The following is a 72089-nucleotide window of genomic DNA, read 5'->3' as shown; positions in this document are numbered from 1 at the left end:
CTGGGATTTGGCGGTGGCTCGAGCTCAGGCTCAGATGGTACAGAATGCCAGAGATGTGGAAGACCGCACAGGGGAGTGTGTCGAGCTGGGACTAATATATGTTTCAGATGTGGACAGGAGGGACACATGGCTCGGGATTGTCCTAGAGCACCTTTTATGGGCCAGCCCCAGCAGACAGCTTCTGGTAGTGTGGCACAGCCAGCAGTTCCAGCCACAACTCAGGGCAGTGGCAGAGGTAGAGGGAGAGGGGCAGCCTCTTCTTCTGGTTCCCGAGGTGAAGGTCCATCAGCTCCAGCCAGGATCTTCACCATGACTCAGCAGGAGGCTAACACATCCAACACCGTGGTGTCAATTAATCTCATCATTGGGTGTTCTGATGTGTATGCATTAATGGACCCGGGTGCATCTCATTCATTTATTGCTCCGAGAGCCGTTGAGAGGTTGGGTCTGATAGTCTCTGGGTTAGAGTGTCCCCTATGGGTTAGTGGACCCAAGTGTGACCCGTCAGTGGCAGTGTCAGTCTGCCAGTTCAGTCCAGTTTTTGTTGAGGGAAGATGCCTCTCCGCCGACCTTGTGGTTCTAGATTTGACAGACTTTGACGTCATTCTAGGGATGGATTGGCTATCTACCCATGGTGCTACCTTGGACTGCAGAGACAAGGTAGTCAGGTTCAGAGATCAGGACGGGTCAGAGGTCGTCTTTAGAGGAGACAAGAGGGGCACACCTAGAGGTATGATATCAGCTCTTCAGGCTCGTAGGTTGCTTAGGAAGGGATGTCAGGGGTACTTAGCTCATGTGAGAGAGCTAGACAGTCAGGTCAGGGAGCCGGCCTCGGTGCCAGTTGTCAGAGAGTTTCAGGATGTCTTTCCGGATGAGCTTCCAGGATTACCACCTGCTAGGGAGATAGAGTTCGAGATAGAGTTGGTGCCTGGAACTAGACCGATCTCTATCCCTCCCTACAGGATGGCCCCAGCAGAGTTAAAGGAGTTGAAAGAGCAGTTGCAAGAGCTGGTAGAAAAGGGTTTCATCCGACAGAGTACCTCACCTTGGGGTGCTCCGGTCTTGTTTGTGAGAAAGAAGGATGGATCCCTTAGACTTTGTATCGACTACAGGCAGTTGAACAAAGTCACTACCAAGAATAGGTACCCTTTGCCAAGGATTGACGATCTATTCGACCAGCTAGCAGGAGCGGGTTGTTTCTCCAAAATAGATCTAAGATCAGGGTACCATCAGCTAAGGATAAGGTGTAACGACCCCAAGATGGACCGTCACCGGCGCTAGGATTCAGGTCGGCTTAAGGCCGCCAGAACCCGTAGCAAGCCTGCTATACTCTCTGTGTACCTGTAAACCTTAATTATACATGATCATACATTTTCTGTGAAAATAAAACTCCAAGGCTTAACCTGTGCATGCACTATCTCTGTACTCTGTACTCATGTACTCTGTACTCTGTATCCCTGACTAGAGCTTGCTCTAGATGGGTTAACTCATACCTGTTAAGCCTGGTTTTCACATACAGGAAAACATATAGACATATACAGATCATGTACAAAACATACATCACTAGGTCAAGCAACAACTATTACATCTCTTTAATATTACATGTCCACTCTAAACTATTACAGATCTCTTTACTTTTCCTGTACTCTGCTGGACTGTCCCTGTACACTGTACACTGAACCTGCAAAACTGGGGTTAAGGGAGTGGGATGAGCTCTATAGCCCAGTGAGTAGAACAGTAAAACATCTCAGTAAAATATAATCTCATGGAATGCACCATATCACAGACAAGCCACATCAAGAGTAAACCTGTCACCACATAGTCCCAGTAACTCTGTGCCAGGGCGTAGAATCGAGCACCTGGTCTTCCTGTCATATATGTATATGTGTATATAACACCTCTGTACTTACCATTGCCAGGGCGTAGTCAAAGGCTCCTGGACTTTGCTATACTTGCCAGGGCGTAGTCAAAGGCTCCTGGACTTCCTGTCTGAGACTCTTGGATCATTCAGCATTCACTCACATCACAAAATACCGATGCAATGCAACATATTCGTGAATACTAATGCAATCAACCTATGGCATAAACATGATGCATGAGATATGCTAAAAGCAGTTTGTGGTTCAATTAAAAGTCATAAGTTTAGTTCCACTCACCTCTGGCTATCTGAACTGACTGACTCTGCAGGCTCTGAAACTCTGGAGCAGTACTCACTGCTGCTCTCTTTGGTTCCTCTGGTCTGTACCTATACAGATGGACTCAAAATGAGGGACCAAACAAGCGTAGAACTACCTCTCTAAAACTGCCCCAAGAATCCCCTTAAACTCACTCAACTATCCATGCAAAGCATGCAAAAGACGCTGGACAGGACACCTTCGGCGGCACCTTCGGCGGCCGAATCCCCCAAACAGAGCCGAACATGCAAACAGGCTGTGGCAGCCAAGCCACCATGCAAGAGGTTCGGCGGCCGAATGAACCTTCGGCTGCCGAACCTGAGTTCATCCAGAACTCAGCTTCAACGGCAAACCATCTCCTCCTTCCCTTCAATCTCTCCAAACATGCCTACCTCCGTTACTCAACTCACATATACTCAAGTATATGTTCACAGGGGTCCAACACTATCGAATAACCCCAAACAACAAAACAAACATAACACATACTCATGTATACATGCATAAATCATCAAAACTCCCATTAAAAACCTAAACATGCATCTCTCTCTCCACAACTCCCATAAAACCTTCAGAAAACATAGAAACATGGTCAAGAGCATTACTTACCTCCTGGAACAAGAAGCTAAACACTCTGACCGAAGGAAAACGGACCAACTCTCCTCAAACTCGCAAACTCACACAAACGGAGCTTTGTGCTTCAAAACATTCAAACCCTTGTGAACAATCAAAACACTCTGCATGAGCTGCTCAAACTCAGCAAATAAACCAGGGGAGACGTGGCCAATTTCTGGACATGATCTGGTGATAACACCTGTCCAAAATGCTGACTAAGGGATACAAAACTGCTGGCTAAGCAACTCAGCTTCGGCTGCCGAATCGCATGCAAACCCAAGCAACATTCGGGGGCCGAACCTGAATTTGGAAGCCGAACATTGGGCACTTTCGGCGGCCGAACTTATCTTCGGCGGCCGAACTTGGCTCCTCTGCCTTGGTTCATTTCAACTCAAAACTTGGTTCCATTTACCTGTAACACAATAACCCACACAACATTTCTTGAGAAACTCATATCTCCTACCCTCTAGAGGATTCCGACATCCCGGAGTCCACCGGACGACAAGAATTTTGGTGCCGGACTCTAGCTGGGTATTACATAAGGGATGAGGATGTGCCGAAGACAGCCTTCAGGACCAGATATGGGCATTTTGAGTTCCTTGTAATGCCGTTCGGGTTAACCAACGCCCCTGCAGCATTCATGGATCTCAAGAACAGAGTGTTTAGCCAGTACCTGGATCACTTCGTTATTGTCTTCATAGATGATATCTTAGTGTATTCCAGGAATGCAGAGGAGCATGCCCATCATCTGCGGTTGGTCTTGCAGAATTTGAGGGAATATGGCTTGTATGCCAAGTTCTCTAAATGTGAGTTCTGGCTGAGGAGCATTTCGTTCTTGGGGCATGTAGTGTCAGAGAATGGGATAGAGGTAGACCCCAAGAAGACAGAAACTGTGGCTAACTGGCCTAGACCCACTTCAGTGACGGAGATCAGGAGTTTCTTGGGTTTGGCAGGTTACTACAGGAGGTTCGTTCAGGACTTCTCAAAGATAGCAGCTCCTCTGACCAGGTTAACCAGAAAGAATCAGAAATTTCTGTGGACCGACCAGTGCGAAGAGAGTTTTGAAGAGCTTAAGAAGAGGTTGACTTCAGCACCAGTTTTAGCTCTGCCATCTAGTGATGAGGACTTTACAGTCTTTTGTGATGCGTCCCGTGTGGGACTGGGTTGTGTACTAATGCAGAATGAAAGGGTGATCGCTTATGCTTCTAGACAGCTAAAGAAGCATGAGTTGAATTACCCCACACATGACCTGGAGATGGCAGCAGTAATCTTTGCACTCAAGATGTGGAGGCACTACCTCTATGGGGTAAAATGCGAGATCTTCACAGATCATAAGAGCCTGCAATACATTCTGAGTCAAAGAGATTTGAATTTGAGACAGAGGAGATGGGTGGAGCTGCTGAGTGACTATGATTGCAAGATTCAGTATCATCCGGGTAAAGCGAATGTCGTGGCAGACGCCCTAAGCCGGAAATCACTCGGCAGTTTATCCCACATATCGGCAGAGAGGAGGCCAGTGGTGAAGGAGCTCTATAAGCTCATTGAGGAAGGTCTACAGATGGAGTTGTCTGGTACAGGTGCCTTGGTGGCCCAGATGAGAGTGGCACCCGTGTTTCTGGAGCAGGTGGCTCAGAAACAGCATGAGGACTCGGAGTTAGTGAAGATTGCCAGGACTGTTCAGTCAGGCAATGATAGTGAGTTCAGATTCGACAGTAAGGGGATCCTCCGCTATGGGAGTCGATTATGTGTACCAGATGACATAGGGCTAAAAGGAGACATTATGAGGGAGGCTCATAATGCAAGATACAGCATTCACCCCGGAGCCACCAAGATGTATCAAGATCTAAAGAAGGTTTATTGGTGGCCAGCTATGAAGAAAGAAGTGGCACAGTTCGTGTCAGCCTGCGAAGTGTGTCAGAGGGTGAAGCTGGAACATCAGAAGCCGGCAGGAATGCTTAACCCGCTACCTATTCCAGAATGGAAATGGGAGAATATAACTATGGACTTCGTAGTGGGGATACCGGCGACGTCCAACAGAGCGGACTCCATATGGGTGATTGTGGACAGACTCACCAAATCTGCTCACTTCATTCCTGTCAGGAGTGGCTACTCTGTGGACAAGTTGGCGCAGGTGTATGTGGACGAGATCGTCAGGCTGCATGGGGTTCCTGTTTCGATAGTGTCAGATAGAGGGCCCCAGTTCACCTCCAGGTTTTGGCGGAGTCTGCAGAACGCCATGGGTACTAGGTTGGATTTCAGTACTGCCTTCCACCCCCAGACGGACGGACAGTCCGAAAGGACCATCCAGACTATTGAGGATATGCTTAGAATGTGTGTGCTGGACTTTGGCGGTTCTTGGAGGCAGCATCTACCTTTGGTGGAGTTTGCCTACAACAACAGCCATCATGCTAGCATCGGGATGGCTCCATATGAAGCTTTGTACGGAAGGAAGTGCAGATCACCTGTTTGCTGGGAGGAAGTTGGAGAAAAGGCCTTGGCAGGGCCTGAGCTAGTAGAGATCACCAGCAGGGTGGTACCCATAATCAGAGAAAGAATCAAGACTGCTCAGAGCAGACAGAAGAGTTATGCAGACGTCCGCAGGAGGCAGTTAGAGTTTCAGGAGGGGGATTTGGTATTGCTCAAGGTGTCTCCAATGAAGGGAGTGGTTCGCTTCGGGAAGAAAGGTAAACTAGCCCCACGATACATTGGACCTTTTGAAATCTTGCAAAAGATTGGGAATGTGTCGCACAAGCTGGATTTACCTGCTTCAATGGCAAGAATCCATCCGGTTTTCCATGTTTCAATGTTGAGGAAATTTGTGTCAGATCCGAGCAAGGTTCTTAGTGAGCCTGATGTGGAGGTCCAAGAGGATCTCACCTATGTGGAACAGCCAGTACGGATCATAGACACCCAGATCAGGAAGTTAAGGAACAAGGAAATCCCGATGGTGAAAGTCCTGTGGAACCACCACAATTTGGAGGAATGCACTTGGGAGACACGGGAGTCCATGCTCCAGCAGTACCCTCACCTCTTTTAAGGTTAGATCCCTATGTGTTTATGTGCTATGTATGTATGTATGTTATGTGTATGCCATGCTTTGTGTGCTAGTTGAGGTACATTCGGGGACGAATGTTCTTAAGGGGGGGAGAATGTAATACCCGGCTAGACTCCGGTATCGGAATTCCTACCGTCCGGTGGAATCTCGGATGTCGGAAGCCTCTAGTAGGGTAGAAACATGTTTTCATAAAATGTTTTAAGGTATTTCATGGTTTTAAGTATAAAAATTAAATGAGTTTTGCATGAAAAGTCTTTGGAGGAAAACCCAGGTTCGGCCACCGAAAGTCAAGTTCGGCCGCCGAACATGCATGCGTTTTGGAGGCACGTTAGGCCCCCGAAAGCATGAGTGAGGGAAGTTCAGGTTCGGCCGCTGAAACCCAAGTTCGGCCGCCGAACATGGCATGCATGCGGAAGCACTTTCGGCCCCCGAACGTGGCCTGGCCAGCCACTATAAAAGGGTCACTTAGCCGAAATGGGCGAGCTTTCTCCCATTTTCGGCCATAGCTAGCTTCCGACCACCCTCTCCCTAGATCTAGTGTTTTTCCTTCAAATCCCCACCATTTTTCTTGAGTTTTAAGCTTGCATTGAAGATTTTGAACTTTTGAAACAAGTTTTGGAGCTTTGGGAACTCAGGAGCTCATTTTTGTGGATCTCCAAGTTTAGGTCGTCTTCCTCTCGATCTTCAAGAGGTAAGAGCCGATCTTAAGCCCCATGTATGTTTTAAATAAGTTTTATGAAGTTTTATGGGGTAGAAATGCATGTTTAAGTTAGTTGAGCTATGTTAGGTTTTATGGAATTTTTGAGCAATGTGGCATGTTTGAGTATGTTTGAAGTGTTGTAGTTGGGGTATATGCTTGTTTGAGGCCCCTAGGAGCTTGTATGCATGTTTTAGAACTAGTTTATGCATGATTGGTGAGTTTGGAGGCAAAAATGCATAAGGGAGCCAAAGTTTCTGCCCTTTAGCAGAAACCAGGTTCGGCAGCCGAAGGCACTTTCGGCCGCCGAACATGGCTGGGGAGGCAGGCCTTTCGGCTGCCGAAGTTGCCCCCGAAAAGAGACTTTCGTCTCTGTCTGGGACTTTCGGCCGCCGAAGGTGCCGCCGAACATGCATGAGTTTCGTCTCTGTCTGGGAGTTTCGGCTGCCGAAGGTGCCGCCGAACCTGCCTGACTTTCGGCTCTGGAGGGACTTTCGGCCGCCGAACCTGCCGCCGAAAGTGCCCTGTTCAGCCATTTCTTGCATGTTTCTATGTGATTGTTTCATGATGTTTTAGGGGGTTTTTGGGGAGTATATTAGAGTTATGTTTATGTTTGTTTGGTCCCTCATTGGAGTCCACCTGTGTAGGTTCGGACCCGAGGAACCGAGGACCCCAGCAGTGAGCCAGCTGCTACAGAGTTTGTCAGAGCTAGCCAGAGGTGAGTGGAATAAACCTTAAAGTTCTAAAATAAATGAAGTATGAATTTTGAGCATGATCCATGCATCATGAATGCCATGAGATATAGTAGGTTGTTTGCATTAGTATTCACGAATATGTTGCATTGCATTTATGATGATTGATGTGGATTGGTCATTGGATGATCCTTTAGTCCTCATATGATATGATGATGTTATGGCATGATATGGTATGGAAGTCCAGGTTGTACCCATTCTACGTCCCTGGCACGATGTAAGAGAAAGTCCAGGTTGTACCCATTCTACGTCCCGGCACAGTTGGACTATGTAGAGGACTATTGGTGACAATACCATCCGAGATGTGATTTGTTGTGATGTGTTGCATTCCATGAAAGCATGAAATTTTAATATATTGTTTTTACTATTCTGCTCACTGGGCTTTGTAGCGCACCCCTCTCCCCTAACCCCAGATGTGCAGGTACAGGGTAGACCAGGAGGTTAGCCAGAGTTTTGAAGTATGTCGATGTAATAGTTAGATTGTGGACATGACAATTGTATTATGATGTAATGTAAGAGATTTCAGTATGTTATGTAATGAGATATATTGAGGTTATAGATGTGCTTGACCCTATGAGTATTGTTATCCCTTTTGATACATGATCTATAGAAATGTTTTATTATGTTCATGAAAGCCAACTCATCTCATGTTGTATCGCCCGTTGGGGCATTGTTGAGATCCCACAGAGGGATCATGATTATGATCAGGACTATGTACATGTATGTTCAGGTTGAGTTGGATGTTTATAAGAAAAGTTTAAATTTTTATGCATGTTGTTGATCATGTATGGGATTATACAGGTTTACAGGTTATATGTCAGGCTTGCTACGGGTCCCGGCGGCCTTAAGTCGACCCGGATCCTAGCGCCGGTAGCGGTTCGATTTTCGGGTCGTTACAGCTGGGATCCTTGGTTCCTCGGGTCCGAACCTACACAGGTGGACTCAAATGAGGGACCAAACATACCTGAACATAACTATAAACTACTCCCCAAAAACCCCCTAAAACATCATGAAAAAACTATGGAAAAATATGCAAAGAAGGCCTGGACAGGGCACTTTCGGCGGCAGGTTCGGCGGCCGAAAGTCCCTCCAGAGCCGAAAGTCAGGCAGGTTCGGCGGCACCTTCGGCGGCCGAAACTCCCAGACAGAGACGAAACTCATGCATGTTCGGCGGCACTTTCGGCGGCCGAAACTGCCAGACAGAGACGAAAGTCTCCTTTCGGGGGCAAGCTTCGGCAGCCGAAAGGCTGCCTCCCCAGCCATGTTCGGCGGCCGAAAGTCCTTCGGCTGCCGAACCTGGTTTCTGCCAAAGGGCAGAAACTTGGCTCCATTTGCACATCTCGCCTCCAAACCTTCCAAACATGCATCAAACCTATTCTACAACACACAAACACAAGCATACATGTTCCTAGGGGCCTCAAACCATCATAAACCCCATCTACAACACATCAAGCAACCACATTGTTCAAGAACACACATTTATACCCATAAACATAACCATAACCTAAACATGCATTCTAACCCATAGATCTTGCATAAAACTTATTTAAAACATAAAACGAGCTTAAGATCGGCTCTTACCTCTTGAAGATCGAGAGAGACGACCAAAAACTCGGAGTTGGGAGAGATTTGGTTCTTGAACCTCCAAGCTCCAAAACTTTGCTCAAAAGCTTAAATCTTCAAAACCAAGTTAAAACAAGTGAAAATCTTGAAAGATTTAGAGGAAGAACATCAAAAATGGGTGAGGGACGGCGGAGAGCTCACCTTGGCCGAAAATGGGGAAAGCTCGCCCGTTTTCGGCTAAGGGACCCTTTTATAGTGGCTGGCCAGACCACGTTCGGGGGCCGAATGTGCCTCCGCATGCATGCCATGTTCGGCGGCCGAACTTGAGGTTCGGCGGCCGAACTTGGACTTCCCTCACTTATGCTTTCGGGGGCCTAAAGCACACCCGAAACGCATGCATGTTCGGCGGCCGAACCTGAGTTTTCCTCAAATGCCATTTTCATGGCAAAAACTCATTTTCTTTCATGCTTAAAACATAAAACACATTAAAACCTTTCATAAAAACATGATTTTACCCTACTAGAGGCTTCCGACATCCGAGATTCCACCGGACGGTAAGAATTCCGATACTGGAGTCTAGCCGGGTATTACAGAGACGTCCTAAACTCGGAGGTGGGAGATTTTTGAGTTCTTGAATCTCAAAGCTCCAAAACTTACTTTAAACTCGAAAATCTTCAAAACAAAGCAAAAACTTGTGAAAATCTTGAAAGATTTGAAGGAAAAGGCTCAAGATTGGTGAGGGACGGCGGAGAACTCACCTTGGCCGGAAATGGGGAAAAAGCTCGCCCGTTTTCGGCTAAGGGACCCTTTTATAGTGGCTGGCCAGGCCACGTTCGGGGGCCGAACGTGCCTCCGTATGCATGCCATGTTCGGCGGCCGAACCTGGACTTTCCTCACTTATGCTTTCGGGGGCCTAAAGGCGCTCCCGAAGGCATGCATGTTCGACGGCCGAACTTGAGGTTCGGCGGCCGAACCTGAGTTTTCCTCCAAGGTTGTTTTTATGCAAAAACTCATTTCCATTTTACTTAAAACCATGAAATATCTTAAAACATTTTATGAAAACATGTTTCTACCCTACTAGAGGCTTCCGACATCCGAGATTCCACCGGACGGTAGGAATTTCGATACCGGAGTCTAGCCGGGTATTACACTGGACTTCCCTCACTTATGCTTTTGGGGGCCTAAGGCACACCCGAAATGCATGCATGTTCGGCGGCCGAACCTGGGTTTTCCTCCAATGCTATTTTCATGCAAAAACTCATTTTCTTTCATGCTCAAAACATAAAACACATTAAAACATTTTTTTTTTTAAAACATGGTTTTACCCTACTAGAGGCTTCCGACATCCGAGATTCCACCGGACGGTAGGAATTTCGATACCGGAGTCTAGCCGGGTATTACAGTTAGCCTCACGTTTATAAGAAATTTTATAAGGCATTTCATGCCTAGACCACAAGGCGTATATTCGCTAGGCCACATGTCCAGGTATTGGTCCCATTCTGTAAATTTTCCAAATTATTTATTTTATGGCCACGAAGAGGGCACTAGTTAGGCTAGTGACCGGGTGTTATGTCCTATTAGCGAGCCTGCTTAGGTCATCTTTTAGCAAAGGTAATGCTTACTAGACATTTGGTTCAATGTTAACCCCCTTAGCAATTTTTAGAGACTATTTAGTTATTTGACGATGGTCGGAGGAGGCTTTTGGACGAGTACAAAGTATATAAATACTTAGTGAAAACAATGACAAGATATGCAAGAAATATTTTCATTGAAAATTACAAAAGATTAAATGGCAGGATAGGTGTCTTTAGTTTCCTCCTCTCGAGTCTCTCTTATATTTTCATTTTCTATATCTATCACATTTTCTACAAAGACTCGGCTGTGTCTTCAATCTCCTCCTCTTCTTGCTCATCCTTATCTCCTTCCTCCTTACGGAAAATTTCGTCTATCTAAGAAAATTCTTGAGAGGGGAACCATTTCACCAGCTCCTTCTTAACCAAGTCTTGGCCCTCGATGAACATCTCCCCTCCCTGACTACCGTTTCTTGAAGTTCTACTTCTAATTCAGCGATCTTAATGGAGGCGATCCAGTTCTCCTCAACTTAAGACTGCAGCTCCTGGACTTGCCGTTGGAGGTAGCCACTTGATCATTGGTATTTTTAGCCCGATTTCCAAGGGTAAGCTTTGAAGCGTTAGCCTCGTCCAGGTCCACCTAGAGCTTGTCCATAGACACCAACATCTCTTTCATAGTGCCCTTCACTTCCTTAACTCGAGCCTTCAACCTAGAGCATTCCTCTTACAAGAGACCTTTGTTTGTCTCTTAGGCCCTGAATTCTTGCCTTAGAGCCTTATTCCACTCCCTAGCCATGTATGTGCAAATGACACTCTCCATGGTAGAGTGCATGATGTTTTTGAAGAGGTCGTCTATCTCAACTGCATTCAGGTGATGACAGTCCCCAAGCCTCAAAACATTTTTGGCCATGAGGACTGATAAGTGAGGTTCCTCAAGAATAGAGGTCGTCTGAGTCAGTGCCAACACCAGGTGTTGGATGCTGTGAGGCCATTGGAATTCGACACTAGCATTCTCAGCTGATGGCTCAACAGAGATAGGGATTGCTGCAGAGGTGCCCTTTGTAGAAGACTCGGGCTGAGTAGGAGCTAATTCTTCAGTTGCAAGAGGGGGAGGAGGAGGAGGAAGCATGATGATCTCCTTGCCACAATGAGCTTGCTTTGTCCTTACAGGCAACATGTGCCGCCTCGGCAAATTTCTTTCTTGACCCGGCCATATCTGCATAAAACAAAAGATGAGTAAGTAAGGTAGTTTGAAATAGAAAAAGAGTTAGAAAGAAAAATACCCTGCATGCTAGCATGAGATGTGCTTTCCCGGTAAATACTCCTCCTCATCCCGCCATGGCTGGACCCTATCCTTTCAAAGCTCCACACATATGTTCTAGTCAGTTTGAAGCCACCCAAAATAGATGCCCAGTGATGAATAATGAAAAAATTGTTTTTTTAGCATTTAAGGGATGAGGGTATCCAGTCAAAAAGAGTTTGACATTTTCCCTCGCTGAAGTACTATAACTCTTCGTTCTTTCAGGTTCCTAGTTGGTATAACTGAAAGAACAGAGCAACACTCGGCTATATGCTGTTGTTAAAACAGAGAAAGTGGAAAGCCACCAAGATCCTCCAATTGTTATTACCAGCTTATGGAAACGAAGGACTTCAACGAAGAACGGGTCCATCAGAAATCAGACCTGCCTTCAGTTACTCCTTATAGACCATGATAGTATCCTCCTTAGGGATTTGGTCATCCATGTGAATGCTCGAAGATGGAGCGAAGACATGGAATATTTCTCGAGAGATGTGATATTGATCGTAGAGATGTGTAAGGAAACCTAGAGATTACTGCAATCCAAAATTACGCAGCGAAAAAAGATCTCTGTTTTCCTTCAGGATCCGAGTGCTTCGTTTAATTTGAAAGGAATGATAAAGAGACTAACTTTTTAAACTTGACGACAAGAAACTGTTCCGGACTTATGGTTCTGCTTCTAAAACGAACACCCTCAATAGTATCTATACGAACGTTTTCGTCTGGAGTGCTAGCTCTCTGAACGGATGGATTAGCTATGTGCTCCCAATCTGCAATCTCGAAAAATGATTACATAAAAAACATTGCTCCCTCAATTCAAAGGTCTTTTATGTTCACTCGTTTTTCTCTCAGTCTTTTCATTTTTCCACACTTCTTTTCGTAAAAGAGTTGTGTTCATAACCAACTATAATAATATTGCAGATACTAATATATCTATGTGATAAGTCTTTTTCAAAAGAAAATGAAAAATCCTTTATCTGTAACAGTTACAGATAGACTGCAGATCTTTTAAATATTATTATCTTATAATAACAAATAATTAATATTAATAATAACAACATCTTTATTATTATTAATTATACTAACGGACTCATCAATAACATTATTTTGTGTATGACCCAATAGACTCACATTATTTGACAGTAAGTCCAGTCCAACAAGGCCCATAAATCATAAGCGGCCTTTAGGAAGACGTTATGACTACCCAATTAATATGAGGATCGATAGTCCGATAAAGCCTAATAAACAGAACATGTATTAATCCATTTGTCTCACGATATCTAGTTTAAACATAAGTCATAGTCAATGTCAAACTTATAATGTTCAAACGTATGATTTCTCAATCTCTAAGTAGATTGATAAAAACCAAATGATATTGATCATATTATCAATTTATTTGAGCATGGCCATGCATTTCTCAGTCTCACTTATCGAGAGGCCTAGAAGATATCTCTCTCAAAGAGAGGAACAAATTCTATCTTGATTGTTCAATATTCCCTACATAATTTCTATTATGTTCAATAATAACTTTTATAATTATCCGATTAAAAACAATATTTGGTTATGTCAAAATATAACAGTTCTTATGTTGGAAACTATGACAATCTCAAGTCAAATGATTCAAACATAACTATCTTGAAATTCACTTATGACAATAACCCATATAATGATCTCAATATAGGTCCATCCAATACTTGTTCTTTAACAAGTATCTATGATTATTGATTTATATCAATATACACATAATCATCTCATGATTATCAATCAATAATTATACTAGTCGTATTTTATTATTATCACCACAATAATAAGTAATCAGGGATATTAATTATTATTATGTAACATGCAAACAAATAATAATGATAATAACACTTCGTTTATTAATAAATAAAATGACATATAAAAAGGTTCAAAATAATGGTTTAGGACAAATACACTAATAAGATAGTTTACATTCTTCTCAATTAACACGGAAGGAGTATCATTTACTAGGACACTTTCATGGTCATGGACCGCCCTTAGTGGAACAACGGGAGCAGAAGCACGAATGAGGCCATTAGACGAGGAGTTAAAGGTTGAATTTTCACCGAGGAAGAGGAAGAGGAAGAGGAATAGGAAGAAGTATTCCTATTTATTGCTATAGAAGAAAAAGCGAATAGGAGTTACCTTGAGTAAGAGAGTTTATAAATAGAAAAGAGGAGTGGTCGAGTCTTCTCTAAAGCACAAAAGTCAATTGTGAGTAAAAGTGGTATTTGAAGGAGAAGAAGGATTTTTATATGATAGTTCTGACGGTAGGTTTTGAATGCGGCTCGAGGAACAAAGCAATCATCATTTATGGTCAGGAATAGGCAAAGCGACGCAAGTATGGAAGGCCAATCTAAATATGTCACGTGCCCCAAATTATGAAGATAACTGTCACCTTCGAATCTAAAAAATTGAATACCAGCGGGAGAGATCTCTGATATAACTCAATGATCACCATAGTAAGCCATAAGTTGTTACCTTAAGATAGGGTCACATGGTAAGGGTCTAATTATGTGATATATGGTCCGCTCATAGAAAGGAAGACCCATATACTGTAGTCGCTGAGACTCGCTCTCTCCTCAGCAAGGCGAGGTTTCGCAGAATGTTACCGTTATAGAGCAATCTAGTAAATTCTCATCACACCTATAATCGCAAGATTCCATATTCACTTACCAGTATTAATTGGATTTCCAGGAGATTTGATAAACATCTCTATCTTCTTACAATATAAAAATTAATGAATACAGAGATCAAGGTACGCATTCTTACATAACTATTCTTGAGTTCAAAGCATCTCATTACACTCGCTCTTTTTTCTTCAGTTTACTGATCTGACCATCAGATTGGCTGCCATTAGAGTCAACCACTTCGCTTTCTTTTTCTTGCAGATTAACCAATTATAGCACAGCCTGGTTTCAACCACATATGAAAGTTTGTAATAATATCCTAAACTTTATTTAGAATACCCAATAAATTGATATTAATCAAGTTTTACTTCCGACATCTTAAATTTTAGCATTTCAAAATTTTCCGTTCCATCTTCATTTATCTTATATATTTTGGTAGAAACTGGTTTTTAGATCAATCTATTATAAAGATAACGAAGTTTTATACCATGTGTAAATTGAACAAAAGAATTGATAAATCCGTTTATAGTTCATTATGCTTTCTGCTATGTCCAACATTGCACAACTTTTACCTTTAAGACACTTATACAACTATGGTGTCTTTAATGCATGTAATTGAGATATAATATATTTCCTTTAGGAAATTATTATTTGAGTGTACACCGCAGGGTTGGATTAAAGTTAATATTGACGCCTCTTTAAACTCGCAATGAAGTTCGCTAGGCTTTGGCTGTGTAGTCCGAGATGCTAATGGTAGATTTATAGCGGCTAAAGCAGGCTGTTTTTGCAGTCAGATGGAGGTTAAGTGTGCTGAGGCAGTGGCTTTTCGAGAGGCATTTGTAACGACCCCAAAATGGACCGTCACCGGCGCTAGGATTCAGGTCGGCTTAAGGCCGCCAGAACCCGTAGCAAGCCTGCTATACTCTCTGTGTACCTGTAAACCTCATACATGATCATACATTTTCTGTGAAAATAAAACTCTTTTCTGAACCAAGGCTTAACCTGTGCATGCACTATCTCTGTACTCTGTACTCATGTACTCTGTACTCTGTATCCCTGACTAGAGCTTGCTCTAGGTGGATTAACTCATACCTGTTAAGCCTGGTTTCACATACAGGAAAACATATATACATATACAGATCATGTACAAAACATACATTACTAGGTCAAGCAACAACTATTACATCTCTTTAATATTACATGTAACGACCCCAAAAAGGACCGTCACCGGCGCTAGGATTCAGGTCGGCTTAAGGCCGCCAGAACCCGTAGCAAGCCTGCTATACTCTCTGTGTACCTGTAAACCTTATACATGATCATACATTTTCTGTGAAAATAAAACTCTTTTCTGAATCAAGGCTTAACCTGTGCATGCACTATCTCTGTACTCTGTACTCATGTACTCTGTACTCTGTATCCCTGACTAGAGCTTACTCTAGATGGGTTAACTCATACCTGTTAAGCCTGGTTTTCACATACAGGAAAACATACATACATATATAGATCATGTACAAAACAAACATCACTAGGTCACTAGGTCAAGCAACAACTATTACATCTCTTTCATATTACATGTCCACTCTAAGTTATTACAGATCTCTTTACTTTTTCTGTACTCTGCTGGACTGTCCCTGTACACTGTACACTGAACCTGCAAAACTGGGGTTAAGGGAGTGGGATGAGCTCTATAGCCCAGTGAGTAGAACAGTAAAACATCTCAATAAAATATGATCTCATGGAATGCACCATATCACAGACAAGCCACATCAAGAGTAAACCTGTCACCACATAGTCCCAGTAACTCTGTGCCAGGGCGTAGAATCGAGCACCTGGTCTTCCTGTCATATATGTATATGTGTATATAACACCACTGTACTTACCATTGCCAGGGCGTAGTCAAAGGCTCCTGGACTTTGCTATACCTGCCAGGGCGTAGTCAAAGGCTCCTGGACTTCACTATACCTGCCAGGGCGTAGTCAAAGGCTCCTGGACTTCCTGTCTGAGACTATTGGATCATTCAGCATTCACTCACATCACCAAATAACGATGCAATGCAACATATTCGTGAATACTAATGCAATCAACCTATGGCATAAACATGATGCATGAGATATGCTAAAAGCAGTTTGTGGTTCAATTAAAAGTCATAAGTTTAGTTCCACTCACCTCTGGCTATCTGAACTGACGGACTCTGCAGGCTCTGAACCTCTGGAGCAGTACTCACTGCTGCTCTCTCTGGTTCCTCTGGTCTGTACCTATACAGATGGACTCAAATGAGGGACCAAACAAGCTTCTGAATAACTCTCTTAAATTCCCCAAGAATCCCCTTAAACTCACTCAACTCTCCATGCAAAGCATGCAAAAGAAAGCTGGACAGGACACTTTCGGCGGCAGGTTCGGCGGCCGAATGTCCTCTCCAGAGACGAAACTCAAGCACCTTCGGCGGCACCTTCGGCGGCCGAATCCCCCAACAGAGCCGAACATGCAAAAATACTCGGGGGCAAGCTGTGGCAACCAAGTCACCATGCAGGAGGTTCGGCGGCCGAATGAACCTTCGGCTGCCGAACCTGAGTTCATCTAGAACTCAGCTTCAACGGCAAACCATCTTCTCCTTCCCTTCAACCACTCAAACCATTCCAACTCCTCAACACACATATACTCACGTATATGATCACAGGGGTCCAAAACTATCTAATAACCCCAAACAACAAATCAAACAGAACACATAAACATGTATACATGCATAACTCATCACAACCACTACTTCTCACTAAACATGCATCTCGCTCCCTTAGCTGCCATAAAACCTTCAGAAAACACATAAACAGGTGCAAGAGCATTACTTACCTCCTGTAACAAGAAGCTGAACACTCTGAACAAGAAAAAACGGACCAACTCTCCTTCACCCTCACTAACTCTCACACACTTAGCTTTTTGCTTCAAACCCTTCAAACCCTTGTGCACAAGCAAAACACTCTGCATGAGCTGCTCAAACTCAGTAAATAAACCAGGGGAGACGTGGCCAACGTCTGGACATGAGCTGGTGATAACACCTGTCCAAAACGCTGACTAAGGGATACAAAACTGCTGGCTAAGCAACTCAGCTTCAGCTGTCGAATCGCATGCAAAACCATGCAACATTCGGGGGCCGAACCTGAACTTCGGAAGCCAAACCTTGGGCACTTTCGGCGGCCGAACTTATCTTCGGCGGCCGAACTTGGCTCCTCTGCCTTGGTTGAAATGTTCATTTCAACTCAAACCTATCGACCTGTACAACCATAAAACACCTCATAACACTTAGAAAACATAACTCCTACCCGTATATAGAATCCCAACACCCCGGATTTTACCAGACAACAGAAATTCCGGTGCCGGATTCTAGCCGGGTATTACATTCTCCCCTCCTTAAGAACATTCGTCCTCGAATGTTCCTACAACAATAAAAAAAAAACAAAACACAAGGAGGAAACTAACCTCAAAACAGATGTGGATACTGCTGGAGCATAGACTCCCGCGTCTCCCAGGTGCACTCTTCTAGATTATGGTGGTTCCATAGAACTTTCACCATCGGAATCTCCTTGTTCCTTAGCTGTCTGATCTGCGTGTCCAGAATCCGCACTGGCTGCTCTATATAGGTGAGATCTGTATGAATCTCCACCTCAGGCTCACTCAGAACCTGATTCGGATCTGACACAAACTGTCGTAGCATAGAAACATGAAATACCGGGTGAATTCTCTCCATAGAAGCTGGTAAATCCAGCTTATACGACACATTGCCGATCCTCTGCAACACCTCAAAGGGTCCAATGTACCGTGGAGCCAATTTACCTTTCTTTCCAAACCGAACCACTCCTTTCATTGGAGACACCTTCAGCAATACCCAATTACCCTCTTGAAACTCTAATTGCTTTCTGCGAACGTCGGCATAACTTTTCTGTCTACTCTGAGCTGTTCTGATTCTCTCTCTGATCATGGGCACCATTCTACTGGTAATGTCTACTAACTCTGGCCCTGCAAGAGCCTTCTCTCCTACTTCTTCCCAGCAAACAGGGGATCTGCACTTCCTCCCATACAAAGCTTTATAAGGAGCCATCCCGATGCTAGCATGATGGCTGTTATTGTAGGCAAACTCCACCAAAGGTAGATGCTGCCTCCAAGAACCGCCAAAGTCTAACACACAAAGGCGAAGCATATCCTCTATGGTCTGGATGGTCCTTTCTGACTGTCCATCAGTCTGTGGGTGGAAAGCAGTACTAAAATCCAATCTCGTGCCCATTGCACTTTGCAAACTCCGCCAAAAGCGAGAGGTAAACTGAGGTCCTCTGTCTGAAACTATAGACACTGGAACTCCATGTAATCTCACTATCTCATCCAGATAGACCTGTGCCAACTTATCCACAGAATAGTTACTCCGTACTGGAAGAAAATGAGCAGATTTCGTGAGTCTGTCCACAATCACCCATATCGAGTCTATCCTGCTGGACGCGACTGGTAAACCCACTACAAAATCCATGGCTATGTTTTCCCATTTCCACTCTGGAATCGGTAATGGGTTTAGCATTCCGGCTGGTTTCTGATGCTCTAATTTCACCCTCTGACAAACCTCACAGGCTGTCACGAACTGCGCCACTTCTTTCTTCATGGCTGGCCACCAATAGACCCTTTTCAGATCCTGATACATCTTGGTGGCTCCTGGGTGCACACTATACCTCGCATTATGAGCTTCCCTCATAATGTCTTCCTTCACACTGCCCCTAGCTGGTACACAAAGTCGACTCCCATAGCGAAGGATCCCTTTGCTGTCAAATCTGAACTCTATACTACTGCCTGACTGAACAGTCCTGGCAATTTTCATCAACTCAGGGTCCTCGTGCTGTCTCTGAGCTATCTGCTCCAGAAACACAGGTGTCACTCTCATCTGTGCTATCAACGCACCTGTACCAGACAACTCTAGCTGTAATCCCTCGTCAAAGAGCTTATAAAGCTCCATCACAACTGGTCTCCGCTCTGCTGCTATATGGGATAAACTGCCTAGTGACTTCCGGCTTAGGGCGTCTGCAACAACATTCGCCTTACCCGGATGATACTGGATCTTACAATCATAATCACTGAGCAATTCGACCCATCTTCTCTGCCGCAAATTCAGCTCTCTCTGACTTAAGATGTACTGTAAACTCTTGTGATCGGTGAAGATCTCGCATTTAACCCCGTAGAGGTAATGCCGCCACATCTTAAGTGCAAAGATAACTGCTGCCATCTCTAGGTCATGGGTAGGGTAATTCAACTCGTGCTTCTTCAACTGTCTAGAAGCATAAGCTATTACTCTATCACTCTGCATCAATACACAACCCAATCCCACTCGAGATGCATCACAGAACACTATGAACTCTTCATTACTGACAGGCAGAGCTAACACTGGTGCTGTTGTCAATCTCCTCTTGAGCTCCTCAAAGCTCTCTTCACACTGGTCTGACCAGATAAACTTCTGGTTCTTCTGAGTCAATTTGGTCATAGGAGCTGCTATCTTTGAGAAGTTCTGAACGAACCTCCTGTAGTAACCTGCCAGTCCCAGAAAGCTTTTAATCTCAGTCACTATCGTGGGTCTGGGCCAGTTAGCTACAGCCTCTATCTTCTTGGGATCAACCTCAATACCCTCTGCTGATATCACATGTCCCAAGAAGGCAATGCTCCGTAACCAAAACTCACACTTCGAGAACTTGGCATATAAACCATGCTCTCTCAGTGTCTGCAAAACTGTCCTCAGATGCTGGGCATGCTCCTCTGCATCTCTGGAATACACTAAGATATCATCGATAAACACAATGACAAAGTGATCCAGAAACTCACTAAATACCCTGTTCATGAGATCCATAAATGCTGCAGGGGCGTTAGTCAACCCGAACGGCATCACTAAGAACTCATAATGCCCATATCTGGTCCGGAAAGCTGTCTTAGGCACATCTGCCTCTCTGACTCTCAACTGATGATACCCAGATCTCAGATCTATTTTTGAGAAACAACCTGCTCCAGCTAGCTGGTCAAATAGATCATCAATCCGAGGTAAGGGATACCTATTCTTGATAGTGACCTTGTTCAACTGTTTGTAGTCGATACAAAGTCTGAGGGATCCATCCTTCTTTCTGACAAAAAGTACTGGAGCACCCCAAGGTGAGGTACTAGGGTGGATGAAACCCTTATCTACCAAGTCCTGCAACTGTTCTTTCAACTCTGTTAACTCAGCTGGCGCCATCCTGTAGGGAGGAATAGAGATAGGTCTAGTACCTGGCAGTAATTCAATTTCAAACCCTATCTCCCTATCAGGTGGTAGTCCTGGCAAATCGTCTGGGAACACATCAAGAAACTCTCGGACTACTGGTACTGTGGCTGGTTCCCTCACCTGACTGTCTAGCTCTCTCACATGAGCTAGAAACCCCTGACAACCCCTCCTAAGCAAACGACGAGCCTGAAGGGCTGAAATCATACCTCTGGGTGTACCTCTCCTGTCTCCTCTGAAGACACACTCTGACCCATCCTGGTCTCTGAGACTCACTAGCTTCTCTCTACAGTCCAACGTAGCACTATATGCAGATAGCCAATCCATCCCTAGAATGACATCAAAATCTGTCAAGTCTAGAACCACAAGGTCAGCTGGAAGGCATCTACCCTCTATGAATACTGGACTGAACCGACAGACTGACACTGCCACTGATGGGTCACATCTAGGTCCACTGACCCAGAGAGGATACTCTAACTCAGAACTGATCAAACCCAATCGCTCTATGGCTCTCGAAGCAATAAAGGAATGAGAAGCACCGGGGTCCATCAAAGCATACACATCTGAACACCCAATGATGAGATTACCTGACACCACTGTGTTCGACGTGTTAGCCTCCTCCTGTGTCACTGTGAAAATCCGTGCTGGGGCTACCGGATTTCCACCTCGGGAACCTGCTGCTGAAGTAGAGGCTACCCCTCTCCCTCTACCTCTGCCACTAGTCTGAGGTATGACTGGAGCTGCTGGCCGTACAACTGGCTGTACCACACTGCCTGAACTCATCTGCTGGGATGGTGCAAAAGTCATCTGCGGACAATCCCGAGCAATATGCCCTTCCTGTCCACATCGAAAACAAGCTGTAGATCCCAACCGACAAACTCCTCCATGTGGTTTTCCGCATCGTCTGCAGACTGGAGCTGTGCCAGAGCTTGAGCCACTACCTATTCCCAGACCTGACTTGACTTTACTCCAGAACTTACTCTTTGTTCCTTTTGCTCTATCCCATCTTTTACTGCTTGGTGTGGGGGCTTTAGAACCCGAAGCCTGTGCCTTTGACTGTTTCTGAATATTGGCACTAGCTTCCATTTTCCTGGCTGCGTCTACTATAGTATGGAAACTCTCCTTTTCTGCTGGAAGAATCAAGGAAGCATACCTGGGATGCAGTCTCATAGTATATCTCCTTGCTTTCTTCTGATCAGTATCATAGGCTTGACCCACGTACTGAAGCAGATCCAGGAATTTATCTGTGAATTCATCAATACTCATCTCATCTGTCTGTCTCAACTGTTCAAATTCAATTATTTTCATCTCCCTCGAACTGTCAGGAAAAGCCCATCCTGCAAACTCATTGGCGAACTCTCCCCATGACATGCTGTCCATTCTAGGCTCCACATAATTCTTAAACCATTCTCTGGCCTTCTTGCATTTTATTGTGAAACCTGCCATCTCAATGGCTCTCCTATCATCTGCTCCCAATTCACCGGTTATCATCCTAACTGCTCTGAGGTAATCAAATGGATCATCTCCCGTGTTGTATTTAGGAGCATCCAATTTCAAGTACTCCGTCATTTGGACTTTACCTCCAGATGAGCTAGGTTCATGTCTGTCAACAACAGGGGCTACTGGTTCTGGTGGTAGTACTGGTTCATTTGGCTCTAGGTGTGCTGCACTTGGATGGGTAGGGGAAGAGGGATACATAGGATATGGTGGATAGTAAGGATAAGGCATATAAGGCATATAAGGAGGATATGGCACAAAACTCGAGTACTCCGACATACCTCCCATCGGATACTCTGGATAGCCAAAACCTGAGGTCTGAGCACCTCCCTGCGACTCTCCCATACCTTCCTCAAAACTGCCTATACCCATGCTATCATCTCTAGACTGATCAATCTCCATAGCTTCCCTCCTTTCCTCTGATCTTCCTCCCCTAGCTGTTCCTCTTCTGCTCTCGTCGACAGACCTTCTCGGGTCTATTGACGTACCTTCCCTGCTAGATCTCTGAGACCTTGCCCTTGGCAATGCAGGAGGACGAGCAGCTGGTCTCTCATTCTCTGGTGGGACTCCAGTCAATCGAGCTGATCGACGAGTTCCTCGCATCTTTACTCTGGAAACACAACATATAACATACCATTTTAGCACATAAACATCACATATCAATCATACACATACAACACTCATGGCATATCATAGCAGATAGGACTCAAGACCCTATCCTAGTGGACATGATTCCCTATTGTGCTTGACCACTTCTAACCTGTCTGAGCCCAACACTATCTCTATAGGTCCGATCATGTGAACCTAGGGCTTTGATACCAATCTGTAACGACCCCAAAAAGGACCGTCACCGGCGCTAGGATTCAGGTCGGCTTAAGGCCGCCAGAACCCGTAGCAAGCCTGCTATACTCTCTGTGTACCTGTAAACCTTATACATGATCATACATTTTCTGTGAAAATAAAACTCTTTTCTGAATCAAGGCTTAACCTGTGCATGCACTATCTCTGTACTCTGTACTCATGTACTCTGTACTCTGTATCCCTGACTAGAGCTTACTCTAGATGGGTTAACTCATACCTGTTAAGCCTGGTTTTCACATACAGGAAAACATACATACATATATAGATCATGTACAAAACAAACATCACTAGGTCACTAGGTCAAGCAACAACTATTACATCTCTTTCATATTACATGTCCACTCTAAGTTATTACAGATCTCTTTACTTTTTCTGTACTCTGCTGGACTGTCCCTGTACACTGTACACTGAACTTGCAAAACTGGGGTTAAGGGAATGGGATGAGCTCTATAGCCCAGTGAGTAGAACAGTAAAACATCTCAATAAAATATGATCTCATGGAATGCACCATATCACAGACAAGCCACATCAAGAGTAAACCTGTCACCACATAGTCCCAGTAACTCTGTGCCAGGGCGTAGAATCGAGCACCTGGTCTTCCTGTCATATATGTATATGTGTATATAACACCACTGTACTTACCATTGCCAGGGCGTAGTCAAAGGCTCCTGGACTTTGCTATACCTGCCAGGGCGTAGTCAAAGGCTCCTGGACTTCACTATACCTGCCAGGGCGTAGTCAAAGGCTCCTGGACTTCCTGTCTGAGACTATTGGATCATTCAGCATTCACTCACATCACCAAATAACGATGCAATGCAACATATTCGTGAATACTAATGCAATCAACCTATGGCATAAACATGATGCATGAGATATGCTAAAAGCAGTTTGTGGTTCAATTAAAAGTCATAAGTTTAGTTCCACTCACCTCTGGCTATCTGAACTGACGGACTCTGCAGGCTCTGAACCTCTGGAGCAGTACTCACTGCTGCTCTCTCTGGTTCCTCTGGTCTGTACCTATACAGATGGACTCAAATGAGGGACCAAACAAGCTTCTGAATAACTCTCTTAAATTCCCCAAGAATCCCCTTAAACTCACTCAACTCTCCATGCAAAGCATGCAAAAGAAAGCTGGACAGGACACTTTCGGCGGCAGGTTCGGCGGCCGAATGTCCTCTCCAGAGACGAAACTCAAGCACCTTCGGCGGCACCTTCGGCGGCCGAATCCCCCAACAGAGCCGAACATGCAAAAATACTCGGGGGCAAGCTGTGGCAACCAAGTCACCATGCAGGAGGTTCGGCGGCCGAATGAACCTTCGGCTGCCGAACCTGAGTTCATCCAGAACTCAGCTTCAACGGCAAACCATCTCCTCCTTCCCTTCAATCTCTCCAAACATGCCTACCTCCTCTACTCAACTCACATATACTCAAGTATATGTTCACAGGGGTCCAAAACTATCTAATAACCCCAAACAACAAAACAAACATAACACATAATCATGTATACATGCATAAAGCATCATAACTCCCATTTAAAACCGAAACATGCATCTCTCTCTCCCCAACTCCCAAAAACAACCTTCAAAACACATAGAACCATGGTCAAGAGCATCACTTACCTCCTGAAGCAAGAAGCTAAACACTCTGAACAAGGGAAAACGGACCAACTCTTCTCAAACTCTCAAACTCTCTCAAACTCACTTTTTGCTTCAAAACCTTCAACACTTGGTAAACGAGCAAACTCCTGCATGAGCTGCTCAAACTTAGCAAATAAAGCATAGGAGACGTGGCCAAGCTTCTGGCAACAAGTTGGACATAACACCTGTCCACAATGCTGACTAAGGATTGCTCAAAAGCTGGCTGACCACCTCAGCTTCGGCTGCCGAATCGCATGCAAAATCATGCATCATTCGGGGGCCGAACCTGAATTTCGGAAGCCAAACATTGGGCACTTTCGGCGGCCGAACTTATCTTCGGCGGCCGAACTTGGCTCCTCTGCCTTAGTTGAAATGTTCATTTCAACTCAACACTATTGAACTGTAAAGCCATAAAACACATCATAACACTGAGAAAACATAACTCCTACCCTTATATAGAATCTCACCACCCCGGATTCCACCAGACAACAGAAATTCCGGTGCCGGATTCTAGCCGGGTATTACAGCATTGAGCTGGATTAAAGAGTGCGGATGGGATCGAGTTCTTTTCGAATCGGATGCTCAGGTTCTTATTGTGTCCATTAACAATGCTTCATTAGATGATTTATCACCTTTTGGTCTTTTGATTCAAGATTGTAAATTGCTTCTATCCAGTTATGAGGAAGCAAGATGTGCTTTTATTCACAGGTCTGCGAATGATGTCGCTCATGTTCTAGCAACATCGGCTCATTCTGAGTCAGGTCAAGGAGTTTGGGTTCATGTCCCTCCTCCTCATATAGTTTCCTTAATCGCTTTGAGTTAATAATATTTCTTTCATTTTCAAAAAAAAAAAAAATCAAAAGCTCTAATACTCTTTTCATTTATATTACTCTATTTCAGATTTGAAGTCCCTTGAACCTTTCAATGATTTTAAATTTGTATTTCATAAATATAAATACCTCAAAATAGTTAGGACTAGAAAGTCTCATATAATAGAACTTTGACAACTAAAATATTATTAATTTGATTGATTAAGGAAAGAATTTAATTAATTAATTTAGTTTGTAAATAAGTTTGCAAAAATCCCTAACATGCTAATCATATGCACGCAGCAGTAATATCAACAACCAATTCAAAAACCATATGTAAACTATTTTAATTTCGGATAAATTATATTTTAATTTTAGATAAATTATAATTTCATCCATATAATTTAATAAAACTTGCACAATAATCCTGTATTTTTATAAGCCAACTATTTAGTCTTATAATTTTAAGAAATCAATAAATTAATCTTTATCATTAAAAAGATAGTCAAATCACCAATGCTATATAGTTTAATAAAAAGTACTTATTAGTCCCCATTTTTTTATAAATCAATTATCTAGTCTTTATAATTCTAAGAAATCTTTAAATCAATCTCTATCATGAAAATATAGTTAAATTACTAGTGTTATTTTCAAGGACTAAATTGCTGAATAAATTTAAATTATAGGGTTAAATTGTTAAAATATTTCAAATTATAGGAATTAAATTGTGAATAAAATAAAGAAATGCTACTGTATAGGATTTGTTTGTTGTTTTTTTTTAAAAAAAGTTATAAGGACAAAAGACAACTAATTTTTAAAAATATAGAGACTAATGTGTAAATTTTACTAAATTAAAAAGGTGAATTATATCTCACCCTCTAACTTTTATAAGTTTGTTCTCTTACACATATAGTGATTATTAAATTGGATTGCAGAGATCCATTAATCATCACGGGCTTTGACCAAGAATTAAAAAAAAATCATCACGGGCTGATGTTGTTGATATCGGTGAATGTCTAGATGTGGACACTTGGGCTGCAACTCGTTTCGACGGGTTGACCACGGAACGAAGATCCATTATGTTAGGTCTCTCTATATTTGATTTTGAAATATTTAGATCCCTTCATATTTGATTTTGAAGAAGGGAGACCTATAAGATAAAAAAGAGATGGGTCCTCCGATACTCAAATCAAATCAAAAATTATGTGAAGTTCGTTAATATATATAAAAAAAAAAAAAAAATCATAAGTCATTCCCTTGCAACTTTCAAATGGCATAGCAATTTTAGGGTTCTTCAATTCTTCGGAGAAAGAGAAAGAGCCTGTTTGAGTTTGATCAAGGATTTATATACTGACTGGTCATTATGATGATCTCTAGCGTCAAGTCCCATCATATCTAACGTGAGCTTTTTTGTCTAACATGCCATACATTAATGGGAGACAGATTTAGCTCATATCTTATTTGCTATGTACGTCATATAAATTAGACTTTTGGCTTACTTAATGCGTCAGTAAAGACTAAAGTGGTCATCCATGATGTAGAAAGTCGATATCTCGCTCTGATTCTATTGGTTCATACTTAACTTGCCCAACATTTACAAAGGTCGATAATTCCCGCATTGAGTTTTTGTGTGTAGTACGGGTATGAAAATAATCAATCTGCTTATTGTAAGAGAAAGTCGAGGATGTTAAAGGCCTGACCTTCATACTCTATAAATCTGGCTTCATATAGTCCGATTGAATTAAATAGAGGGTTTCATACATTTCTTCCAAATACGTGTCACGTTTTATACATTATAACGAACAAAATTGATAACAAGTGATAACCTTGTACGACAAGACCACCATTTTATCCATTTGGTTATACATAAAAGCTACATGATACAATTTGAAGTTTTGACAAAATGTAATATAATTTTTATATATATGTTCTTTACATAAATATTATTATTTAACTCCTACATACGAATGCAAATTTAACTTGATTATGCTCTAAATTTTCAGAGTTAAATAGTTACACCATTTAAAATTTAAAATTTAATAATTACATTTTATAAAATTCAAGTTCTAAATAGTTATACTTTAATAAATGTCAAGGGTTAAAATTTAACGTCGTAAAGTTTAATACTTCAAAGAGCCAACTTGTTTTTTATGTATAAGTCGAGGTAAAATTACGTATATAGCATATATTAAATCACACAAGGTACACATAACACTTTTACCCATACACACTACTCCATGAAATCAAGTAGTAAAATCCTCATCAGCTAAGTTGGATGAAATTCCTAACAGGGTATCAAGGTTATTCTATCATTCATTGCTTATGGTGCTTTAGCTGGTGAGAAATAATGGGCTATGGTCGAACTTCGTTTAACTGTATTAGGCCGCTTGAGAGGCCGAAACCAAGACCGAACTTCAGCTTGGATTTCTTGTGGCAACTCATCAATCACTGATGGGTCAATCTCATCAATCTTGTAATCCCATGCTTCCCTCTGTACATTCTGACCTGAATTTGTCGTGCACTCTGCAGGAGGCCTCTCCTTTGGCAGCTCAACTTGGTTTGCTTCTAAATCTAAATTCAACTCTTGATAAGGAGAAGAACCAACATAAATGAAGAAACTAGAAAAGGGATTCTGAGATGCCCAGGCACGAAGAAGTCAAGAAGCTTTAGTACCTTGAATCATGCCGCCATTCTCCAGTTTTGGTTTAGAGCTAGAGCAATTACTGTTCTTGAAAAACTTGAAGATTGTCCCCTGCTGTAACATAATTATAAGAAGGCTAAGCAAATGAATATATATTTTTAAAAGTTCTTGTATATGCAAATGAAACACTAAACTAAAAAATAGCATACAGTACGACGAGCAGAAGTAACTACTTTAACATAAACATCACCATCTTCTTGCATAGGTATGCGAGAGTACATTGTCTTGTTGAATGATCAAAATTGCCACTAGCTGAAGCATCATAACCTCTCACCCAATTTTGAGTTGTTTTAATTGGCTAATTTCTATGATTTTACCTGACCAAAACAGGTTCTAATTCGTTTTTTGGTGATAAATCATCCAAAAAATAAAATAAAATAAACAAATAAACTGCAAAAAGGCAACCCTGACGGAATGCAACTAAAAATAAAGAATTAATGACCAAATACATAGATTAACTTCTGAACTATTTGGGAAAAGCCTGTTCCATTCTTGACCTTTATTTTGACCTACTGCACCCTTAAATTTTAATTTTGCAACCAATCAGCACAATTTGTTAAACTCAATAATAAAGAATTAAATTGAATCCTTTATAATGTGAGAAAAAGATAAATCAAGAGATATATTTAATGTTTTCTCATCAGTCATCAATGATTTTGAAAAATTATATGTATTGATCACATAAATAAAAATTGAAGGGTGGAAATGCATTCGGTCAAAAATAAAAGGTTAGGGCGTAATAGGTCAAAGGGTAAACTATACTTTTTAGCCAAACCTTTATGCTGATTTCAATTTTAGACAGTCCTTTTTTTTGGCCAAATTGAAAGGTTTTGTTACAAATTTAGCCAGAGAGTTGAGAATAAAAAATGCTGACATGGCCGCTCAATCAGCAAAGAAAATAGTTTTTTAATATGAGACCTACAATACCAAAAGGTAAGCTATATATTTTAGTCAATCCTTTATGTAATTTTATAATTTTAACCAATGATTTTTTTAAATTTTAACTAAAATTTTCAAACTCACCTGAATCAAATCATATTTTTGCAGTAATTTACTAAAAGAATTAGCTCAAGAAATTATTTTTGAGTGAAAATCTAATGTCAAAAATTAGCACAATCTTATGCTTAAATTCATGGCACTAGTTTACAAATTAAGAGTTGCATAATAAAAGGTAAAAATAGGATAAAAAAATTATTCTTTGGCTAAAATATTTTGTAACAAAAAATTTGTTTATAATATTTGTAAGTAGCCAATTTAAAATAGAAAGCTTAGTTATAAAAACAATTTGTAAGGTTGTATCAATTTTACTCTAGATGTTCAGGTAGCTTATTTTAGTATGGTAATAAAACATCATTTGTCCTATTTCTGGGTGTAAAATTTGTGAAATTATTAGATCTACTGCATCAAAATGATATTTAGGCGGGTACGACATTAAAGAATATAACTTTTACCTAACAAAACAACTGATTCAAGTGGGTCTCACATTAAAAATGGTATCCTTTCTACGCTAATCGAACAACCACATTACTTCTTGTTACACTAAGTTTTTACTCTTTGATTAAAATTGACAAAAAAAAAGCAAATGATTGGCTAAAATTGTAAAATTACGTAAAGAATTGGCTAAAATGCATAGTTTACCTTTTGAAAATGTGGGTCCCACATTAAAAAGTTATTTGCTTTGCTACTGAGCAGCCATTTCATTATTTTTTGTCAGCTAGAATTGTAATAAAACCTTTCAATTTGGCTAAAAAAAAAGGACGGGCTAAAATTGAAAATCCGAGTAAAGATTTGACGTAAAAGTTTGACAGTTTACCCTAGGTCAAAATATAAGGTCAGTTGTGCAAAAGACTTCTCTCAGTTGATTTAGTGGCTAATTTATGTATTAAGACCATAAATAATTAGCAAATGAATGGAAGGACTGAATTCTGCAATCTGCATATGATTTGGTAAACTTGACGAGGAAGAGTAGTTTAAGAAAGCTTTACAGTTATCCTCAATGATTTTGCCATCCAGTGAAAATGGCAAATAAATTAGCTGTCCAAATGCCCATGTAAGCTCTTCTCAAATTATCTAAGATTGCAAGTAAAAAAGACCAAAAGTTTCAACCAGCAGAAACCCTTGTGGTGGTGTTTTGAAGGTAGACGGGCTAAAATTGAAAATCCGCATAAAGGTTTGACGTAAAAGTTTGACAGTTTACCCTAGGTCAAAATATAAGGTCAGTTGTGCAAAAGACTTCTCTCAGTTGATTTAGTGGCTAATTTATGTATTAAGACCATAAATAATTAGCAAAAGAATGGAAGGACTGAATTCTGCAATCTGCATATGATTTGGTAAACTTGACTAGGAAGAGCAGTTTAAGAAAGCTTTACAGTTATCCTCAATGATTTTGCCATCCAGTGAAAATGGCAAATAAATTAGCTGTCCAAATGCCCATGTAAGCTCTTCTCAAATTATCCAAGATTACAAGTAAAAAAGACCAAAAGTTTCAACAGCAGAAACCCTTGTGGTGGTGTTTTGAAGGTAGACGGGCTAAAATTGAAAATCCGCGTAAAGGTTTGACGTAAAAGTTTGACAGTTTACCCTAGGTCAAAGTATAAGGTCAGTTGTGCAAAAGACTTCTCTCAGTTGATTTAGTGGCTAATTTATGTATTAAGACCATAAATAATTAGCAAAAGAATGGAAGGACTGAATTCTGCAATCTGCATATGATTTGGTAAACTTGAAACTTGACGAGGAAGAGCAGTTTAAGAAAGCTTTACAGTTATCCTCAATGATTTTGCCATCCAGTGAAAATGGCAAATAAATTAGCTGTCCAAATGCCCATGTAAGCTCTTCTCAAATTATCCAAGATTGCAAGTAAAAAAGACCAAAAGTTTCAACCAGCAGAAACCCTTGTGGTGGTGTTTTGAAGGTAGATGTTAGCACCACTACTAATAGGGTTTGTTGAATCCCACATCGATTGTGGAAAGGAAAGGGATAATGTGCCCCTTATATGGGCCATGGGCACTCCTCCCCCTTGATTTAGCTTTTGGGATGAGTTAGACCTTAACCAAATTTAATATGGTATCAGAGCCTCCCCATCCGATGTTGGGCCTTCCATAAATGTGTCACGCACCAGTAAAAATTCTGGCATGAGGGGGTGTGTTGAATCCCACATCGATTCTGGCATGTAAGCTCTTCTAAATTTCATGTTTGCAAGAGGTTCACTGATGGGAAGGTGAAAGAAAACAAAACCAAGTCAAGCCCATGACGCAAACAACAACCAGTAAAAGTAGGAGCACATCAACAGACGTGGCTCCATGTTCTAATTAGTTTTTATTTTCAGTTATTCAGTAGTTTTCATTCCTTAGTTGTAAGAGGTTGAGCCTCCACATTTTCATGTTTTCCTTGTTTATAGGAGGAAGTTATTCCTTCAACGGTTTATTTAAACAAGTTAATTAAATAAAAAAAAATATATAGAAAAATTTCTCAAGTTTTTGAGTACTCAACTCAAGAGATTTAGATTCTATCTAACGAATCTGAATATTATCTCCAACATAGGTCGTCAAAAGAAATACCCTCAAATCCTTCACAACCTTCACCCATCCAACCAAATATCCCAACATATAGACCCGTAACTAGATCCGTATTGAGAGACCGTAACCAATTGGTATCAGAGCCAATAATTATGGGAGATTCCATTCAACAACAGCTTGACCGTCTCTTTCTTTATTTGAAGATGACAGAAAGAAGACCTAATCCTAACTCGATGAATTGAGTTCAAAATTGGAACTTCTCACCCAAAGTGACAGCAGCAATAATAAGACATCTAAAGGAAAAACTTCAACGGGAACGTCAGGGACTCGAGATTCTGAATCTACTGAAAGAGGCACAATTGTCCCTAAATTTACAAAACTTGATTTTCCTCGCTTTAATGGCCAAGAAAATCCTTTGGGGTGGCTTAGCCACCGTGGGCTTTTTTTTTTCCATCAACGGATCTCAAAAGAGAAAAAAAGTTACCCTCGCTTTTCATATGGAAGGTACAACACAATTATGGTGCCTTCAAATGCTTCGAGACACACTTGATCCTTCTTGGGAGGACTTCAAACACCAGTGTCATTTGAGTTTTGGTCCACCCATTCGCAATAACAAATTTGGTGAGTTGGAAAAACTAAAACAAGTAGGGACAATAACTGAGTAGCAAGCCAAATTTCAGAGCCTTGTCTCTAGATCTGGCCCCCTCACTCAAAATCAAAAAATTCAGCTTTTTCTTAGTGGGTTACAAGAGCATATTTCCGTTGAAGTTCAGCTCCATCGCGCTCCAGATTTGGTGACTGCTATGAGTTATTCCAGATTGTATGAATGCAAAAGTATTTCTCATTCATCTGGATTCGCTAGCATTCAGAAGAATCAACTGCCACTCTAAACATCTACACAATCTTTACCAAATGGGATGGTGAAGCACTTGAATCGGGCTGAAATGGAGGATCGAAGGCAAAAGGGGCTTTTTTCAATTGTGATGACCCTTTTGTTTGCGGTCATCAGTGTAAGAAATTATTTTGGATCGATTCGATGGAAGAAGAAACTGAACTAGCCACAGAATTTGCAACACAAGATAAAGAATGAATACCTGAGATCTCATTAAATGCCATCACGGAAATTCAAACAAACCCAAACAATGTGTGTGCATGGGCAATAGAACGGAAAACAAGTTCTTATTTTAATTGACTATGGCAGCACTCATAGTTTTGTTGATTTCAAATTATTGATGCAATGCAATGTGAAAAATTGTCAAACGAAACAATCTGCGGGTAGTGGTCGCCAATGGAGAGACAATTAATAGTCCTTGAGTTTACAGTGATGTTCCTCTTTAGATGGGACAAAATAGTTTTATGCCTGAATTATTTGTTCTCACCTTGAGTGGCTTTGATTTTGTTTTGGAAGTAAATTGGCTTATATTACTGGGCCCAATTTTATGGAATTTTGATAATATGCTTATGAAGTTCACCTGGAAAGGAAGAGAAGTGGAGTTAAAAGGCCTATAAAAACACAATCTAAGCCCAAATCCGTATACTTGTACTTCCTTAGCCCTAATACCAAATGATATTCACATGCAACCTCTTGAAACGGAAAAACTCCCCTTGGAATATGTTGCCCTCTTTATCGAACCCACTCACCTACCACCACAGAGACATTGTGATCATCTTATTCCTTTGAAAAATGGTGTTGGACTTGTTGTAGTTCGCCCTTACCGTTTTCCCCATGGCCAAAAAGATGAAATTGAACAACAGTGTTCTACCATGCTGCATCAAGGTATAATAAGACCTAGCCAATCTTCTTTCTCATCTCCTGTACTTCTTGTGCCAAAAGCCGATGTTCTTGGAGACTCTGTGTTGATTACAAAGAACTCAATGTTAAGACCATCAAAAATAAATTCCCAATTCCAATTATTGATGAGTTATTGAATGAGTTGCATGGTGCTAAATACTTCACAAAACTGGATATGCGACCAGATACCATCAGATTCGGATGTATGAGCCAGATATTGAGAAGACGGCCTTTCGAACCCACCATGGTCATTTTGAATTTCTAGTGATGCCGTTTGGTCTCTCAAATGCCCCATTCACATTTCAGGCCTTGATGAATGAGGTATTTCAATTCTATTTGAGAAAATTTATTTTGGTATTTTTTGATGATATTTTGGTATACAATCTAATATGGGTGGAACACTTACAACAATTACGGAAGGTTTTTCATTTGTTGTTGCGTAACCAATTATTCTTTAAAAAATCCAAGTGCTCTTTTGCTCAATCTCAGATGAAGTATTTGGATCACAAATGAAGTACTTAGGTCACATCATCACTGTTGATGGAGTAGTTGTTCACTCTAATAAAATTTCGTCAATTCTGGACTGACCAAAACCCACCACCATCAAGGGTCTTCGAGCTTTTCTTGGGCTCGGTACTACCAAAAATTCATCCAGAATTATGGCATCATCGCCTCTCCTCTTATAGCAATGCTCCGAAAAAATGCATTTCAATGGACCGAGCAATCTTCATCTACTTTTGAACAATTAAAAGCAATTATGACAACAGCCCTGATCTTGGCTCTTTTCAATTTTTTTGAAGGCTTTATTATTGAATGTGATGCTTCCAATATAGGAGTTGGTGTTGTTTTATTACAAAATAACAAACCTACTGCTTATTTTAGTAGGTCATTAGCAATTCGACACAAATGTCTTCCCTGCTTATGAGAAAGAATTGATTGGATTGGTCAAGGCAATCAAGCGCTGGCAATCATATCTCTAGAATCAAAAGTTCATCAATCGTACAAATCATTACAGTTTAAAATTCTTATTGGAATAGAAATTGTTGACACCTCCTCAACAGAATTGGGTTGAAAAGATTCTAGATCATGACTTCTCTGTTGAATACAACGCTAGTCGCCACAATATTATTGCCGATGCTCTGTCTCGAAGACGTGTTGAGGACTCCATTTTAATAGCAATTTTCATGTCGCAACTCAGCTTATTCGATGAAATTAGAAAAGAGTAACAAAATTCAGCTGATGTTCAACAATTAATTGTTGTTGTTCAGTCAGGCAATGCTGCCGACAATTGGAGTTTCAAACAAGGGCTGTTATTGTTCAAAAATAGGGTCTATTTAGCCCTAGCTTCCCCATCTATTCAGACTGTGTTAATTGCACTCCATTGTCAAGGGCACGAAGGGTATCAAAAAACACTCCACCGGATTACGAAGGACTTCTATTGGCTAGAAAAGAAAAACTCAATGTTTGTGACTTTGTGCGTTGCTGTGGGGTTTGCCAACGCCACAAGACTGCAACACTTCAACCCGCAGGCTGCAGGTTTGCTCCAACCATTACCTGTTCCTATTCATGTTTGGTCTGATATTACTATTGATTGTGTGGAAGGATTGCTAACGTCTCACAGAAAAAATGTGATACTGGTTGTGGTCGATAGATTCTCTAAGTATTGCCACTTAATTGCTCTGGCACATCCCTACATGGCTGTTAGTATTGCACGCCTATTTTTTAATAATGGCGTCTGACCGAGACATCACATTCACAAGTGCTTTCTAAATTGAACTTTTTTCGCCTTTGTGGCACAAAGCTATGTTTCAATTTTGCATACCATCCACAGTCCAATGGTCAGACAGAGATCGCCAATCCCACCATTGAGATGTACTTAAGATGCTTTACTAGTCAAAAGCCAACTAAATAGATAGAGTGGTTGTGTTGGGCGGAGTATTGCTACAACACAAACTATCATTCATCTTTGAAAGCCACACCTTTTGAAGTGGTCTACGGACACTCACCCCCTCGATTTCTTTCTTATTATCCAGGACTGTCAAAACTAGATGCAGTTGATCAAGCCTTACAAAATAGAGACGTTTGATAAAGGCTCAGCAAAAGATGACGTCCACCTATGACACTTGTTAAATTTGGGCCAGGCCCAACACACCCCAAAAGCTAGCTCAAAAAGGAGTGCCTATGACCCATATAAGAGGTACATTACCCCTTTCAACAACCGATGTGGGATTCAATACACCCCCCTCATGCCCAGAATTTTACCGGTACGTGACATATTTATAAGAGGCCCAATATCGGATGGGGAGGCTTTGGTACCATATTTATAGGAGGCCCAACACATGTGTTGAATCCCACATCAGTTGTGGAAAGAGGTAATGTATCCCTTATATAGGCCATAGGCACTCCTCCCTCTTGAACTAGCTTTTGGGGTGCGTTAGACCTGATCCAAATTTAACAACACTCATCACAGAAAGCTGGAATTTCAAGTTGGGGATCGCGTTTTGCTCCGTTTACAACCTTACCGTCAATTGTCCATGGCAAATCATAAGAACCAAAAGCTGCTGACTAAGTTCTATAGGCCTTTTCCTATCTTGCAGCGCATTGGTACTATAGCTTACAAATTGGATTTGCCGTCGAAATCTAAAATCTATCCAGTTTTTCATGTTTCCAATCTTAAACCTTTCTATGAAGGACAAAACTTTCTAGCCACATGTTTACCTGACTTTCCTCCACAAATTCCTCTAGCAATTCTTGACTGTCGCATTGCTGGAGGGAAGGCACAGGTCCTCATTCACTGGCATAATGCTTCTTCAGCTAATGCTTCTTGGGAAAACGTTGAATCCTTGCAATAACAATTTACGAATTTTTCGCTTGAGGACAAGCGACTTTTGGAGGAGGGGAGTAATGTTAGCACCACTGCTATAAGGTTGATGCAGATTCCAAGTTTCATGTTTACAAGAGGTTCACTCGTGGGAAGGTAAAAGAAAAGAAAGAAGTCAAGCCCATGGCGCAAACAACAACCAGTAAAAGTAGGAGCACATCAGCAGACACGGCTTCATGTTCTAATCAGTTTTTATTTTCAGTTATTCAGTAGTTTCCATTCCTGTAGGAGGTTGAACCTCCACACTCTTATGTTTTTCTTGTTTATAGGTAGAAGTTATTCTTTCAGCAGTGTATTTAAACAAGTTAATTGAATAAAGAGAGTATAGAAAAATTTCCTTTTAAGTTGAGTACTCAACTCAAGAGGTCTAGGTTCTCTCTAACGAATCTGAATATTATCTCCAACATAGGTCGCCGAAAGAAAATACCCTTAAATCTTTCATAACCTTCACCTATCCAACCAAATACCCCAACACATAACTAGATCCATATCGAGGGACCGTAACAGTAGAATAAAAAGCAATAATCAGCAAGTGCGAATTCTTACCTTGTCTTTCAAAGCATTTCTTTTATGTTCCTGTTCTTCTAGTTTAGGCAAAGTAATCCTAGCATCATCCCTAAAGAAACATAATTGTGAGTTGCTTTGCTTTACTGCTGAACCACTTTCACCACCTGAACGAACAATTAATCTTGATTACCATGTGAACATTAATTCAAAATATCACTGAAGGAATCAAAAGCAGTTTCCAATATTAAAAGATAACACCTGAGGGATGTGAAGTTTCTAGGGCAAAGCCATCTTTTGCTTGCTTAGGCAAAGAGCAAAATGAATCCTGAAAACAGTAGAACTCCTGCATTAGCCTTCACAATTAGGCAATACCTTAAAGCCAATAACTCAAAGCTTATAATGATAGAGAAGAATGCACTTTGTTTATCAGAGCATAAAAGACAAACAATATTACAAAAATGAAATTGCAGAAGTATAATTTAATTTTTTACAAATAACATGAACTCTTTAATCTAGTGGCTTGGATCAATGTTTGTAGGCATTGATGTTGGCTTGGAGCTTATGGAATAACAGGAACCTCTTTAATCTAGGAGAACTCACAGCAGCAGGAGATTCAAGTGTTACGGAAGGCTCAGGTCTCTCTAGGAAGTTGGAGAAAAGCACGAGAGGGTCCAGCAGGCTTTTCTACAATATTCACACCAAATGGCATTCCAGTTGGTCTTCTACAGTTTAATTTCGATCTGCACTGAATCTCCTGGATGCTGCTGTCAGTTGTGGCTGCCCAATACATGATTCTAGAGGATTCAGTGTTATGGGGTGAGCCAAGCAACATGGTGATGAAGTTGATGCTCAGTTGGCAGAAGCCGCAGAAGCGCAGAAGCTCTCAGTTTGAGGGAGGTTCCTAGTTTAGTTGGACTCAAGGTTGTCGTCTATCTCATCATGTGAAGATGGAGATGAATTCCTTGCAATTAGCCCAAGCTATTCAAGGTCACTCACAGGATTTTTCTTACTTTGTTTCTGTTGCACGTGATTGTAAAGCTCTTATAAGAGAGGTAGTTTCAATTAGCCTTTGTTTTCTTAAAAGTTTGGGTAAATCCTCAGCTCATTCTGTTGCTAGAGCTTCTCCTTCTACCTCTAATGAGGTGTGAAGGGGCTCCTGTTCTCCTTGATTCCTAAATATTTCAATATTGGCAACAGATGAAGTTCTTTGCAGTTTCATTAAAAATAAAAAAAAATAAAATAACAATGAAAAGAGAAAGAAAGAAAGAAAAAAACCAAACTCACACACACACTTTGGTATCACAAGTCACAACTCAGCAGCTAATTTTAAGTTTATAAACAAAAAGTGTACTGTAGGTGGAGTGATTCCATAACACCAAAGCATAAACCCAAAAATGTGGAGAAGAACACAAATTTTGTCCGTTCTTTTGTTTCTCATGGCCTCCAGTTCCAATTTTCAATTTTCCACAACACCAAAGCATAAACCCAAAAATGGGGAGAAGAGCACATAAACTTTGGTCGTTCATTTTAAGAACACATAAATATGGAGGACTCCTTGCGCCTTCTGCATACTTTGTTGCTCCAATTTTCGATATGCATGAGATTCTACACACAGACCAGCCACCATTTTAATATGTGACTAACCTCTGCTCTTTCCGAGTAGCCTTTTTAATGGGTGATGTAAAACAGGACTCCAAAATCTCTATTTTTGATCCACGACTTGGATCATAATTTTTCCCTCCTGGAAAAATTCACTTCCAATTGGGAAATTTAAATTCATCCACCCCTTCAATGTAATTTTTTTTTCCAGTAACACTTTTTAAGAAAAAAGCCCAAGATGTCCAAAAATCATACAACATTACTTCTTATTATTCTTTACCCAACACATTAAGATTCAACTAGTATTTACAACAAAACTAGTATCTACACAAAAAATTCACTATATAATATCTACCAATAATCATGGAAGCTATCATTTAGTTCTGATTAAAAAAATAATAAAGTTGCTTTTGCTGAAACCTGATCTCTCCATTCACAGCTTTTCTGTCCTTGTTGATCCAAACAAGGGAAACTTCGCTCAATTTGTGGCTCAGCTGATTTCAATTCTGAATAGCCTTCAGTGTCTAGCATGAAGCCTTCTCTATTTTCTGACAGGAATTAGCTGGAAATCAATAATTAAAAATAAAATAAACAAATCGCAATCAATAAAGCCAAAATGACCTGATGATGACAGTGGTACAGATTCTTGGGTGAAGTTATCTGGAGTTTGCTTTGGAGATGAGTGGGATGGATAGTAGCCTTGAAAATATTTCATGATTGAACATGTTCCCTACAAACAAGACGCAAATAAATTAATCGGCGCATGGTTTCCAGGTTGTTACCTCTTTCCCTTCTCATTAAATATTCATCTCCTGAAATTTCAAGTTATATCAAGTCAATCATTTCACTCAAGGAAGAATTCTGGTTCCACTTGAATGAAGTAACTGGAGTATAGATGAAGGAATCTTGGAATTCCCAACTAAAACTCCTTAGTTAAATTAACAAAGCAATTATTAATTTTCTGGACAGTTAAAAGGAGGATTACTTAATTTCTCTGTTTAAAATTCCACCCAAAGGATGTACCCTAAAAAGGTTTCTTCTGTCTGAACTTAAGGCATCCAAGCACTCACTTGTAAGCATTTCTACTTGATCTATCAATGTTTAATCCACTGAGTTGCAACACAGCCAACAACTGTTGCAACATGACACCAATACTAGCCTCATCATCAACATCGCATTGGAATTACCAGTACAGAACTAACAGCTCTGTCGCTAATACAACTATCATAACCAATGTTAATCACCATTACTATCACCATAACACCAATAAATACCACCATCCTGCTATATCGTGCCTTGGCTCAATTATCGCTGCCACCACTACTATCTAACTGCCCCACAGGCCACAACTGCAGGTTCCTCTGTATCCATGTGTTTGCCACCATAGTAGTTCTAGTCATCTCCAGTTGTCCACCCCAACATTGCTCTATCAAATTAAATTTCAAATAAAATCATACAAGTCGAAAAAAATTGATGGAATCTTCATTCATGACATTTTGAAATTACAAAATACTCAAATTCCTCATCCAATGGAGCTTTGGACCTAGCAACAGAAGATAATTGATTCTTTAGAAAAATATTTAGCTTGGGCACAAGAATAGATGGCATAGAAACAACATATGATCGATATCATACATCAAGCAAAAACATTTTTTCCCCATGGCATAGGAAGGCTATTTGTAGTATTCAGTTCGTTGACAATCTAGGCAAATAATAATGAACTGGACTTAACAGGGAAGACCCAAAAAAAAATTTCTAGAAAATAAATCAGGTCCAGATATATGATAAACCAAGTATTATTGCACTTACAGAAGGTACAGCAACAATTTTACTTGCTGAAATAGAAAGAGCTGTTATTCCCCATCCTTTGTGATTAGTTCCCTGAATTTTTACCCCACATGAGCCCAAATACTCGCGTAATCCAGCTTGAAACAGGTTGAATGCATCTTCTTGAATCTTGGCAGTCCCGTACCTCAAAGGGCAAGACTTGGAAGGGAACTTTTTATGTGAATCTGAGTCACTTGACTGCAGAACAATGTTAATCAAGAAAGAAATATATTAGAGGTTTGCACGTAACAATTGATAAATATCCAGCATCCAGGAATTAGAAGGAAAAAAGGAAAGCCAAAAGAAAGCTGCAATATGCAAATGATAATAAAAAAGGTTAGTAAGCACATCAGGTTGAAAGAAACTACCTTGTATGCACTTGCATGCAAGGTAAGGGTGTGGGCCATCCGCCTGTTTTGCTCCAAGTCAGAGCATAGACGTTCACTGAGCTCCTCACCAAGTTGATTGAGCCAGTGTTGGACCTGGGAAAAGCCATATATTTAAATGTTTTACTTAGCAAAACAACTGCTTAGATTGAAATAAGTACACACCAGAACCAACATTCACAAATAAGCTTGCCTATCAAAGCTATTTGAAATTTAAAATTTAGAAAATAACGGATTCAAATTATATAGAAATAAAAAACTAATAGTGAATAATGATTACACCATATTAATTCTATATCAATGTTTATTATTTATCATGTTATAATTATAATTTCAAGTAAATTTAGAAAATAAAACAAAGCATAAAAAGAAGGTTCTTCCTGAAACAAATTTAACTACGGAAGACAGTAAATCGACTTTCAGAGAAATTCCTCAATTAATAAATATAAACCCTATAATTGGTCCAACTTCTCTCATTTTCTTGCTTATCTTCATTGATGAGAGGAAAGCCTCTTTTAACCACTTCCAACACTTTATTTGTGACTTTACTTGAAAGAATTCGTAGTAGTACATGCATCCCATGCAAGATTTATTGGAATTTACTAGTCTTTTACCTAAATATTACAGAACTTTATATGAAACAGTAGAAAGGCCCTGTTGCCATACACATTTTTATGATATGTAGGAGTTGGACATGACCTAGGCATTCAAGAGAAAGAGATTGAAATTTTACATTTTCAATTATAGATTCAATGCTGTTACATCAATATTCTAATACACCAAATAGTTCCAAAGTCGAAGTTTTTTTTTTTTTCATTTTACGTATTTGTAGCACATGTTGAGACTTATCCAACACATAAGGTATATGGAAGCATATTTAAGAATCATATCCAAATGGATAGATGAAATGGCAGCATCCATGCCACAAATCCTGCAAGCAATAATTATCTGCAATAGTGCACTGCATAGAATATAATGGATCTAGAAGTGCCACTACTTCAAGGGAAGGAGCAATTAACCTGAATAGTGCAAAACAGAATTTATAATGTAATACATTGGAAAAGTGTGTGTTGAATCCCACATTGGTTGTGGAAAGGGGTAATGTGCCCCTTATATGGGCCATAGGCACTCCTCCCCCTTCAGCTAGCTTTTGGGGTGAGTTAAGGCCTGGCCCAAATTTAACATGGTATCAGAGCCTCCCCATCCGATATTGGGCGCCCCATAAATGTGCCACGCACCAGTAAAAATTATGGGCGTGAGGGGGTGTGTTGAATCCCACATCGGCTGTGGAAAGGGGTAATGTGCCCCTTATATGGGGCATAGGCACTCCTCCCCCTTAAGCTAGCTTTTGGGGTGAGTTAAGGCCTGGCCCAAATTTAACAGTGTGAAATTGCATTACGTTAGTTAGATGTCATTATTTCTTTTGCTTAAAACCAAATACTAAACCAATAAACTTTTCAATTGATGAGCACATGAAGAGACTAAAATATAAAGCATTGTACAAAAAATAATTTATTTGATTAAGATAGAATTCTCACTGAAACAATTGTCTTTAAAGCCCGAGGGCCTGGGAATGACTTGCCAGAACCATGACTCTTTGGAAGAAGGCGTCCCTGAACTTCTTCCCCATTGATCCCTCTAGCAATGTTCCACAACCAGGTACTGGAGTTTATGTCAAAAATGGGAGTTAGGAATAGTAATTTGGTGGTTAATTGATGACTGTGGCATGTGCATGAATGCCAACTACTACTGAGCATACTCAAGGGTCATTCCATTCAGCATTTAGAATTACATTAAGAGAGAGAGAGAGAGAGAGAGAGTGAAAAAAGAAATAAAAAAGATTGAGAAGAAATGAAGAATAGAACAACATAATTGGCTCATAGATCTTCTACAACTAGATAAAATTGAGTAGGAATAAAGCATCATGCTTGAATCTTTTAGAAATATACAAAACAACTTCTGAATTTTTTCATCTTACCAAGGCATTAAACACATTTAACAGAAAAGTTCTCTGATCTGAGAAATTCAAGCACTCATACTATCATTTTTTTTACCCTGTATTTATGCCATAACTATCTTGTAGCTTCTCCTCTGAAAACTGCAGCAGGTCTCCAACAGTGTTTACACCCAGGTCATTTTGTAAGGAAGTCCCCAGTTTCCCTCCAAGCTGTTTCCTTCAGTCAAATAAAATATTAAATTTGCAGAAAGTTAAACCTCTAATAGAAAAAGTATATAAGAAGAAAAACCTCCAATAATCAATTATGTCTCAAGGCTGTAGTACTGTATGGAATCTAAACTAAACTTTTTCTGTCAACACCATGTCTATTTTCTAAAGAAACTTACATTTTCTTGATTGGCAATGAATCAAGCAATTCTTTCACAGATGAGAAGGGCACAACAGTTTGTTGTGCAGGTTTGTTCATACCACTTGTAAGTTTGGCCAACATCTACTAAGAATTGAATAACAGTAATTGCATCAGATTTAAGTTAACAAGGAACTTAACTAATACAAGATCATACAAATAAGAAAAGAAACCAAAAATCAAGGACACTTTTGTACCTTATTATGAGCAATGCCAGCAGAACATGTAAATTCAGTCTCCTTCAATACTTGCATTCTAAGTTCTGCAACTATGAGGGCTCCACAAGCTAATAACTTATCACGGTGATCAGTATCACTCCTACATAGCCACTCCCTCACATTTTCTTTCACATTATTCCCATTCTGAAGTCAACACAAAGTCCAGAATAACCAAAAGAAAACAATTGTTTTTCCACATAAAGAATCTTTTTTGCTGTAAATTAATGAATTATAACTTCAAACATGGATTTATGTCAAGGGGGAGAGAGGAAAATGTTATTTTCTCTTCCTTCCTGCTGTTTGGTTTATAGACAAACAAAGAAAACATAAAAACAAGTCTTTGAGGTTTCCAATCATTCAACTAATACAAGGTGAGGTGGCAGCAATAATAGGGGGAAAAGGCCAATTAAAGTGAAGTGTGAGAGTGTAATGTTTTATGTCTTTTAACAGCAGTAAAGAAGCAGGGTTTTAAATTGTGCTAAGATGATCAATCTAAAGAAAGAACCTAGCAGGCCATCCCACTATCAAATTTTTTAAAAAAATGTTCCCTTTTAATCTAGACAATAAGAATTAGCATATACCAATTGACTGAAAAGCATAATTAGATACCTCATTCTTAAGCCCCAAAACATGTGATTTGAGAGCTTCCTCATCTATTGCTTCCAAGCTATGCGGTGGACTTTCTTTCAGCATAGCTTCTGCAGACTCAGTCAGATCAAGATAAACTTCATCAATGGAAGCTCTCTCACATCGACCCTTCCTCGCAAGAATGGAAACCACCTGTAAATTTGATTGAGAAAAACCAAAAAATAAAATAAATGATTATATTTTCAAAGTGAATCATTAATAATAATCTTCAAACAATCAAGAAATTCAAATCCCACATACCTCAGAACCAGCATTGCGGTAAGCATTCAAGTCAGCTTTACCACGTGCTACAGGGACTTGGACCAGCTGAATTTGAGGGCATACTTGCTTTGCTTCATCTCCTCGCATGGAACTAAAATCATAAACTCCATTTTGTTGCCTTAAAGGCCATGGTTATCAATTTAAAAAAATAAAAGAACATTCCACTTACCGCTTCACTCCAAAATTTCGAGCTTCATAGCTAACAGCAATTAAGGCTCCACCTTTCCACTCATTGTACTGCACAACAGCAGTAGGCAAACCCCTTAAATGTGGCTGCTTCCGCTGTTCCACTGTAATGAAAATTACAGGCCAATTAGCCCATAACGAGAAATAATAATGCTACACTTACAAGCAACGACATGGAGGGAGCAGAAAACCTTGAACGTAGAAGCAATCCATGTCAATATGAGCGATGATTCTGGAATCCGATGATTCGGGTCTTGCCACCGGCATGTTTCCTTCTCCTTTCTCCTTTCTTTTCCCTCCACTGGGGAATAATTGGCTCGCCAAACATTAATTGTAAGCCAAACGGCCGCGTCTAGGAATTTCACTCATTTATGGGTTGTATTGCTCCTGTTCAACGACATCGTTTTGATAAGATATTGGATATAGCGAAACTGCCCTGCCCGGCCATGCCTTGTTCCCGCCGTACTGCTTTCATTTTCTCTCGATTTCTTTCACTTTCTTAGCGCCCAAACACGATTAACTCAATTGCAACTCATCAAAATTTTGATATTGTAAATAAAATTATTATTGAAATCTCTCGAGAAGACTAATGTCATGGGCAAGTATCTAGAGCTAGAAGAATTCCTCCCCTCAAATTCATACTCCAAAATCGTTCTTTTCAATCCAGGTAAAGTACTTCATGGCCGAGTTCCATCAGACATCGCACTCCCTCTATTTCGATTTAAGCGTGAAACTTTTTCTTTCTTTAATAGATAGGGTATGATTTCACCAGAGTGAACAATTACAGGCACACCACATCGCAAGTCATTGGCCTAGTTTCGGGGGTCATAATCGGATTTCTGTACCAAATGTTAGCACACCAACCTTCGCCTCATTGGCTCAATAGCTGTTGGGCATTACACTACATATCAGGGTAAATTTCTTTCTTAAGCCCTGAACTTAGAGTTTTTTTGTAATTTTTCCTCTTTATAAATAAATGTGGGGAGAAAGTTTTGTTGTCAAGAAGCTTTAAGAATTGAGGTATGGAGAAGTTAAAACAAATGAAATTAATATATGATAATCAAGTTGTTCTTTATGTCAGCCCATTTTTTTATGAAAGAAGGAAATATAGCGATTTTTTTTTTCAAAAATAGATTTCATTGAAAGCCTTAAATAGGCAACAAGAGAGATACAAAGTTAATTTATGCGTAAGGATTATATCTAAAGGAAGGATCATGAATGAACTTTATGCCAAGAGTATGGGTTGCTTGGTTACCACCAGATGGCACAAAGGAAAAGTTCAACTCTCTAACATCATTAGAGAGAGTAGTGATGTCCGATATGGTATCCTGAATTAATAGGGGTGCATGAAGACCTTGACATGCCTTAAGCACTATTAATGAATCACCTTCAATTATAAGCTTAGAGACACCAAATCTAGAAGCAAGAAGGATTGTCTCTCGACATGCAATGCTTTTAAGGAATACGGGGTTTATAATGGAACTCCACAAAAGACTAACACCCGTTGAGGACTATTCTCTGGAAATTTCTTGCTATCACCGTTGTTGCACCCAACTGTGTTGAAGAGCTAATGGCCGCATCAAAATTAATTTTGATAACATCCATAGGCAAGAGGGGGAGGGAGGAGCAAACTTGGATATTGCTAGAGTCGGTCAATGGGAAGATGGCATGGAATCCACACAACACCAGTTGAGGACTATTCTCTGGAAATTTCTCGCTATCACTGATGTTGCATCTGATTGTGTTGAAGAGTTAATGGCCGCGTCAAAATTAATTTTGATAACACCTATAAGCACGAAGGGGAGGGAGGAGCAAACTTGGATATTGTTGGAGTCGGTCAATGGGGAAGATGGCATGGAATCCACACCATATCCAGTTTTAAAGTCTTTTTGAGCACAAATAGCAAAATCTGTCAATTCAAAAATGGGGCAGGAATGCTGATTGAAGATTTTATCATTGCAATTTTTCCAGATGTACCACAAAAGAAAATCCACTAGTTGTATAAGGCCTGGACCATCATGGGATGAAGATAAAATAAAAAAAATCATGCATTTCCTTCTATTTAATTTTCATAGACCTCCCATTAAGTAGAGAAGACCACAATTTCAAAGGAGATTGGAGCCAAACTGAGATTGCATAAGGACATCTAAAGAAAAGGTGGTCAATTGTCTCACATTCTCCATAAAAACAATAATTCGGTGTGACTTGAGAGATCTGATGATTGAGAAGGTCATTACGAGATAACTGTTCAAGCAATAGAAGCCATAGGAAAATACGAATTTTGCTAGGCCACTATAGTTTTCAAAAATCTTTCCAAAAAACAGAGTTGTTCAACATTGAATTAGGTCTTAGATTACATGATGTCGAAGAATGAAGTGAATGCTGCAGATTTTTAGCCACCTTATGCCTTGAATGAACCGAATAGATTCCTTTGGAGTCAAAATGCCAAACTTGTCGATCTATTTTAGGAGTGTATGATATAGATCCAATAGGGCAGACTTACGATAATAGTATGAAGTAATCTTATATCATTCAAATGGGTCTAAAAAAATTCATAATCATATTCATATGATCCAAATATACTTAGGGTGTGTTTCAATTCATATAGAGCAGATTTTGTGCAATACTTACAATTATGGGGTTAAGGAGCATAATTAAGTCTATGGGCTAAAACTACACAAGAAAAAAAAAAGTATAAAGTGAAGATCAAATAAGATTTTTGTGAAGATTCAAATCTATTGGACTTAATTAGAAGGTGTATAAATCCATCAAACTAAGTGGGCAGATTTAAAAAAATATGTGCAACGTAAGGAGTATGTGCAAGGCATGTGCACAACTCATGGATAACCTTGGGGGATGTATTATACATGTTATTTGGATATTAATAATGTATTTTGTAAGTCCATTTGTTTGGATTAAGTTTATACTATTTTGTTTATTTTATTATTGCTAGTTTAGTTATTTGAGCCTATTTTTTGGATTTTAGTGTGCCGCATTCTTGCTATGAGCTATTAAATTGGGTCAGTCTTGTTTGTACACTTTAGGGTATAGTTTATCTTTATTCTTTTAGGATTAGGTTTAGTTTTCTGTATATAAACTCAAGCCATCTTTTGCACGGCAGAATAAATTCATACTAAATTAAAAATTTTATATACAAATAATTTTGGAGCGAACAACATAATTCTATCATTACACATTTTCAAGGTTACAAGTGATCGGTTCTCATACCTCTACATCCTTCCTTAAGAGCTTGACCAGCCTATTGCACCGTACCTGAATTTTTTGAAATGAAAGTACATGAATTTATAATCCTTAGATTCATATACTAAATTGAAAATGTCTATTATTATTTATTGGAAAAGTACACTTTCCAAGGAATAAAGTCACTTAGTTCTGGTAGTCTTCTAATCTCTCTCATGTGCTTTTAAATGGTACAAAGATTCTTTGAACCGGGAGAAATTAGATTTCACAATGCTGGACCTCTATCTTATGAAATCCCAGACGTTAAATTCTCAATCAAAGATGTTAGAGAAGCACATGATGATCCATTTTCCATCACAGCCATCCTACTCTTTTCGCTCATCTCCTTCACTTTCCTCCTCACCTCATCATCACCGTCCATCAATCTCTTTATCCCCCTCTCCAATTCCTCTGCTAACACCATATCACCACTCTCACTTCTATAATCCACTCTGATCTCAACGGCTAATCCCAACTCTGCAACTAATTCAAACGCATTCATTTGTTGCTCTGCATAAATAGGCCACGTGGCAATCGGTACACCGTACCAAAGGCTCTCAAGGATTGAATTCCAGCCGCAATGCGACACAAACCCGCCTATTGCTTGATTGGCCAAGATGGTCACTTGCGGAACCCATCCACAAACCAAACCAATCTCAGCCGTCCGATTAAGAAACCCTTCTGGAAGTATCTCCTCCACACTTGCGTACTCACCAGGAAGGTCCAATTTCCCCTTGGGTGGTTCACGTATGGACCACAAGAACCGAAAACCGGATCGCTCGAGCCCAATTGCTATCTCTCGCAGCTGGGATCTGCCAAGACTGCCCATGCTCCCGAAGCACAAGAACACCACAGAAGACCTGGGTTGATTGTTAAGCCATTTCATGATTCTGTCTTGTTGGTCCCGCTCCGGATGCCATTCGATCGGACCCGCAAGGTCGAGAACCGGTCCAACCGGGAAGATCCTCGGCACTGTAGTAGTCGCTTCAACTGAGGTAATCGCATACTTTTCCAGTTCTCGATATGTATTTACAACCACACCCTTCGTTTCCACATACCTGCGTGTATGGTATAAAAACCAAGAATATCCATCACTTCTCCTTTTCAGAACTGAAGTAGGCAGCACTTTTGGAGGCAACGGATTGGCAAAACCCGGTATTATCAACTCAGTGGCAGGATCTTTAGGTACAATCAACTCATTATCCGACTCAATGAACTCAGTAGCGAGTTGAACGTCTATAACCGGCAAGTGTAACATAAGCCCCAAGAAAGTAACTGGAGAAGCAAAGTAAAGATAACAAGGAATGTTAAGCTCATTAGCGACATCGATCATGGCAGTAGTGAACATGTCAACGAACAACGCACAAACTCGGGCCGAGTCAGACTCGGTTTGTTGGAGTTTAGCTATTTCATCCTTTACATGTGGCCTGTGTTTTTGGCTGACGAGTGAGATGTAACCGACTGCCGACTGGTACTGATCGGGGGAAGGAGAGTCTACAGGAGGAAGGTGGATGAAATTGATATTGGAGTATGTGGAGGAACGTGATTGGATGTAGGAGTTGACGATGGGTCTTTGGGATAAAGAGATGATGAGTATGGTGGCAGAGAATCTAGGGTCATGATGAACCAAACGCTGGGCAAATTCAACGATGGGAACAAGGTTTCCAATTGCAGGAGTGGAGATGAAGAACACTCGAAATTTGCACATTGGACTAGCTTTACTGTCTTGGAGGAAGAGAGAGGATCGTTTGAAATGGTGGATATGATTGTGTTGCTAGGGCCGGCCGTATGTCCGCCACCTTGTTATTATTATTATTATTATTATTATTCTAGAATTAAGTACAATTAAATTTTATATTTTTATTTAAGAATAAAACAAGTACAATTTAAAACTTTGAATGAATTAAATTTCTATATTATTATTCCAGAATTAAATAAGATTTTATTTAATATAATTTTTTAATAATAAAATATTATTTTTTAATAATAAAAATATTTTTTTATATAATTAAATTTCATGTTTATAATTTAAAAATTATTTATTATATCTATATATTTTTTTTAAAAATTATAATAATTAAAATATTATTATAATTAACCAAAAATTTTAAATTAAATTTATTTAACTTTTAAAAAAAATTACAAAAACCTAATTGAACTTATTATTATTATTATTATTATTATTATTATTATTATTATATCTTAAAGATTTATTTTTTTTATCTCTTATTGACTAAATTCATAATTACATTCTTATACTAATTTCTATTAATTTGGGATACTTGCACAAAAATTTAACATATTCAATATTTAAATTTATAAAAATTATAACAATTAAACATATAAATTAGTTATATTATTAATAATTTATAAATAAATAAAAATTAATTACACATATTATTTATTATACTTTAAATTTTATTAAATGTGCTCACAATTTTTATAAATTGATAAAATTAAATGAATATAATTTTATTATTTATAAAAATTTTAAATTTAATTAACAAAAATTCAAATATAATTAATAATAAATTAAATTATTTTTTATTTTTTATAAATTATCAATAATATTATTAATTTATATTTAATTATTAAGTGTTTATGTTACAATTTTAATTAAGTATTTAATGATTTAATATAAAATAGTAGAAATGTGTAAACATATATATTTAACTTTTTTTTTTATTTATATTACCTGTGGGTGATTAATATTATTTTATTTCTACTTTTTCTTTGACCTGATTTTATTTCTTCTCAATTTCTATTATAGGTATCAATTCAATTTTATTTTAATTTCAATTGCTTTCCGTTATTTAACTCTTATTATATTGTCTTATTTTTGAAATTTTTATTTTTATTTTAATTTTTTTTAGTATTCAGGATATATATATCATTTACATGATCTATCTTAAATGCTATCTTTTTTTTATTATTATTTTCAATTAATAGAATTTTCTGAATTAAAATGAACAGCTGTCCCTGTTATTAGCCATCTAATTTGCCAATTGGACATAAAACACCAAACTTCAAAGTAATTTGTCATGTCGGTCACAAATTCTAATGGATGCAAGCTAAACTCCAAAATTAATTTAGAAAAAATTTAAATTTGTTCAATAAACTTATAATTAAGGTAACCAAACAATTTAAGCTTTATAATTTATTACATCTCTGTTTGTTTGAAGAAAATAATTTGTTTTTAAAAAATATTTTTTATTTTTTATTATTTAATTTTAATTTAAAAAATAAAATATATTAAAAAATTATATAGAGAGATTAAAATATAGAAAAAAAGTCATTTTCTTAAAAATAACATAATTTTAATTAAATTTTTTAAATATTAAAAAATTTTGAAAAATATTTTCGGTAAAATAAAGGGTGATTATTAAAATGCAAATCTCTTTAGGAATTTTGATTGCTATAATTATATGTTTAGGGTTTTGGTTATTGTAATTATAAATTTAGAAAATAAAAACTAAGTTTTTGTAAATTGGTTATGAACTGATGCTCAAATTTATGATTCAAAATTATAATATTTAGTAAAAATTTTTGAAAATATTTTTTTTTTTTAACGTTGAATTGCAATGTGATAAGTATCAAAGTAATATTTGCAGCGCCATGTTTCCTTCTTTTTTTTTATTTATTTAAAATGTAAATAAAACCTCATTGATACATCCGGTGATTCACGCTTTTTTGGCTTTTTCCGCTAGACTCTATCGTTTCTCCTCTTGAAAGTTGCAAGTTACAACTGTGGGTGGACTTTTCTGTATTTGCGCTGATGGCCTGCCTTCTTATCTTACATGTCTACTTTGTTGTTTTGGTATTGTTGCCGTTACACGATTTCATATTGTTTAAGTTCTCTGTATTTTGCACTGGTGTTTGATTTTAGTTTGTATTGATTTGATTTAATTTTAATTCATTTTATTTGATTTGATTTTTTTAATTATTTAGGCTTTGGATTTTGCTGAATTTGGACAGAACTTTTAGTGTAACTTTTATTCCATTATATATTTAGCTCTATAGACCTTAAAGAAATGTTATATTCGCATTATTAAAAAAAAATTTTGTGGCTTTGGACGGTAAAAGGTTTGATATTTTTGATATCTAATCTAATTTATTTTTAATTGGATTAAATTAAGTGGTATATAATTAGGCTTAAGTGATCTCGAATTTAAAAATTAATATTCTTAACAGATTTGGGTTGAATTTAAATTTTATAAAATAAATTATTTAATATTTGAATTTATTTATATAAATAATTAATTTAATATAAAAATATATTTTATAATTATATTTATAAATTTTTATATTTTTTCATTTAAAAATTTAAATTTAAATTATTTTAGAAGTATTAAATTTTTTAAAAATATTAAAAAAAATTTAAATGAAAATTGTTAATAAAAAAAATATTTTATATAATTATTAATTAAAATATGTAAAATTAAAATAATTTAAGTATTAAGTGTGATAATAATAATTAAATTGAGAGATCGGTTTTAATATAAATGAAGAGAGAATTCAATAGAGTTTTCTAGAAACAAAACTAAATAATGTGGTCGAAATAAAGTTGTATTGTGATCGGTCAACCATAAAAGAAAAAGAATGTCAGGTGGTTGGCATTTACAACTGTCATTTCAACGCTTAAGTTAGTAAGTTAAAGAAGGGGGCGAGTATAAGAAATTGCTTAGAATCCAAGAGTAGTTGTGTAAGAGAATTACATTTTTTAGTATCTATCGACTTTTATACCGTAAGAAAATAGAGTTAATTATGATATTTTTTGAAAATTTGGTTAGTACCGGCTAATTGTCAAGGGATCCTGCGATTATAGGCATAAAGAGATCTGCTTGATAATATACTTTCATGATAACTTTATGTGAAAACTTGATTTTTTTTAAATAAAACGAGTTTTGATAAAAAACTGAATGCTATAGTGTCTAGATCTTCCTTTCTAAGAGTAGAATTGCGTATCAACTTATCATAATTTTATCATGTAATTCTGTATTGTAGTGACAATTTATGATTTATTTTAGACGAATGTTGTATTATATCACATATAATATTTTATTTCGGATTGACTCAAATTTTGTTTATGAAAATATTGTTTCAAGCTCTCAATTGACGTGGGCCGTTATCTGAGTCTAGTATTATGCAAAGTCCTCTTTCAGAAAAGAGTTAAACAAAATGTTAGAAAGCAAACTTGATTTACCAAATGCTGAAAACTAATTTTGATTATAAATGTTGAAATGTGTAATCAATTATTTTTTAAAATTATTTAATATAATTTAAAATTTAAATTTAATTGTTAATAATTAAAAATTATTTATTATTTATAAAATTTATAATATTTAATCTATTTTTTTATATTTTTTTAACATTATTTAATATTTAAATGTGTTATTTAATAATCTCCATCTCTCAAAATTTTATTTTTCTAATATTTATGTATTCCTAAAATTATTATGTTTTATTAATTTAAACTAATTTAAATTAAAAATCATTATACACTAAAATTTATTATCAAAATTGTTGTTTTATATTTTTTAGAATAATTAAATATTTACATGAATTATTTCAATTATCAATTTTATCTTTAAATTTTGATTGTTTTTATATTCATGTATATCTTAAAATTTAAATTTTTATTAATTTAAATAATAAAATTATTATCTATTTTAAAATTTAAAGTATATTATAAGTAACTAAATAAACTGACAATTCATGTATTCCCTCTCCTTCCTTTCATATATAGTATAAAAAAATAGGTGTCTGTTTCGTTGTCCGAAAGCATGCGACTGAAATTAAGAGTTGAAATTACGATTCATATGTTTCGTGTGCGTGTGAATTGAATTAATTTAAAATTTTAATATAATTTTTTAATTTATTTTTATTTAATTTAATTTTTAATTTTAAAAATTTTGATTATTTCGATTTAATTTTAATAAAAAAAATTAAAAAAATCGAATCAAATCGATTAGTGATAATAATATATTATTTTTAATAATATAAAGAGATTAAATCATATTAAAATAAAAATATTTTAATTAAATTTTAAAATATTAAAAATAAAATATAAAAAATAAAATATTTATTAAAAATTCAAATCGATCAAATCGAATGAAACTGAATTAGATAAATTTGATTTGATTCGATTTGATTTCTAATCCAAATCAATTTGATTTAATTTTTATAAATATTAAAATTTTAATTTTTAGTATCGAACCGACTGAATGCGCACCCGTGTATATATATATATATATATATATATATATATATATTAGAAAAAAGACATTATTTTTCCAATCTTTATTTGCCCGGTTTCAGTCTTAAAGCTCCTATTCGTTGGGCTTGAGTTCTATTTGATCTTGATGAAATGAAATTTCTGTTAAAGCTAAAGGGCTATAAAACACTCAGCATTTTGCACTTCAAATGGAGACAGATCGGTTGTTGGAAAAAAGCTACTAGTGTTCTTAAACGTGTTGTCCAGTAAATAAAACTGTTTGGAGCCACAGCATGAACAGTATGGCAGACTGGTAATGACACCATTTCCAGAGGTGCTTTTGATGTTATTAATATTAGGCAAAATTACATGAAATTTAGTAAAATTAACTACTAAATTTCCCTACTTTTCCAAAAACACATTCATTGTTAGCTATTTAATTTACATTTTTTTAATACTAAATAGCTGAAATATCCTCAACTCTATTAATCCTATAATTTGAAACCATCCGTTCGTGCAATTTCAAAATCACAATCATCTATTCTGTGGAAAATACTGCGCAATTGCGTACTCTAATGCTCCAATGCTGAAGTTAGATATATTCTATCCAGTTATGTTGTATATGAGAAATTTGATGACTAAAACTCTGTTGCTTGGAAAGAATTCAAATGAATTCTTTATAAAATCATATATGATTTTAATTTTTTTTAAAAAAAACTGAATTCTTTCATTCCAGATATACAAATCGGTAGAAAACAAAAAATCAATTGAATTAAAAGCATACATAATTGGGTAACAAAATCACTAGTCAATTCCTTTGATGCCAGTATATCTAACCAATATTCACAAATCTGTCGAGAATTATTTCCCATACATTTAAACTTCTGTTGCAAAGAAAGTTAGCATAATTCAGATTTCAAATAAAAGCACAGGAATCCAATCTACAAGCTGATTGCTTCTAGTTTCCTTGGCTTCCTCATCAAGCAGGCAAAAATAAAGCTAAAATATGAACAAGGCACTTGCTTCTCAATGATTCACACACCAAGAGACACTTTCAATCTTGGTGCTGTTAAAATTTCTCAAAACCCAAATGATGGTTGTCCAACCAAAGAACAATGGAACCAAGAAGTTATAGGACCACAAACATGCAACTAATTCACAGATTTATTTTCCAATGAATGACACTTTAACTTAGATACAATGTTACATAACTACAAGCTTTAGGGACTCGAGGATGCAAAAAGTGGTTAATCCTTTCAAAATTTGGAGGGAAAAAAAGGCATGCTTCTAAAGAAAGAAAAACAGATTTTCTGTTAAGTCAGGGTCTAATTGTGTTTCTCTTCTCGCATTCACTTAAAGCTCACCACTATATGGCCTTAATTGAGGCTGAGAAACAAGGACTGAAGGATAATTACCTGTCAGACCAATATATATGTACACTTCCATATGCTATATTGAGGAGAAGCTAATCTTGGAAATTGAATCAAGTTTCCCACGTGCTCTTGCCTCATTCTTGATAGAACTGGCCAATGTCTTGGCCAAGCATGGTATGCTAAATATGGTCCTGTTCCTCTCATAAATCTTCCTCTGTGGCTAATCCAATTATGGGTCCAGGCCTATTTCCTTGGTTGCTGAATTGATTATTTCAGTCTAACTTGAAGGATCAGGTGCACTTCCCTCTTGTATATGGACCTTAGCTCTTCATTAGCTTCCATGCCTATCCTTCTGCGCAAAGAATTAACATCATGCATAATAATAGAAAGTCCAAGACCACTTTATGAGAGCAAAAAGAGGAACAAGAAAAAGAGCCAGAACACCAAGTGCATTGGCATGAAAGGTATCCCAATTGCATGATTAAGCTTTTGAGTATAATGATACTAAGGAAAGTAAACTCAACACATGGACTATGAATAACTGCACATTGTTGCCAACATTCTGAAAAACATGTCCGCAGCCTAATTGCATCTGCTAGCCAAAATCCCATGGAAAATTTCTAAAATATAATAAGGTCATAGATTCTTTTCATTTTCTGCCCCACAAATTTGTTTCGTTTGTTTTAAGGACATTGTGAAGCCAAATACAGTAGTTTGCCAAGCTCTTGTTGAGATTTTTACAGCATAAAGTGGAAATTCCATGGTCTTCTTTTTGTAACAAATTACTAAGACCAAAAGCATGTCTATCATTGAGAAGCTAGAGGTTGCAAAAGAATTTTTGTCGAATGGGGGAAAGCCTAAAACACCAGTATTTGCCAATTCATTCCACATCTACCATATCTATTCCCAGGTCAGTAGTGAATATATTTCAGAATCCTTTCTGGTTGCGGAAAAGGAAGTTAATATTTCTTGCCCTTTCAACAAAACTCTAGTAGGTAAATGTCATGAAGATTCATGGTGAAGCAGAATATTTTCAGGACTCTTCTAGGGGCTAAAAACATGACAATGAACTACCTCATGTTCTTGGCCTATAGAAGAGTATTAGAAAAGATCTCAAAGATCCTTTTGTATGCATTTCTTTTAAGTTGAGTGGTGGTTTTCTATCCAATTTTGGCATGACTTTAGTGTTAAATCCTCAAAAATCACTTCAGGATGTTTCTCTTGTTATTTCAATGAGATGTTTTAGTAAGTTTAATTTTTATTTGAGTAGTAATCAAGATTCAAACCTGGAGTTTAGGAGGGATACCAAGACTTACAATTATCAAGAGAAACTCCAACAGAAAGAAATTTAACAACTAATAATTGGATGAGAAAATAGAAAAATGCATGTGAGGCAGGAGGGGAGGGGAAGGGATGGGTGGGCAGGTTTGGCTGGGCTTGCATGGGATGGTGGAAGAAAACTAAGACCCAAAAAGCACTTGTATCACCTTACAACTGCAAATAGGTTGTCCTTGCTACATGTACATGAAGGAAAAGTATAGCCAGCATATTTTCAATAAATGCAAAAATGATGAAGCCACAGAATAATACTACTACTAGTGATGGAAGAAACTTACCCAATCTTTGAGCCCTTCTTACCCACAAGAATCTTCCGCTGGCTCAGTTTGTGAGTGATGAAGTGTTGTTCAATCCTGAGAGAACCATCCTTTAACTCCTTCCAATCTATCAAACGATGTTCAATGCCATATGGGATTTCCTGAATCGCACAGGAGTTTTAAGTCCTTATTCAAATCCACTACATATAATCCCCCTCTTCCCTTCCTGATCACATTATAATTATCACCATAACATATATAAAAGGAAAAACAAGTCCTGTTGTTACCTGGTGGACATGATCTAACAACCTTTCTCGAACAACCTCTAATGAAATGGTCTTCATAACTTCTTCGCTCATATTTAGTGGATCCTCATCCCAAGGTCTTTTTACTGCCTAAAAACAAAATGCCATTGGAGAAGCATGGTCAGCTGCAATTATTATTTGAGAACAGAGAAGTATTATAGTTCTGAAACAACTTCAGCAGTCCCAGATGCCTCCATTGTTTCACAAGAACACATGACGAACATATTAAAAGCTAGTTAGGTTTTTCTTCATTTCGAATAAATCAGGACACTTCCAACAAAAACTGACTGGAAAGATAAATATGAACAATGAGAGATTGAATCTGAGGCTACGAGGCTGCTTTGTGTATAATAAGAATTTCTAGAAAGCAAAGAACGGGGCAACCATGTCCAGTTGCATAAACCTGTGTTACATTTAAACAAAATATATCCAAGTAAACTTCCCTTCCAGGAAATGTCTCATGGGAAAAGGGGAAAGAAAATCATAGGTGCTAAAGTACTAAGCCCATTTAAACCAATGTCTAAATGAAATTAATTTCCTCCAATGCAGTAAAAGGCAGTAGCCGCCACTGCTGCCAGCCTGTGGAAAACTATGAAATAACTGACAACAAATGATGTGGGTGGGTGGGGAGGGAGAGAGAGAGAGAGAGAGAGAGAGAGAGAGAGAGTATGAACTAATATACAAACACAAAATAAATCTGCTTCCTGAATCAAATAATAATGTTGTGCTTGAGATAATAAATAACTAATCAAAGAATCTGCCTTTAATTGTTGATCAATTTTTGAGTTTAGGCCAAAACTTAGAAAAGGAACGTGCCTGGTCCATTAAATATTGTGTAAGATCTTTCACTCCAGCACCCTTCAGACCTGAGATCATGAAGCACCTAAAAGATAGATGAAAAATTATTCAATCCTGTGTGTCAAATAAAACAGGCAACAACAGATTTTCATTTATATGACAGGCTGCCCACCTGTCATATCCAGGAAGATCTTTGAATTGCTCAGAAACCTTTAGTAAGTCTTTCTTTTTCTCAACTAGGTCAATCTTGTTGATACATAAAACCTGCTTTTGTTTTGGGTTTGTTTGCGCTCCAACACGTTCAATCAATCTCACCACTCTTGAATCAGGCCTAGATACATGAAGAATACACAGGATTATTCGATCAGTGACTAAAGCATAGGGAAAGAGTTAAACATATGCATCCGATCATACAAGTGGGATGCTTCCGTCACTGTGTTCATACAACAACCAGACCAATCAAAATAATTAGACAATGAGAAATTTCCCTCCCCCCCCCCCCCAACAGTATAAATAACATGGTTCAAAGTTTAGGATTACTCCAATGATCCTAAGATAAGTTCTTGTTACAAATAAAGAATTCCTTTTGTTACATTGTTATTATCATATATATAAACTAATTTCTATATTCATCAAATATTTCTATTATTTGTAATACATCTTTTTGAAGTTGAAAATATAGGATTGATCAAATATGAAATTTATACATGCATAAATACCTAATATGTATGTACGTTAATGTGTGCCTATATCTATATCTATTATCTATATATATATAAGGAAAGATTAATATACATCTTGAACTATATAATGAAACAAAAAGCTTTCCCAGAGTCCAAAGTCCAAACAAAGGAAATATGGATGACTTGATTTTTGTTTACCAGAGGGAAAATAGATGCCATAATCACAAAGATGAAAATCTGTATTCAGAAAAATCTTTTATGAGATGATTATAAAGAAGCAATAAAATAGCATGCTAATATATGTTAACTAGAGAGGATAGTAAATACATAATGGGTGAATAAGTAAACAAATACATAAAAATGAAAGTTTGAATATAGTGGATCACTAACCTGGTAAGATGCCTATGGACATCAAAAACAACCATGATCATATCATATAAATCAACTGTACTCCAAGCATTTTCCACACGAGCCTTCATATCCTTGTACGGAAATCCATTTTTCTTTAACATAATTCCAGGGGTATCAAAGAAACACTGCATGGAACGTAACCATTGTTATTATATTCCTAGACAGCTTAGCAAAACAAACACAATGTTGAAAATAGGGTCTCTTTACATCTGACTTCACTAATATACAATAAGATGATTAAGGAAACACTATATATTAGCATGGCAAACTTCAATTGTTTCTTTTACAAATGGAAAGAATAAACATTTAGAAAGTTGTTTATGAGAGGACACATGGTGCATTAATAACTGTTGACTTATTTGCTAATCCTAACTGATTCTAGTGATATGATTTGATTTGATTGGGATCCTTAAGTATCTCTGTAATTATTATTTGATTATTTGCTTCCTGTTTAGATATAATTCTTTGTGTATAAATAGTCATATAAACCAATTGTAAAGATTAAGAGTGAAATACAAGAATTCTCTAAATTTTTCCAAAATTCTTCATGGTATCAGAGCTTTTTCTTGATTTTAGGGTTCAAATTTAATTTTTTCCTCTTTAGGGTTTCAAAACCCTAGACCTACCTTTTTGGTACTAACCCATCTAGGAGCCTTTCCTCCTCTCACCGCCGGCACCAGGACTGTCGCCGGCCAATCGCCTAGCTCCGACGCCGAAAAAGCCCGCACGTGAGGCTCACGCGCCTCCCTTTCCCGGCGCGTGACCAATTGCCTGACGCTGCTTCGCGGCTCCGATCACTTCGGCGACGATTCCGACCATCTTCCTGGCCTTCCTATTCGCTACCCGATCTTTTGGTGAATCGATTGGGCTCTCTTGTGTGTACAACCTTGAGTACCTCCTATTTTTTCACAGTTCACAAATCTTTACCATGGCAGAAGGTAAAAGAGTCTCGATTACTAACTCTGATTCCTCGTCCTCCGGTGCCACATCTAACTTTGTAAAGTCAGGTAATGTTTTCTCTCTTAATAATGTTCTATGGATTATCGATTATGGTGCGAATAGACACATGACAGACTCTTCTAAAGGCTTTCTCAATTATTTTCCTTCTCTAACCAAAGATAGTGTCAGAATTGCTGATGACTCTTTCACTCCCATATTCGGAACAGGTTCTGTTATTTGCACATCCAACATTAAATTATCACCTGTCCCTCATGTTCCCCACTTTCATGTCAACCTTTTATCTGTCATTGCTATTACCAATGCCCTTAATTATAAAATTGAATTCTTTCCTTATCATTGTGTTATTCAGGATCTTCACACAGGAAAGAGGATTGGCAATGGTAGACTGCATGATGGCTTATATATGTTGAAGGGTGATCCAGGTTCTTCAATATCTCAAGTAACCTTCGATATCTCAAGCCTGTTTTGGAGAAAATAAGGATTGACTATCAGAAATAATACAGTGGCACAGACGGTTAGGGCATCCATCATTTTTTACCTTAGAAAAACTTTATCCTAATTTGTTTGCTAGAACACAGTTTGATTCTCTATTTTGTGATGCTTGTGAGTATGCTAAACACACTAGAACATCCTATCCTTTGAGTCATAATAAAATCCTTTTGCAACTATTCATTCTGATGTTTGGGGGTCTACTCAAACTGTCTCCTTGTCTGGTAATCGATGGTTTGTCACCTTTATTGATTTTTGCACTCGAATGACTTGGGTCTATTTGATTAAAGCTAAAAGTGATGTCTTTTCTTGTTTTCAATCCTTTCATAAGATGGTTTGTACTCAATTTGATACTGGGGTAAAAATTTTGAGAACAGACGATGGAAGAGAATACACGGATAGTAGCTTTTCTGCTTATTTGGAGAGTAATGGGATAGTACACCAGACTAGTTGTCCTTATACTAGTGCTCAAAATGGCGTTGTTGAGAGGAAAAATAGGCATCTATTGGAGGTAGCTCGATCTCTTATGTTCACCATGAATCTACCCAAAGCATATTGGGGAGATGCAATTCTTGCATCTGCTTATCTTATCAATAGAATGCCTCTCAAGACCCTTGACTTTATGAGTCCTTTGGCGGTTCTACAACGAAAGAATTCATACGTTGTTCCACCAAAAGTATTTGGGTGTGTTTGCTTTGTCCATACTAGGACGGCAGGAAAATTGGATCCCAAGGCCCTTAAATGTGTGTTTGTTGGGTATTCTCCAACACAGAAGGGATACAAGTGTTATCGTCCTCCCTCTAGGAAATACTTAGTTAGTATGGATGTTACCTTCCGAGAAACTGAACCTTACTTCAGTACCACCCACTCACCTCTTCAGAGGGAGAATAATGAGCAAGAAGAGGTGATCCCGAATTCTATGATTCTGAATGATATGGTTCAACTAGAAAGTTTGAGTTCTAGTAGACAGGGGGAGATGTCCAATCAGAGAGAGAGAACTAGTCGTTTGGACAATCCAGATTGAGAAGGTATTCGAGGAGAGACAAGGCAGAAAAAGCCATTATGCAGTCTACTCAGAGTTAAGAATCTTCTCCTGGTGAGTTACCCAATCATGAATCTTCTTCTGGTGAGTTACCCACAACTCTTTCTTCTAGTGAGTTGTCCACAACTCTTGAATGTTTCAATGACTTGGATAAACCTATTGCACAAAGAAAAAGGGTCAGATCTTGTATAAACACCCTATTTCTTTGTTTCTTATGAATCTTTATCTCCTTCCTATAGAGCCTTTGCCTTGTCTATTTCCTTTATGTCTATTCCACAGGATTGGAAGAAAGCTCTTGCAGATCCTAAATGGAAGAAAGCAATGATTGAAGAGGTGAAAGCATTGGCTAAAAATGAGACTTGGGAGCTTGTCACTCTCCCACCTGGGAAGAAACTCGTTGGTTGTAAATGGGTGTTCAAATGGCACAATTGAACGGTTTAAGGCCAGATTGGTAGCTAAAGGATTCACCCAAACCTATGGAGTGGATTACCAAGAGACATTTGCCCCAATTGCAAAAATGAACTCAATTAGAGTTTTGTTATCCTGCGCAGCCAACTTGGACTGGGACTTGCAACAGTTTGATGTGAAGAATGCTTTCCTCCATGGAGATTTAGAGGAAGAAGTGTTCATGGAAATTCCTCCTGGGTTCGCTGATGAGAAGACACAAGGAAAGGTGTGCAGGTTAAAAAAGGCTTTGTATGAGCTAAAACAATCTCCTAGAGCTTGGTTTGATAGGTTTAGCAAAGCCATGATGTCCTTTGATTACCAACAAAGCAATGCTGATCGCACTCTTTTTATCAAACATCATAAGGGTAAGATCACCCTTCTTATTGTTTATGTTGATGATATAGTGGTGACAGGCAATGACAAAGAGGAAATGACTCAACTATAGAGGTTGTTAGCTCAGGAATTTGAAATCAAAGATCTAGGAAAACTACAATATTTTCTAGGTATCGAGGTGGCTAGATCAGGAAAAGGAATTTTCATCTCCCAAAGAAAGTACATTCTGGATCTGTTGGAAGAAACTGGTATGATGGGGTGTAAACCAGCAGAATCTCCCATTGAAAGTAATCACAAGCTGAAAGCAGGAACTGGTGAGTCCGTGGATATTGGAAGATACCAGAGATTGGTAGGAAGGTTGATTTATCTCTCACACGCTCGACCGGATATAGCCTATGTTGTTAGCTTAGTTAGCCAATTCATGCATGACCCTTGCGAGACTCATATGCAAGCTGTACTTCGCATCTTAAGATACCTAAAGTCTGCGCCAGGAAAAGGGCTTCTTTACTCCAAACATGGTCAACTCCGAGTTGAAGCTTTTATAGATGCAGATTGGGCAGGATCTCTCGATGACAGGAGATCCACCTCTGGCTACTGCACAGTTGTGGGAGGGAACCTTGTCACCTGGAGGAGCAAAAAACAAAGTGTTGTTGCTCGGTCAAGTGCTGAAGCAGAATACAGAGCAATGGCCCAAGGTGTGTGTGAACTCTTATGGTTACAAAAGTTATTGGAGGAGTTGAGGCTGCTCGAGAGAGATAAGATAACTTTATATTGTGACAATAAAGCTGCTATAAGTATAGCACAAAATCCAGTCCAATATGACTGAACAAAGTACACTAAAATTGATCGGCACTCCATTAAAGAAAAATTAACAGACGATGTCTTGAGCCTAGTTCATGTGACTTCTACTGGGCAACTTGCAGATGTGTTTACTAAAGGGCTCAACAACAAGATCGACCATAATTTGATTTGCAAGTTGGGCATGGGCGACATCTTTGCACCAACTTGAGGAGGAGTGTTAACTTATTTGCTAATCCTAACTGATTCTCGGGATATGATTTGATTTGATTTGATTTGATTTGATTAGGATCCTTAAGTATTTCTGTAATTATTATTTGATTATTTGCTTCTTGTTTAGATATAATTCTGTGTATAAATAGTCATATAAACCAATTGTAAAGATTAAGAGTGAAATACAAGAATTCTCTAAATTTTCCCAAAACTCTTCAATAACAAAAATGCAAAATGTTCAAATAGAAAAAATACACATATATAATATTCATCATAATGCAATGCATTTGCACAATATAAGACTAGATGCCAAAAGCTCATTGTTGTATGCCTCATAAGGAGGTTATAAATGAAAACTCAAATGGCTTGTTATAAACGAAAGCAAATAATTTTAACATGAACTTCAATTCCCCCCCATTTCTATTCATTTTGACAGGAAATTTTAAGTGGGTTTATTTTTCCTCATTTCCCTCATCTTCTCTCCTTGTCACTTGTTATTTCCTCACTTTAAACCAACATGAGGAAATTAGGTTAATTTATTTGGCTGCTTGTACAATGTATTGTAATTTTAGTACTTGAAAAAGATGATTCTTTATGTAGTTATCTTTTACTAATTATTATTATTAGCTTTATAAGGCAAAGAGGTCACACTAAGGCAGCAGGTTACTCTATGGCCTTAGACAAGAGGCAGGCGAGGGCCTGTTTGAAGTTATGTGACATTGTGTGTGTGCGTGTAAATTAAAAAGAAACAAAAGAAAAGGCAAAAGCAAAAACCCTGCTGGATTTGCTGCACCAGCAGTGAGAAGAGCAGATGAGAATAAGAGGAGAATAGAGAGAAGAAAGAAGAAGATAAAAAAAATGCTGGATTTGCTGCGCCAGCAATGAGAAAAGAAGAAAATGAGAAGATAGAGAGGAAAGAAGAAGAATAAAAGAGAAAAAGAGAGAGAAATTAATCAGACCAAATTTAGATCCATTTATCATGTTATTAATGTTAATTTACACATTTTCTGCCTAATTCTGTAGTTTTGATCTTATTTTGCAGAAAATGGTGTAAAGAGGTAATTGGTGAAAATACACTTAAAACTGCTTAAAAGAGGATAAAGGAGAACAAGCATGGTTTGTCTAAGCCAAGTTGCAGTTGAAGTGAAGATAAATAAGGAAAGTATAGTCAGCAGAGTAATTTGAAATTCAAATTTCAAATCTTCAAGAAGTCTTTCCCTTATTAAGGAAGCCAAATCTCAAGAAGATGCACTTGCCTTCCAAGAATTCAAAATTCAAAAGAGAACATTCAAAATTCAAAATTCAGCATTTAAAATTCAAAATTCAAAAGCCATCCCTACAAGGAAACCTAAGGCAACACTTTCAGCTATAAAAGGATCACAAACAAGCAAGAAGACTCTTCTCTCCCTTTCGGATTGCAAGCCGCACGCCACTTCTCCAAGCCGCCGGCCACTTCTTCTTCTTCTTCTCTTTCTTTTATTTTTTTTGTTTTGTTTTAGCCATGAGTGGCTGAAACCTCTTTTTCTAATTGAAGATTAGGTGAAACTTTAGTTGTTTTATGGATTGGGAAATCTGAACATACATTGTTTATCTTTTGTTTATCAATATTTATGCAATTTCATGCTTAATTCCATTGTTGCTTTGTTGTTTAGATCAATAGGGACCATTGATTCTTGATTGCAAAGTGATAATTTGTTAGTTTGGATAGTTTTAAGTCCGTAATTGCTTGGATTATTCAAACATAAGTAACTCTTAGTGTAAAAACTAAGGAAATTGCATGATCTAGCAATATCACCATAGTTTGGGTAGCTAGAATTTAGGTCTCTCTATTTCTTAATGCAATTGACGGTTGTTAGATGCCAAAGGTCTAAGGACGTTCCTTGGCAACTTGTTGATTAGTGATTAGTTAGAGGATGTTCCCTAATTAATTTATGCTTAAGGAGAGATATGGTGGTGAGAAGCGTCTTCCACCTCCATAACTAATTTATTAAATAAAATAAAGGAACCTTTTTGTCAATGATCAATCCCAATAATTGAAGTGGATCCAATTCTTCAACTAGAACCTTCTCGTTATTGAATTTCTTTACTTTAATTATTTGCTTTACTTTAATTATTTGCTTTACTTTAATTATTTGCTTTACTTTGTTGCTTTCGGTATTAGTTTAATTCATCAATCTCAAAACCCCCCTTTTATTTTACTTTCAGTTTATTTACTTGGTCTTGATAAGGAAAATAGATAAGTATCAATTCCATGTGGATTCGATCATTTTGCCACTATCTACGGTTGTAAAATTATTGATAACCAAAAATGGTTATTTTTTACCAGTTTCGACAACCGCACAGGCAGAAATGTACTTAACATTTAGAGGGTGTTTGGGTTAGCTTATGAAAATTGACTTATAAGCTATCTGAAACTTATAAGTCTTTAAAAGTTTAAGCAATTATGTATTTGGTTAAAATAGACAAGTTGGGTAACAAATAACTTATAAGTACATTTATTATTAAAATTACTATAAAGGATATTAAATAAGGGTAATAAAGTAAATCGCTTGGTCAAACCAATTTATAAGTTTAGTGTGTATAAGTACCAAAGCAAAAAGCTAGTCACTCCCAGCTTATTTTTTAGCTAATAAGTTGAACTTACAAGTCTGTAAAATGTTATAAACAAACAAGTCATCTAATTTTAAAGCTTATAAGCTAATTTGACCAGCTTATAAGTTAGTTTGACAAGAATTTAAACAAATACCCCCTTAGTTCTTCAGCGGCTAATGTTGCAAAAGACACTATGGGTTGGGATTTAATGTTTAAAAAGCAAGCAAAAAAAATTGACCTGCCCTGTTATTTCAAAGAGGTGACGCCACGCCTTGCCTAGCACGAGGTGCCAAGTGAGGAAAGGTGCTTGTCTCTTTAATTTTGCCTCATCAAAGCCAGGCAAGGCAAGACTTGGCACCTAGCTCAGCAGCAGGCGCCTTTAACAACACTAATCATTATTATTATTATTATTATAACAATTCTAATATTCAGATTTCAAACCAAAAATCTAAAAGAAGAATTATTCCAAGGAAATGGACATTGAGTTTGACCAATCCAGCCGATCAAATAACAAAGTACAAGAATTTTGGAAGATCGTTACTTGAAAATATATTAGCATTCTCAAAAATTCATCATCACAAAACCTACTCATTAGATATGCAAGCCGAGAGAAGAAGGTTATGTCAAAAATTAAAAATTATCCCTTTCATCATTTCACCAAGGATATGATCTGCATACAATGATTCTTCAGATCATAATAGTTTGACCATTCAAGAATACCTTAGTGATGTGGCTATATCCAAATTTCACATAAAAAAGAAGTGCATAAATTAATAAATTTAAAAAAGGTTTGACATACAATTTGAGTGTCCCCTCTCGTCATCACTCCTACTACTTCATGAATTGTTGTATTTGTCTTCCTAGAGACAGCAGAAACCTTCGTGCCAACCTGAACCATAAAACACATATCAGCACTTTCCATTGTCAGATAAGTGCTGCTGATAGAACAACAAATGCATGCTGTTCAAAATACTAGATAAGTAAATGCAACAAGCATTTGAAGCAAAAACGAAGAAAATATCTAACCTAATTCCATAGAATATCATATTTTCAATTTAAAAGTGATTTCAGCACATGTGAAAACAGAACTACAATAAAATTCAATACTGAGAAAAAAAAAATATGTATGTTTCCTCCCTAGCGCTCTCTATAAATGAAAAACCATCTGTCAGAAGTGAACAACTCACACTATAAATGTATTAATATTCTCTATATATATTTATATGTGTGTGTCAAGCATTCAGTATTCCACAGTTGAGGCTAGAATCTGAAAACATCAACAAAAAGAGATTCTTCCAACATGATGCAAATTGAAACTACATCATTATCCAGCATGCAAATGCCAAACTCCTAAAAGACCACAAATCTCTCTAACTGCTTCAACCAAACCCCTAAGCACTTTCAGCCAAATTGAAAGTCATCATTATCCAGCATGCAAAAGCAAAGGAAATAACTTTGTAACCACCTACTTCATATAATATTTGACAATCCAGAGAAGAAGTTACTTAATACAATCTAAAGTCAAAACAGAACCCTCAAGGTAGCAAAACTCGAAATTTGTTAGAGAGAACCAATAAATTAAACACTGACAGTAAACCAAAAAACCAAAGAAAAAATAGACACAAACCATGTAATTAGTCAAGGCCGACTTCCCAGCATTAGGGGCACCAACAATTCCAACTGAAAGAGATTTCTGGTCCTCCTCCTTCACCACATCTTCATCGTCCTCATCATCTGGCCTCTCTAGGGCCGCCCGAAGCAGAGCTTTGGCCAAGACTCTCCTCCTCTCCTCCTCCTCTTGTTCTTGTAGTATTTTGAATTTGGACTTCTGGGTTTCATGCCCAAACACCAATCTATCAGCTCTCTTCCTGTATTTCTCATCCCAAGTGGCGTCTTGAGGGGTTGTCTTAGTATCGATGTTCGGGACGGCGAAGTGGCTGCTGTCAAAAACCGCGTCATTGTTGTCGTTTTCACTATCGTTTTGTTCAGGTTGAGCTGAGAAGAAATGAGAAAGAAGAACGCGATCAAGGAGATGGGAATTTGAATTTCGGGGTTTTGATGGAAAGATCGTTAGAGTTCGCAATGTTCTGAATGGTTTCATTATATGCCAATTAGACTGCTGCAAAAGAATGCAAGCAACTTCAACAAAGGGATAGACCTGGCTCGTTTTGGGGAGAAAATGTCTTCCTTTGATTTGATACTTTGCGGTTTTAGCCTTTTTTAGGGTTTTAGAGCTCGCCTTCTCTCCTCCTTTCTCCATCTCTTTAATTTGTCACATGTAGGCCCCACCAAAAATACTGGATCTTAAGAAATTAAAAGAAAAATATATTTTTATATTCAAAATACTTTTAGTGACTTATATTATTATCACTTTATCAAAGTAAAATAATAATTATTTCATTATAAAAATTATTACATTTAAAAAAATATTTTTTTTAATTTATTTTTTTATAAATTAAATGTATCATAATGTATTACATTACCAAAAAATATAATAATTTAAAAATATATAATCATAACATGTTTGCAAAATGTTTGAAATTAAATTAGTAGAGGCGCTACTTTAATCCTTATATGGTCCAGATGTTTATCCCTACACACGGTAACATCTCCACGTTGGGTGCCACATTGGGGACCGGGCCCACTTTTGGCACTATCCTTAGCCATATTACATACCCTTCCTTCCCCGTGGCTCGAACTCGCGACTTGGCTCTGATACCATAAGGGCGCATACTATTCTACCAAAAGCTTAAGCTGTATCTTATATGGCCCAGATGTTTACCCCTGCATGCGGTAACGTCTCCACGTTGGGTGCCACATTGGGGACCGGGCCCACTTCTAGCACTATCCTTAGCCATATTAAATACTCTTCCTTCCCCGTGGCTCCCTGTTTACATAATAAATAATTCATTTTGAAAAATTTGAAAAGGTATGTTTTGGATATGCCAACTGAACTCGTTTTAGCCAATTGTGTTAGGCGTCTTTAGGGTATAACAGACAGTGGCAGCAACATAATTCAAAATTTTAAGAATGGATCTTTTTTGTGTAAATCAGTAAGTACAGTAGAATCAGATGACTCTGAATCTTCAGAAATTAAAAGAGTAATAAATCAAAATGAGTTAATTTTGGAAGATTTTGTAAAAGCCATAGATGAGTGGGAAATTTCTAAAGTAGATAAAGAACGTATTTATAAAATCCCAAAATTTAATGTTTTTAAAATTGATTATGTAATAAAAACTGAGGAAAGAGATTTTCAATTAAGTAAATATTTTGAAAGAATAACTCTTTTATCAGCTAAAACATTAAATCATCACAGAAATAAAAGGTATAAGTATATTCATATCGGATTAATCCAAGTAGGAATAAAACCTCTAACTAGGGAAGGATTAAATACTAGTATATTGGCAGTAGTAAGAGATGCAAGATTTTTAAATTTCCAGGATTCTTTGTTAGGATCTGTTGAGACAAGTCTCAGTGAAGGACCTATATCCTTTAAAGTATATCCAGATATGATTATCTCATTAAATGATTTAAATATTTTAGAAAGTATTGTTTTAGAAGTAAAAACTCATAATTATAGGATGAAACAAGGTTCCATCCGATAGCATTAATATATAAAATACATTATAAAGCTATGAATTCAACATTTGAAACTAAATATAAATTACAACCTAAGCTAGGAGAGACAAGATTTTTACAGACAGATTTAACTAAAACTAATACGGTAATTCCTAAAACAATTCAATGGAAAGACATAACCTTGCCAGACGAATGGATCTTAGAAGGAGTAGTACCTCCACCGGAACCAGAAAAGGTAAAACCAAATAAAAATATAAGTAAAATTGAGCAGTTCGAGGATAGTAAAGTATCATTAAAATTTAATAGAAGTGCTAGTACTAGGTATATAGGATCTTCATCTTCAGAAGTAACAGAAGATATAAGTAGAGTCTCAAACCTACTCAGTTATATATGCAACATATAAAGGAGATGAACCTAAACCGGTAATCCAGACCATAGTAAAACCCAGGTTTTCTACATCAGATATCCTATATAGACAGCTTAAAATGAAAGGAGTAGATTACAGTTCTTTAGTTCCCCAGGCAGTATACAATCCGATAGAAAATTATCTAAATCAGCAGGCTGAGATAGCTCCTTCATCCCCATCATCCCCATGCATCAGCCATTACATAAAATATAAATAATATAAATAGGGAATTGAATGTTATTAGTAAAGAAAAAATTGAAAAGAAATTACTAAAAGAGATAACAAAGACAAAAAATCTAAGTAAACTAAATAAAATAGTTAAAAGATATAAGTTTGAAGATTTAAAGGAAGAATATCTTGATTATAATAGTCAGAATAAGAAAGAAATAGGATTTTTTGAATGGTTTAAGTTAACTAAAAAGAAGAGTATAAATCCGATAACAGAAAGAGATAAGAGACCAGAATGGATTGTAAATGACAAAATAATTCAGAGCGAGTTTCCACCTAAAACGATTAATAAAATAAAGCATGGAGAAAGTGAAGTAATTTGTGCACCATATAAGGTAGCTAAAGAAAATGACACAGATAAAAAGGTCATAGAACAGAATAATTTTAGTAATGCAAGCCTAATATGTATAGGTACTCAGTTAAAAAAGATAGAAAGAATATTAAAAGAAAAAAATGTAGAGATAGAAGAGAAAAAAAGAAATAAAGCCACATATATTTAAACCATATCAGATATCTAGCTCAAGTCAAAAGGAATTAAAAGGTAATAAAAATGAATTCTTACAAAGTTTGAAAGATCAGTTAAGTAAGATAGAGTCTTCAGAGTCTACCAAGAATGTAGCTCCAGAGACACCCCAGTCTAGGAATATAAACGTAATAGAAGAAGAAGAGTCAGACTCAAACAGTAACAATAGTTTGAGCCAGCCAGAATCAGAAGACATAAAGCAATTTGAAATAAATCTTATATCACACAGGGAAATAGTAAGTAGAGCACCAGACCCAGGACTATTAGATAAACCAATCAGTACTTCTCAGTTTAAATATAATGCTTCGACAGTCTATGAGTGGAATATAGATGGATTGTCTGAGTATAATATTCTAAGTTTATTACAACAGATGACTATGACAGCTAATGCATATAAAACACAGTCTTTTGCCTCAGATAGGGCAATAGCTGAAATATTAGTAGCAGGATTTACAGGACAATTGAAAGGATGGTGGGATTACCATCTAACTGATATGCAACAGTTAGAAATTTTAAATTCAGTTCAAGTAAATAGTAAAAGAGAACCTATATATAATGAATTAGGAGAAGCTATCCAGGATGCTAGTATCCACATTAATTTTAACAATCTCATTACATTTTATAGGAGACCCATCTCTCTTAAAAGATAAAAATGCTGAATTATTAAGTAATTTAAAATGTAAAAAATTAAGTGATTTTCAGTATTACAAAACCACATTCCTAACAAGACTAATGTTAAGAGAAGATTCAAATCAAGATTTTTGGAAGGAAAAATTTCTAGCAGGACTTCCTTATTTCTTAGGAGAAAAAGTAAAAAATCATATAAAGAACCAATATGGAAATCCAATATCTTATAGTAAGTTAACATATGAACAGATAGTAAGTATAATTCAAAAAGAAGGATTGCAAATATGTCATGATTTAAAATTACAAAGAACTTTAAAATATGAGATGCATAAAACTAGGAAGGAGTTAAGATCTTTTTGTAAACAGTTTGATTTGATGATGGGGTAAGTCAGAATAAAATCTGTAATGGTCAGTGTTCTAAACCTAAAACTAGAAAATATTATAAAAAGGATCAATATCATAAGAAGAGATATATAGCAAGGCCTAGTAAAGAGGAATACTATAAAAAGAAAAATTATAAACCCTATAAAAAATATAGAAGGAAAGCACCAGTAAATAAAACTCAGAATAAAAAGTCGTTTAAAGATTTAATATGCTATAATTGTAATAAGAAAGGTTACATGTAATACCCGGCTAGACCCCGGTATCGGAATTCCTGCGTTCCGGCGGATTTTCCGTTGGAAGTCGGGATTCGAGGATGTCGGAGCTTGCCCTAAGGGTATAAGAAAGGTTTTTAAGATGTTTTTTAAGTGTTTTTATCATGTTTTCATGTTTTGAGTTAAGAAAATTGAGTTTTGGAAATGAAAAGGCCAAGGGGACAAAAGCCAGGTTCGGCCGCCGAAGGTGAAGTTCGGCCGCCGAAAGTTGCATGGTTTCGCATGCACGTTAGGCCGCCGAAG

General features: G+C 37.7%; 3 protein-coding genes across 8 annotated transcripts; all 3 read right to left on the bottom strand.

Annotated features, from left to right (window-relative positions):
• Nucleotides 1-27569: 27569 nt before the first annotated feature.
• Nucleotides 27570-44758, bottom strand: LOC110612149 (DNA polymerase eta). Of its 5 annotated transcripts, none has more exons than XM_021752843.2 (16): nucleotides 44526-44758; nucleotides 44318-44438; nucleotides 44128-44239; nucleotides 43849-44019; nucleotides 43219-43383; nucleotides 43002-43105; nucleotides 42713-42832; nucleotides 42197-42320; nucleotides 40641-40754; nucleotides 40255-40470; nucleotides 39067-39175; nucleotides 38866-38993; nucleotides 37105-37171; nucleotides 36886-37010; nucleotides 28124-28205; nucleotides 27570-28033 (listed from the first exon to the last, which is right to left on the bottom strand). In XM_021752843.2, exons 1-16 carry the CDS (start codon nucleotides 44599-44601, stop codon nucleotides 27771-27773), a joined length of 2097 nt encoding a protein of 698 aa, XP_021608535.1. In that variant the 5' UTR covers nucleotides 44602-44758; the 3' UTR covers nucleotides 27570-27770. The 5 variants fall into 5 exon arrangements, with proteins under 5 accessions (XP_021608535.1, XP_021608539.1, XP_021608536.1 ...); XM_021752847.2 differs by having other exon boundaries at nucleotides 27570-28021; XM_021752844.2 differs by having other exon boundaries at nucleotides 28124-28202.
• Nucleotides 44759-47657: 2899 nt separating this feature from the next.
• Nucleotides 47658-49358, bottom strand: LOC110612150 (UDP-glycosyltransferase 43). Its single transcript, XM_021752849.2, has one exon. The coding sequence runs from the start codon at nucleotides 49280-49282 to the stop codon at nucleotides 47822-47824; it is 1461 nt and encodes a 486-aa protein (XP_021608541.1). The 5' UTR covers nucleotides 49283-49358; the 3' UTR covers nucleotides 47658-47821.
• A 5282-nt stretch (nucleotides 49359-54640) lies between these two features.
• On the bottom strand, nucleotides 54641-68075 carry LOC110612051 (GTP-binding protein ERG). Of its 2 annotated transcripts, none has more exons than XM_043955144.1 (8): nucleotides 67455-68075; nucleotides 66627-66716; nucleotides 58933-59078; nucleotides 58124-58190; nucleotides 57878-57944; nucleotides 57044-57147; nucleotides 56778-56917; nucleotides 54641-55513 (listed from the first exon to the last, which is right to left on the bottom strand). In XM_043955144.1, exons 1-8 carry the CDS (start codon nucleotides 67926-67928, stop codon nucleotides 55429-55431), a joined length of 1173 nt encoding a protein of 390 aa, XP_043811079.1. In that variant the 5' UTR covers nucleotides 67929-68075; the 3' UTR covers nucleotides 54641-55428. The 2 variants fall into 2 exon arrangements, with proteins under 2 accessions (XP_043811079.1, XP_021608383.1); XM_021752691.2 differs by having other exon boundaries at nucleotides 57044-57151; nucleotides 58032-58190; nucleotides 67455-68074.
• Nucleotides 68076-72089: the final 4014 nt, after the last annotated feature.

The sequence above is a fragment of the Manihot esculenta genome, chromosome 3, assembly GCF_001659605.2.
Source record: "Manihot esculenta cultivar AM560-2 chromosome 3, M.esculenta_v8, whole genome shotgun sequence".
Taxonomy (NCBI): Eukaryota; Viridiplantae; Streptophyta; class Magnoliopsida; order Malpighiales; family Euphorbiaceae; genus Manihot; species Manihot esculenta.
The sequence above is the reverse complement of the archived record's forward strand: the minus strand, read 5'-3'. Positions and strand labels throughout refer to the sequence as shown.

Coding starts and splice junctions, on each gene's coding strand:
- LOC110612149 (XM_021752843.2), bottom strand. CDS start 44,601: ATGCCGGTGGCAAGACCCGAATCATCGGATTCCAGAATCATCGCTCAT. Junction 44,240..44,317: donor CGAAATTTTGGAGTGAAGCG/GTAAGTGGAATG, acceptor TTATGATTTTAG/TTCCATGCGAGGAGATGAAG. Junction 37,011..37,104: donor AGAAACTTCACATCCCTCAG/GTGTTATCTTTT, acceptor TTGTTCGTTCAG/GTGGTGAAAGTGGTTCAGCA.
- LOC110612150 (XM_021752849.2), bottom strand. CDS start 49,282: ATGTGCAAATTTCGAGTGTTCTTCATCTCCACTCCTGCAATTGGAAAC.
- LOC110612051 (XM_021752691.2), bottom strand. CDS start 67,928: ATGAAACCATTCAGAACATTGCGAACTCTAACGATCTTTCCATCAAAA. Junction 58,191..58,932: donor GTCCATAGGCATCTTACCAG/GTTAGTGATCCA, acceptor TCATGTATCTAG/GCCTGATTCAAGAGTGGTGA. Junction 55,514..56,777: donor AAGAAGGGCTCAAAGATTGG/GTAAGTTTCTTC, acceptor TTCTTTGCGCAG/AAGGATAGGCATGGAAGCTA.